Source organism: Cebidichthys violaceus, unplaced genomic scaffold (genome assembly GCF_023349555.1).
Source record: "Cebidichthys violaceus isolate CVI_PGR_0920_01 unplaced genomic scaffold, fCebVio1.0.p SCAF_17, whole genome shotgun sequence".
NCBI classification, from domain to species: Eukaryota; Metazoa; Chordata; class Actinopteri; order Perciformes; family Stichaeidae; genus Cebidichthys; species Cebidichthys violaceus.
Window position 1 is genome coordinate 6,996,953 of NW_027176340.1, and position 60,948 is coordinate 7,057,900.

Genomic DNA, 60,948 nt, shown 5'->3' on the forward strand with positions numbered 1-60,948 from the left:
TCCCTGTAGTTGAAGTGGATCCAGAGTGCACTGCTGTGAGTCAGCTGTCTGCAGACTTCTGATCTCTCAAGCTTGATGTGTTTTATCCATAAGAGTAGCAGGTTGTGAGCACATGTTTTGGCTTTGGACAGCTGTGTGTGAGGGATATAGTGAGCTAGATGTTGGATGAAAATAATAGTCTCTATTATGTCTATATTGCATTAATGCCACATGTTCTCTCCCCATACTGAATCCCATATTTAAACTCAAATTATTGGCTAAAGTTGATTACTGATCAGATAGTAGCTACTATATTTAATTTTAACTCTTAAAATCTCTGTGTTCTGATGGATAGCATTCTTCTCTTTGTCTGTAATTCCACATCACTTCTTATTTAGAACCATAGAGATTTATACAATACCAGCTTATATAGGTTTGTCCAAATCGTGTTTAAAAACAATTATACAAATTATGATGTTACAATCTTACTAAAGCACAGTATTCAAAGTGAATCTGCCTAGAGTTGAAACAGTTAGTCGATTCACAGAAAATTGGCCAACAACAACTAGGACAAGTGATTCATTGTTTAAGTAATTTGTCAAGCATTCATGACAAACATCTGCTGGTTTCAGCTTCTTGGCTGTGAGGATTAGCTGTTCTCTGTTTCTTTGCTTTGTATAGGCAGGTCTGGTGTATGATCCTACAGGGAAAGGACAATTACTACTTTATACTTCTCTTTTTTCTACTTCTGTTTCTTTGCAAAGAGGCTTTTGATGAATTAAGTATCAATTGAAACTCGCAACTCGCAACTCGCAACTCCTGACATCTCAGCAACCCCCCCCCCATTTCCACTCAGAGATACAGAGATACCTTCAAACTGGTTTAGCACACCATAGCATTGATCTGGAACAAATCTGATCTGGCTTTAACAGACATGTTGTTGGTTATGGCATCACAGCTCAAAGTATGACAGGTATTTTTGGCTCTGATACATCCGACAACTATGATTTCATTGTCTGTCAGCCATCAGCCATTCCTCAGGCATGGAAGTGTGTGGTTTGGTATGTCTCTTGAGTTTTGCTGACCATAGGAATGTGACTGAACCGCACACCGATGGAGTGACTCAGCCGACCACTTCCTGTGATCACCATGTCACATTTTAGTGCCCGAGGGTGCAAGTGTGTCTGCAGCTGAGTGGGTCCCATTGTTGCAAGAATGGAACAGTTGTACCATCTCTTGTTGAGTCAAAACGCTGGCTGCATTTTTTTCATGCTGGTTTTCAGAAAACAATCTGAGATGGTTTTTTTTTTGTTGTTTAATGTATTTCGTTAAATATTCTTCCGTTGCTGGTGGGTTGCACTCATGTGTTTCAGTATATGAAGGGGTGTGACCCATAGGAAAACAGATCTCACATTGGTACAGTGACATCTAGTGGATCGACAGGGTACTATGCCTCCAGGACACATTTTGCAAGAACAATAGAGACCCCCCTTTGTGTCCGCTCTCGCCATCTCGCTCCTCTCTCCGGCCCTCTCTCTCCCATCCCGATCCTCTTGTCTCTCCATCTCTCTGGGCTCCCCCCGGCTGACTCATACTCCCTCACATCGCTCCGATCTTCGTTCCTCCTGTGTTTGTATGTGTCTTTGCGTTTCTGCCCGCTTGTTTGCATGCATGCGTGCGATTTCTTTACGTGTGTGTATGTCTGTACCAGAAATCCCAGCCCCACCGAGATGAGCGTGGAGCCCTGGGCCAGACCGCAGGACCAGGCAGCAGCTGAGCACTCAGAAGGCGCACACGCGCCATCCTCCCAGGACCAGGAGCAGCACCCCGACAAACTCTGCCTGGATTCCTTCTGGAGTGAGGTGGAGACCATTCGACAGGGGAGTGGTTACACGGACCTCGACTGCAGCAGGAGAGACTCCAGACAATCAGAAGGTAAATACCGCATGACCGCTACTGTGCGAGTGACGGAGGATGGACAGAAAGAGCTGAGGTCCTCATGAGTCTCTGAGGTCCTCATGAGTCTGTGTGGTAGAAACACAAACCATCAGTGTTTAACACAGCTGCTGCTGAGACACTCCATGAAACAATGCATTCGACACGGCAACAGATCAGGTGTCACTCATGCAGCAAAGAAGCGCTCGTCACCATGGCAACGCTATCAAACACTTTGTGGCAGGGAGTGTTTTATGTGCACGAGCCACAAAGCCATTCATGATGGGGATGCTCTTTTATTATGTTCTGTACTTCTGATTGTGTTCATTCCACCATTTAACAGATCTAAATCATGGTATGTTAAACAGAAACAATTAATGAGAAAATCCCTCCAATGTGAGTCTATGCCCCATTATTATTTTGAGAGAGTAAACCATCTTTGTGATTACAAAGCGGAGGTTTACAAATCACTGAAGAGAGATTAGCTGTTGCTAAACATTTACACTCATTTCCTGCCAGGTGTAACTGTTGCGTATCTAACTGATTTGACAGACGAAGCTAACGTTAGCTAATATAGAGTGAACAGGTAAAGAGATAAGATGGAATAGACTTGACACATCTGACCTGACACGTGACTGTTTAATAACGATGAAGATTTCGAATTACAGTTGACAAATAACAAAAAATGTTATGCTACGTTTTGCTAATTACCTAATAACACCACTCAGTCTGAAACACACATATTTGATCATTTTTGCAGACATAAACAAAACAAATTAATACATTCTTTTAGTTAAAGACTGGCAGTAATCTCATCAACACCCGCTTATTCGTGCAGTAATGTTGAATATATTGTTTATGTTACAGCCTGTGGTGCTGCATTGACTTCCTGTTTACACAATCCATTGCTTTTGATTGGACTGTGCTACAGATGTTGCCTAGTTGTAGTTACTACAGACTGAGGAGGGACTTTATGCACAAACCAAGTCCAGTCATCTACACCTAATTTTATACATTACATCAAAATTATAATTTATTGCAGTAAAACTGTGCATTTCAAATTGCATTTTTTCTACATGTTGTTGCTGTCGCCTCTGTGCATTGCTGCCTGTCTGTATCTTTCACTGTCTGTTGTATCTCTGTGTCTCAGAAGGCGAACAGGAGGAGCAGTGGTTGGCCGATGCTGGCTTATCGACCCTCATCAGCGAGGACAGCGAGGATGTAGACAAAGCGGTGCTGCTGTCCACTCTGACCCGGACCCAGGCCGAGGCCGTGCAGCGTCGACTGGATTCCTATACGCTGTCTCTCCGCAAGAGGAACAAACCGGCCCCGCGAGACGTTCGCGACATCTTCCACTCCCCCATCGCTCAGGTCAGGACTTTGAAGCACTTTTGAAAAAGTTGTTCTGTAACTCACCACGACCTCGGACACCCCTGCAGAGGGGGAAAAGCAAGAGAAAGCTATAGCTCTTCATGCCTTCAAATAATGTAAAAATAGGAGAAAAGAAATTTGAGTGACTTGTAACAACTCTTATGTCCTTTGTTTACATCTACCCACAAGAAAATGCAAAGACCAGTCTTAGGCTTACTGTCATGCTGTCAAAGCTGCATGCAGAGAAATATGACACATCCATTTCCCTGGTGACTGTCAGGACTCAGCGAGGGACTTTCTATTGTTCCAGTGTGTTGTGCTGTGAGTTGTTCTATGCAGAGGGGCTGACCTGTGACAATAAAGGCAAATCACATGTAAAGGCCATGCTTTGTCCTCCCTGTCTGCCTGAGCAGCCCTGAGAGGGGAATAGATACGCTGCTCCTCTGATCCTTATCAGTCTTTTATCAAAGGAAACACTTTTCATATCCATCTCCATCTGCTCAGTGGACACTATGAAACACGTCTATTATTCCCAGTGGTGGACAAAATATTAAAGGCCTTATATTTTGAACAAAAGTTGTTCCTTAGAGAGTGTTGAGTACTGGGATGTCTATTGCATGTCTGTCCGTCCCGCGAGACAGATCTTTTCTCAGTTGCTCTTCCTGAGGTTTATTACAGTTTTTTTTCCCCCCCATTTTGGGGATTTTTTACTTATTTGAATCTAGGCTTTAAGGACAGAGCATGTTGTATCTTGTACACAGATTGAAAAGCCTCTTGAGGAAAATTTGTGATTTGTTAGATTGGGCTGCATAACATTTGACTTGGCGTTGACATGCATTTGTGACGTGTCAATAAATGCTCTCTTTCACCAGACCCTTCTTCCTGAGTCCCAGCATAGCGAAGACTCTCCCCAAACCAGCATGGCATCGGTTGCCAAAACACCACTTTCAGGTAAGAGCCACATACAGTAATACTTTTACAGTAAGCCAAAAATGAAACAAGCAAGTAACTACTCATAGTTTTAACTACGAATTAACGGCCACGCGTCTCTTTAAAAATACATATATGAAGAAGAAGAAGAAGAAGAAGTCAGGTGAGCAGGAGATTTGTGAGGACCTGATGAGGGATCGTCTGTTGGCATCAGGCCACAGCCCGTCATCTCTCTTCTAATTGGTTCAGATTAATCCCCGGATAACCCCCCATGTCAACATGCAGCTGCTGAAGAAAGTCCCTGTCCTCACAGTGTTGAGTTCACTGGCCAAATCGCAATATTTCCAATAGTTTTCAGGGGTTTTTTACTGAGGAAAAACTAAAGAGGGAACCAGTCCTTACAACAAATGCAGTTGTTGACGCTTTGACAGCAGAGAAAAGGCCATAATGTTACAGATGCCACAGTAAATGGTGACATCTGTATTTGGTCAAACTTCTCTATATTAGAGTATTGACTCTAAACTTCTGCCAAATGTTTTTTTATTTTTTTTTTTACTTTGTTGCTATGCTATGGGGAGATAAAAGAGCACGTGGGTACACTTCCTCATATCTATGGACTTTTTTGTCCGACGTTTTCCTTCCTCTTGTTCTCTCGTGTAGTGTGCATTCAAATTCAATTTCTATGACTTCCCTCACAGTTGACTTCCTCAATTGTACTAATAGCTTGGAGTTTGTGTGTGTTAATGGCTGTGTTTCCCCACTCAGCTGTGACGCCGGAGCATCATAGAGGCGCTCCGAAAGAGGAGTTCTTGATCACCGACGTGGCTTACTGCGAACAGGCCGTCATCTTCCTCAAGCAGGCCAAACTTCCGCAAAACAACAGCCAACGCCGAAAAGAGGATGGCACCCTGCCTGTAAGCACCAAAACACTTCCACCTCTCCTTCTCATGACTGTAGCCCCCGCTGCCCTTCAGGGAAATGTTATTTCAAATTGGGAACTTTGTAAATGTACCAGTGATGTCATGAAATGGGAAGACAATTTGCAAATAGGACATAAAAGCGGAATACTGATATAAGTTTCACAGCGTGTACTTCCTATAGTCATTTTCTTTTGGTGGGTGTGAAAGAACACCGGACATCTACTTAAAGGACATGATAATAATAATAAACTTTCCAATATATTTTGGGTGTTTTGGGTAATATTCATGTAAACCTGTTAAGACACACGCTCACACACAAATGTTATTGTTAGCCAATTCTAATCGGCCCTGCTGTTGGTTAGATAACAGGGTTAAGCAAAATACAGGAAGGAGGAAATTAGCTCCCAACAAAAGAATAGTTGTGTCGCTGAGTCCAGCAGATTTATTCTTCTATTTGAGGAATAAGTGTCCTCAGCAAAAGGGAAGAATTTGCGTTCTTAAATGTTAATTAAACATGCATGGATACTGTTGCCACACTGCTTAGAGTATTAATCAAGGGAATGGCTGATGTCCATTATATCACAATGAGTATTATGTAAATGATTTTAGACACTGTCGACCGTTTCTTCTTTATCCCATTCTCTCTCCTTGTGCTTTTTTTTTGCTTCTTTGTCTTTCTTTACCTCTTCACCTCCACTTGCCATCTCTCAACTCCAATCCCACTCTCCTCACTTTTCACCGCCTTCACCTTCTCAGCGGGTGATCTGCCCCAAGTGTCGTCTCGGAGTGACTCGTATTCAGGATCTCTCCCACTCTGACATGAAGAAGGTGCGTCAGCTGGCTCTCATCGACATGACGGCGCTGTGCGACCTCTTGGAGCTGGAGGTTAAAAGGCACAAAACCGGCAAGAGAAAAATCCCAGGTATGGCAGCACTGACACACGAAGAGAGCAGTTTACACACTCACACACACACACACACACACACACACACACACACACACACACACACACACACACACACACACACACACATACACACACAAGGAAAGCTTTCTCCCATTTCTGCAGAGACTTCTTCCTCCTTTTTTCCCTACAGTCTGGAATTAAATCTAAATATACTCCTGTCTCTTTGATAAATATTTTTCGTAGTACCTGTTTCTGTATACATAACAACACTGAAACTTAACTTTGATGACACATTCTTCAGTAATACATTAATCAGCCAAAACTAATCCGAGCATTAGTATGACACACTGCAGGTATGTCGGTACACACACACATACAAACACAACACAGGAAAATTACTCCCTTGTGCAACTTTGGCTGAATGTCAATGTGAGACGACTGAATGACACGTTGTGTCTTTCACAGAGAGCACGCTCTACGGTGTGCCGCTGGCCACGCTACTGGAGAACGATCAGAAAATGAAGCCCAACAGCACTATTCCTCTCTTCATGCAGGCGGTAAGAACCCAAAACATTTTGTATGACCTTAGAAATCAGTAAGTGTGTGATGAAAATAGTTCCACATGCTTTTTATCTGAACGAAGCAGTTTTATCTGTTCTGTACGTGAGCTTGGGAGTTAATTAATTTAGCCAATAATCTAATATGCCTATAATATATCAGATCTGTTTTCCTCCCTTGGTCTGATACAAGACAACAGTTTTGACCATATTTTGCACAGCATGTGTTCAGCACATTTTTGCTTTTGTTGAACCTGCATAACATGCCTTTAAATAGAAGCACATAAAACAACCTCAGTGTCCTCTGAATGTGAAAAGCTTTGACCACACCCTGTACATAGCAGCAGTTACTGAGAATAACCAGCAGAGGTGAGCAAGAGATTCTTATCTACTGATGCCTGACTCTCTGCTAATGTCTCTCTCTCTCTCTCTCTCTCTCTCTCTCTCTCTCCTCCCTCTCTCTCTCTCGCTCTCTCTTTGCAGTTGTTGTCATTTTTGGAGAAGAAAGGTGTCGATTCGGAGGGGATCCTGCGGGTTCCAGGATCTCAGTCAAGAATCAAGGTACAATATTTGGATACACATGATTTATGTCACACAAACCATGCTACTGCACCACATTACCACATTCCTTTTTGTAATTCTATGTTTGAAGCAAAGAAATGAAAAAACAAAAAAGTTTCATGACCTAAAGGGCAGCCAAGATATTGACACTGTTAAATGTCAGAAGTGCCTGAACAGCAGTGAAGAAAATCAAACAGCTTCACTGAGTTTAAGTGTAGTTGACATTTAGAAAAGTCCAATGAGACAAAATCAATTGTGGGTTTTTTTTCAGCTTCTGTTGCCAGATTCACCTTCTGATACTGTATTTAATTCAGCACATGCACAGTAGCTGGTGAATCAATAAAACGAAAGCAGACAGAAGAGGGCGCCATTTAACGTCAGGAGAAACTACTGGGATTGAACAATCAAGTGTCTTTGACAGATAATGGATTTGGCAACAATGATCATTTAAACATAATTACCTCAACTTAATATTTTGGCACTTACTTTTTCATCTTTACAAAATACTATACCATAATGATAGTTTTTCTTGTTCCCAAGTTAAATAATTCAAAATACAATTATCATAAAAGTATTTGTGAATAGTGCCATTTTGTCCCATTAACAGAGAACAACATACTTACACACAAATAGAGGCAGAAAACGGGTCTATGAACTTAATCCAAAGCATAAATTCCTATGAAACCATATGAAACCTATGGCCTGTAGTAGCAACAGGCTGTACAATAAGAATGTAGATAGACACAATGTAGGTAGACAAGATAATAGAGCTTATATACTCTTATTATTCATCAGTCATGCACACAATAAAGGGTTTCTGTGTAAAAAACTAAGTTTAGAAAATAGATTTGACTATGACAAAATAATTCAAAAGTGTTGAAATAATTCTAATAATTTGAATGCCTGGGAGGTAGAATTAACACTGACAGCGTATCTGTGGTCATTGTTTTCGACCTGCAGCTGCTGCAGCAGACATTGGAGACCAATTTCTACTCGGGGCAGGTCAGCTGGGACGAGGTGAGTCCCAACGACGCCGCCGCGCTGCTTAAGAAGTTCATCAGGGAACTGCCCGCTCCTCTGCTCACCGCCGAGTACCTCAACACCTTCAGCGCCGTTAGAGGTCAGTGTGCAACATTTTGCATCTCTTTAAATCTTTCAGTTTCAGGACGCGTCGCAGCGTACACTGCTTCTCTGTAGTTACATAATGAACACAGCTGTGACTAAACAGTATATCAGGATGCAGGTTGGTGAAGTATTTGAAGTGACTGATTTTACTGTGTTTGTGCTTTCTTATCTGGCAAGTTGCATATTTACCATACGAATCAGGCATACACATTAATAATTCCTCTTCTCTTCCTCTAAATGACTTCTATTACATGCTACATGACAGACTGCTGCCCACTTTTCCAGACAGCTCAGCAGGGTTCACATCATAATTACCTGAGTCTCTTCTCCGTGACGCTTACCTTTTCTGCTCCAGCTGAGAGCGCAGCATTAAGATGAACAAGTTGATAGCCTTTTAAGAGCAGTAAAAATATCTGCTATTTTCACATTAGTTTCACCTTAATGAAAGAATGGACTGATATTATTAATATGATCTGATTGATGACTCACTGATGTTTAGTTTGCGAAGAGAATCCGTACAAAGTGATAAACGACGTGTGACCACAAAGACATAAGCTAACAAACCTAATGGCCACCTGTCACAATGCCATTAATCTTTAAGTATCCCATTACTCTCAGCCAAATGCAGAGGAAATGAAGAAGATGTGTGTGTGTGTGTGTGTGTGTGTGTGTGTGTGTGTGTGTGTGTGTGTGTGTGTGCGTGTCTTAGACTTATTTTTGCTTTCTCTGCCTTCAGACATCACAGAGCTGAGACAGAAACTCCACATGTTGAATCTGCTCATCCTGCTGCTGCCTGAGCCCAACAGGAACACACTGAAGGTACTCACTGAAGGAACACACACACACACACACACACACACACACACACACATACATGCGCAGAGTATATCAAATATGAGCTCCACCTTTATTAACTACACCAGCAAAATATTCCTTTCCACATAAGTGCATGAGTAATAATAAACTAATAATGTAAGTCATTTTTTGTTAATATACTTCACGTACTTTTACATAGCTAACATTTTTAAATAGTATTTTTACAGTGTGGATGTGAATGCTTCCTCCACCTTGCCCACACTTGATCTACAGGCACAATAGAGGTTGAAAACTAGCTTCCAAAATGAAAGAGTCAAGTTTGAACATTTCTTTTCATCTTCAAGGATTGAAAACACAGAATCCATAAATGACTCCAAAAGTGTTAAACTGGCCATAAACGTTTATTCAGCATTCTTCACATGCTGTCACTTAAGGTTGTCAGAAAGTCATCCCAGTTTACGCTCTCATGAAACTCGACATACCAAAGCACGGATTCACAATGCATTACTATATTGTTCTGCCACTAATCCACATTTTAAACACTCTGGTCTGTTATGTAACGGCTTGCATTAACCATGACTCACTTTCACCGACACAAGTGTGCAGTCCGCTCCGCTTAAAGCATCCAGGAGCATAAGACCCACCTGAACTAATTACTTTGACTCCAGCGGAGGCAGCTGAAACTTGCATTAACATACTTCTCAGTCGAGGTGTTACAGATGATTCAGTCACTGTGATAATTCACTTTACTCCATTTTGTGCGTCGGTGTAAGTGGCCTCTCAACATTTACACGTTGCCCAGTTGAAAGTGAGCGTCTTTCAACTCTGTAAAAGCTGGAATGTTCGACCCCCTCATTACATATATTATGATAAAAGATCCACCTTTGATTTCACCTATACATGTCTGCACCTGTGTGTTCTTCAGGCCCTCCTCGAGTTCCTCAGCAAGGTGGTGTCTAGGGAGAAGAGGAACAGGATGAACCTGTGGGCCGTAGCGACCATCATGGCTCCCAACCTCTTCCTCCATAAGGCCGTCCCCAGCAGACTGACGGAAGGGGCAGAGAAAGGACATGCGGAGAAGGCGGCTGATGTCATGAGGCTCCTCATCCGCTACCAGGACCTGCTCTGGACGGTAAGACAGCCCACATATTCAACCTCATGAGGATAGGATTGTTGGTTAGTGTTATTCTTTAGAGGCTATTAATGCTAATAATAAAAACATTTTCTTCTTTAACCATTTTTTTTGTAACAAAGAGTAATGAAGCAACACTCGTAACAAAAACTTGGCGTTTAATATCCCAGTTGTCATCTAGCAAGTTGGAAATTGAATATCGGAAAAAGCTGTAATCAATCTATTCTTGATGTTGGAAATATTTTATTACAAAATTCCCTTATTTGTTTTTTTCTGACAAGTAAGTTGTAATTGCATACAGATTTCTTGGCAGGAAAATACATCCATAACAAATGTTGCGTCATGTTCCCTTTCTCTTCAGATCCCCAATTTCCTCATGAGCCAGGTGCGTAAGCTAAATGAGAACAGTAACCGGCGTTACCAGTTCTACGATCGCCGCATCAAGAACCTGCTGAGGAAGATCCACACAGACAGCCGCGAAAAACCGGATAAAAACACCTCAGAGGTGAGCTGCCCTGCTCTGCTTCATACACTCTGCTTGCAGTACACCCAGGCAACAGCAATGTCCAATAGAGTATAATTACAGCAATCAATGACTACAAATCTCAGTTCTTATGGTGAAAAGCTCCTCAAACACTGATTATACTTGGGAAAACTGTATAACTGTTGAAGCTGCATACTCTCATGCTGCCATTCAAATGTTTCAAGGTGTTTGCTGTGGAAACGTCATTGTTTTAGTATCCAAAGTTAATACGGGGATTTATTTTGCCCTGCAGCCGTGCCGCACAGTGAAGATCCAGGTCGGGGATCTGGTGAGCAGCACCATGGAGTTCCAGCTCAACGTCAACTCCCGAGCCTCAGACCTGCTCACCCAGTTTCAGCGCCAGTCAGTCCGCAGCCCGGACAACGGAAAGGGCAAAATGCGAAGGTAGATGACCACGCACTAAAGACAACTCTTAACTTAAATTGTGTTACATAATTCGCACAGCAGTTCAGTTTAAGCTTTTTTTTTCTCACAAAACTAATGGTGTCACTTTTGTCACCTGATGAAGTATTCCTTTCAGAGAAACATTTTTACAATGTATCCACGTTTATGAAAAAAAGGGATGTCTCTCAACAGAAACGGCTCTGTGGCGTCGTACCCTGACTGCGCCCTGTACGAGGTGGGAGGGAATATTGGTAAGTTGGAAGTGGCTTCAGCGTTTTCTCTGGCCGGAGCGGCGCTGACATTTGCATGTCCTTCTGCTCATTGAGCTGATGAGGGTAGCGAGGTCTTAGGTAATGAACTGTGCAAACACCAAAAGAGATTTGAGCGGTGCATCTGCAGTTATCAGAGCAGACAAATGCTTATTACACACATGTCTGTTCGCTCACAGGAAAGATGACACAGTGAACAAAAAAAAACTTGTTCAGTCAGTTCAGCTTCTGTAAAACTTCTGAATCTTTACCTTATTAGAGATTATTGAACTATGATCACTGTTTTGATATAAAACACAAATCCTGAATTGATGCTCGAGCTGAAAAAAATCTCTTATGTAATTTTGCAAGAAATAAATAGCTTTTCAGTATCCGTATCAAACAAAACAACACATTTAAAGACATACATTTGGGTTCTAAGAACTGGGATTGACATCTTTAAGAATGTGACTAATTGAGACTATAATTGGCAGATGAATCAATAAGAAAAATAATCATCAGCTGCATCCAAAATTAATATGTAAAATGAATCCTACATTTTTTTATATTTTAAAAATCCAACAACACAGGCTTTTAGTGATTTTTGTGTGTGTTTTCTGCAGGTGAGCACTGCCTGGATCCCGACACACACCTTCTAGATTTGTACAACAGCAACTCTGGAGGAGAGTGGGTCATCAAGATGAAACCCAACGCCAGCAGACAGCTGTGAAGGACGGACGAACAGATCGGGGAACAGGTTGCTGAAGAAGGACAAAGGCAGAGCCTAAAAAAAAAGATCAAATCCACGCAGCCCTCTCTTCTTGTCCTTTTCATCCTTGGAGCAGCAAGGGAGGAGGAGACAGATGGTCAGATGGAAGAAGCAGAAACAGATAGAAGGAGAATCTGCCAGGAGCAGAGCCTAAGAACTGTCTATGATCAGATGAACACACTTTGCCCTCTGTCTCTTTCCCTCTATCCTTCTACCTTTTTTGTCTCTCTCTATTTTCCTCTTCTTTTTCCCTTCACCCCATCATTCCTCGCCTGCGTTACCATAGGGCTGCGACGCTGCAAGCACAAAGCCGCTGATGTGACTCATTACTTCCGACAGAAAACCTGCTGCATAGAAGAGAGAAGAGAGAGACTGGGCAGTTTGGTTCACTGTCTTTTCTCTCAAGCAGTCATCTCCAACCATGAGCGAGCAGATGGGGACGCAGAGCACCTCTGGCTACAGAGAGCACAGGTCCCGCCCCCTTCTCAGGCCAGCCAGACAATGTGCTTTCATATCATAGTTTTCATTTATCAGTTTTCTGCAAAAAGCCGAAACATGATTCAGGAGATTTACAAGCATATTATTGGTTAAATTGGTGTCTAATACTGCGGCAGACAATACATTTGAACACGTTTTCTATACAAGAGAATTCTGAGATTCATTCTTGACTTTGGAAACTGCCGTTAGTGGCTGTTTTGAAGATTCCAAGATCTCCAGAACAGTTACTTAAGAGACTTACATGGCAGAGAAATCTGCTCTCTCCTGGGGATATTTACCTGAGGAAATCAGGTTTCTGTAATCCCCTCTTAAACCAAGTTTACTCATTAAAATGCATACAAACACAGTGACCACAGTAGTTATCCATTTAGCTTATGATTTGGACAGAAAACTCTTGTTTTATGCTTCTTTAATTACTGATAATTAAAAAAACAGCAACGAGAGAAAATGAATTGAAAACTGAACGCTAGTGGCTGCAGCTAACCTGGAGACAGAGGTGGACTTCAGTTACCAGCTGATCATTCAGTAAATAGACTGACTGATACCGCTCATCTGCTTTTTATCTCTCCGCTGACCGTTTTCCAGCTCAGACATTTTGATCACAAAGTAAACAAAGGCGAAGGATTCTTCTCTGTGCCATTCAAAGAGATTAACTGATATCTTCTTATCTGTGAAACCCTGCGATCTCCTGGGCCTTATAAAAAAAAAAAAAAATCCATGGACTTCCAAGGACCCCTGACCTGTACAGAACAGTGCTCAAAGAGACTTTTTTTTTTTTTTGATACCAAGGGATTTGGTGTCACAACCTCAAGGACAGCTACTGCACCTCTAAAGGGAGTTGTTAAGGACACAGTGAAGCTGGTCTTCAGTTCTCATTTTTAAACACATGAATGGAGCCGAAAGTGCTGAAGTGACTCTTGGGGTAAACTGGGATTATTGTTGTTATTTATATGAATGTAATGCCATTGTTGCTTCTGTATGTGATGAGTATTGTGTAGGCTAGAGAGACTTTAGGATAATGTGGAGTTGCTGCACTCAGTGTAACTTGTGTGAAGTCAGCCATACTCAGTGTGGATATTTGCAGTGTTCTTATACAGATTTCTTGATGCTGAGTTGTTTTTCGATACACTCTAAACAGTACAGTAAGATAAATGTCATGTGTAAATATTCATTCATTCATACACTCCGCTGTGAAGAGGCGCTGAAATCACTGCAGTAGAACTGTTTTGATTGCGTTGCCACACTCAAAGTGTTCCAAACACACGCAAGCAGCAAATGAATGTGTTTAACATTTTGCACCGATCGTCAGATGCGAATCATTTGCTCCTCGCAGCCGGAGCCATGTTGATACTCCGCGGCCATTTTGTGGGAAGTGTCTCGCACTCGCCGCTCAATAGATGGAGTAATGACAGCCGGCCCTGCACCAACATCCATCAACACCCTCTGCTCCGTCTCTGTCACCTCATAATCACGGACCATAATGGCGGTGTGGAATGCATCAGAAACACGCCGAGGAATCACATTTCTTTGATAAAGGAGAAGGTAATAAATGGCTGTTATAAATTCTGCTGCCCTGGACCCGACGACAGCAGCGGTGTGTGTGTGTGCGTGCATGTGTGTGATGAGCTTCATTACACAAGTCCAATTGGCCTGTCCCAGGGTCCCAGGCACAGTTCAGTGCCTCGGCACAAAGCGAGCTGATGAAACCGCCTTCTGCTGACAATCAGGAGAACTAGGTCACCTCTGAAGCAGAATCCCAGAGGGCAAGAAGTGTGAGTCCAAACACCCCCGAGGAGCCGAGAACATGGACACGTATCGGGTAAACACAACATGATGTGGAGTCACCAGAACAGGGGGCCCCGGTTCACACGCTACACAGGTTTTCTGTTGTTTGTGTTTGTACATATGTGAATGCGTTTGTGTGTGAGAGAAAGAGCTTCCTGAAACAGTGTTGTCTATATAATCACCCAGGGAGACGAAATGACAGTTACAGTCAAATTTCTTTCCAGTTGTGGTCCAAGTGTTGTTGTGGACCTCTTATTGTCTTCACCAATGTCCAGCTTTTATTATGGTGAAGATTTTAGACGTCAGTCAGCAGACGACAGAATGTATATTTATGCCCTTTACACAAGTCATTGTTTTTAATACTTCTGTGAAAACAGTATTTGCTGTAGAAAGAAACACTTTTGAAAAAATGTTTTTGTCAATAAATGTGAATCTAATGTTGCGTCGTGATTTCTTTTTTCAATATGGGGTAATGGGTGTGGTAGAAAGATGGTATCAACAAAAGCATCATTTATCATTCTGAGCTGTGAATCTACAGCAGCATCGCACAAAGAAGCAAACATTCTGTACACACGTGTGAAAACAGAGAAAATGTGATGTGAAGTATTGGTTTATTCTGCTGCCGTAATCAATAGAGAATTAACCTTGTAATGTGTGCGGGTGAAGAGGCCAGCGCTGCTCAGTTCCTTGATTAATCATCGCCACCGAATGGAAAAACCATTCGCAACTAACTGCCTCATCAACTTTGATTATTGAAGGTCTCAGCGTGTCCAAATGGCCGCGTGAAAGACAAAAGGAAGAAAACTAATGTATGATATAACATTCATTGTTTTCTCTTTCACAAAATTAGAGTTTAGAGCTATGGGCTTTGTATTTTTGGAACATGCAACATGTGATCGTGGTCGAGAATGAAGTGATTAAATCCAAAAAGAGATATTATTTTAAAATAGATAACTACAAAATGAAATCATGATGGATTTAATATCTTCAGACTTACAAACGGGATATAATGACAGATAATCATTTCGAAGACTTTCTCTCTTTCTCTCAGTACAGAAAACATTAATCACACCTTTTTTTTCCAACACGGCAGTTTATCCGGTATGTTTGGTTTTTCCAGCCTCATTCAATAATTTCTCACAAAAGCAAAAAAAATAATCACCAAGCAAAGCAAACTGCAACCCCCCCCCCAGACAGAGCAGCCGCAGCAGCAGCCAGCCTGCCAGACGCAGGCCTCTTTGGCCTGCTGCAGATCTAAATTACTGTAATCAGTGGATGAAAAGCAATCAGCAGCCTTGTATGAGCTGCTGGCAGAACGCCTGACCCCCAGCTCTCTCCACCAATCAGACCGCTGCGTCCCATTCACGACTAATCACGGTGCGCACTCAGAGCTCACCGCCTCCCTCACATTTGATGGAGGAAGCACTCCTCTCCTGCTTTTGTCTTTTTGTGTGGGGCTGACCGGAGTCGACCGGATTGATGAGCGATGAAGGTGCGAGCTGAAGCTTGTTCCGGTGCTCACATGGTGGCAGCCGTGGTTTCCGTCCTGGCACCAGCTATAGAGGCTCCACCACTGATGAGACAGTTTGCACAAAAGTAAAAGTTTCACTTTTAAATTTAGACTCTAATCGCTGCTGTCAATGATGTGTTCAAGTGAGGCAGGAAACGGATAGAAGAAAGGGAAAAAAAAAAATGTTCTGGTTTTGGGAACAGATTTACAGGACTGTAGTGAGGTAGACTAATCTCTAATTTAAATGATCTAGTGATCGGAGGGTTTGTGCCAGAAGCCGTTTAAAGCAGTTGTGTTACATTCTCATGTCAAAGTGTAATTTACTGTGAGTATTGTTTGTGGGGGCTGAGCTGAGGAGGACTAGGTGCCACAGACTAAGAAGTCGACATAGTCACAGTGACATCACCTTCTTAGTTTGTTGTTTTGAAGCCTAAAGTTTGGCATTTCGGCTTTCGTCATTTTTCAACTTGAAATTCAATGACTTTTCCTAGAATCACCCCAACATGAGAAAAAGTTAAACATTGCCTTTGTTCATATTTCCAAAGAAGCTGTACACCAACAGGGTACAAATCTTGTCTTAGGGGTCAAAAAGAAACATTAACCATAAAAACACACCATGCACACACACACACACACACACACACACACACACACATACACACACACACACACACACACACACACACACACATACACATACATACATACATACACAATAAATTGAGATTACGTGTGCTACTGATTGAACTCAGGGAAAACAAAAACTTTCTCGCGAATCTGCAGCATCTCTCCTCCACGACCCCACACCTGACTGAAGTTCGCAGACAAAATACAAACAAGATCAGAGAGAATAATCATTTCTTGAATGCATTGTTTACTAATGGGGAATGCAGTCAGATGCTATAAAGCTGCTGCAGATGACAGTACCCCCAGTACTCTCTTTATTGTAGCCATCAATGCACGTTTCACTGCCCAGCAGGTCCTAGATCTGATTTATTCAGATGTCCAGGAGGAACAAGAGGACGGTGATTTAGAACAGGAAGAGGTTTCTGAAGAAGAAGATGGGGAAGAATATGACCCAGAACATGATGAATCATCTTCAGATGAAGAAGAAATCACTCAATTTGAAAGAGAGACAGTTTTGTCAAAGAACAGAAAAATAACATTGTCCTGGTCACCAAATGACAGCTAGGGCAGGATGGCAGCGCAACATGTCATAAGGATGACCCCAGGGCCCACAAGACATGCAGTTGCCCAGGATATTGTCTCAACATTCAGCATGTTCATCACACCAGCCATAGACTGACCTGCATGCCTACATCGGGCTGCTAATCTTAGCAGGTGTGTATAGGTCCCGAGGCGAGGCTGCATTTGTGGTGCAGAGAGTGGAAGGGCGATTTTCCGTGCAACAATGCCACTGAAAGTCTTTCATACTTTCTCAAGAACGATAATAATAATCGTGAGTCAAGACCTACAAGGCGTGTGACAGACAAACTTGCGGCCATAAGAGAGGTCTGGGAGAAGTGGATTCCACTGTGAAGAGGAAACACCTAGATATTCACAACGTTTGTGATGAATGACAGGTTGTTTCTTCATGCAAAATAGATTTGGGGTTTAAAATGCAATCACGCTGCTTTATTTTAGGGGCTTAGTGAAGGCGGGTCATTTTTTTTACCCTTAGGGCAAGTAGTGTATACAGAAAGTTAAGACAACACAAGGGTTTTAAACCAGAAGTGACACCAGAGCGTGGAGCTGAATTTGTACAACCGAACACTGAATATGACATTTTTAGGTTAGAATTAACTTTAATGAACTGAAAACACACAGTGCAAGGGTTTAAGTTGTATGACAAAAACACTGTGAACTCTCAGACCAGACAACGTGGTGTAGTGACCTGTCAATCACATGGTAGCCACGCCCTAAAGCATACCCTGCTTTATGTCGTTTTTACTCTAAATAGGCCCATCACTTAGTAAAATGAACATCATGCTGTATTGTAGATGACTTGAAACTAGCGATTGGGACTATAAACTAATGTTTATAATGTTTACATAATAAATCAAGTGAGAAGTCATTTTCTCATAGACTTCTATACAATCAGACTTCTTTTTGCAACCAGAGGAGTCACTCCCTGATGGCTATTTGAAAGAATGCAAGTTAAAGGCACTTCTGCATTGGCTTCACTTTTCAGACCCGAAAGTAACGTCTAATTGGTGCACAAAAATACCTACATCACCTTTCCAACTGAGCCACGCTTCCACTTCAAACTAGCAGAAAGAAAGAAAGAAAAGGAATACAGAAATCTAATTCATGTGAAATTTGGCAAAAATGTTGTGTTCATGTAGGACTCCACCACTCATTGTATGAAGCTGATTGAGAAAATATGTTGCCAGGGCCTTTAACACATAGGAGCACAAGTTTGGCAATAACTTGGTACGCCAAAAGCCATTCCTTTATTGATGGAGTGTAGCAGCGTGTTGAAGGCTTTTAGCTGATCATCTGTCTGTATTTTAGTTTACTTTATTATTCATATCTGAAAACAAATCTGAGATGAACAGCCTTTAAACCACCTTTAAACAGGAATCTCTTTAAGGAGGACGGAGGAATAAAAAAAGTGACCAACTTTTGTAAATAACAGATGAGAAGGAAAATGGGGGATGGAGGGAGAGCTTATCTGCCATGAACGAGGATGCCTCTGTCTTTGTCACATGACTCTTATCTAGACTCTCCCTTTCTTACCCTCTGCCTCCCCCCTCACTGTTTCCCACCCTCTCCTCGCCGCCAGGGGTGGATCCCAGCGTTTATCTCTACCATCCAGCCCCGGTGTCTCCTAGCAACGGTGCACGGATCATTTAACTGCCCCTGCATCCTCTGTTTTTCCACCCAGTTACATACAACATGCCAACTGCCTTAATTCACATTTTCTGTGCTTTTATGGCCCTGAAACGACCCACTGAGCCTGGTTGTTGGTGGGGTTTTTTGTGTAGTACTTGTCTCTCTGGCTTGTGGCACTCAAACCATATCAGTTCCACACTTGAGGCAGACAGACAGGCAGGAGAGGCTGTTCTGTCAGGACGTGTCACTCCAGGAGCCAGCAGGTGCACAAAACACACACTAACACACACACAATCAATGGGGGAAGACAGAACTTGGCCCTCGGTCTGAAAGGCCCTCGCAGAATCAATTAGCATTTAAATTAATGAAGCGCGTAATGAAGAGAGCGCTATCTCTCCTGCAGAAAGCCGACAGACAGGCGGAGAGCTGATTGTGAATCTACATGAGGAAGACACGCTGAAAGGAACATCAAAGATATTCAAATAGCCACTTCGGCCCCTTTTTTTGAAGGAAAAGTGCCAAATTAAAAGCAGTGCTGCTTTAAATAAACCTACAATATGTATGTAGTGTTAATATAATCAAATTTCCATATAAAAAGTGCCATTAATAAAGCCCATAATTAAAGATAAAATGATTGCATGGAAAAGGCTGTCTTTATCTTTCAATATCCATCAGTACAAATATGCTTAAAGGAGGCTGCTTCCGGTGCAGATAACCCTAAACTGATTTACTCAGGCAGATGGGAATTCAAGCTCATTTCAGCCATTCAGGATGTATTTCTCAATTTAGAATAGACTATATCACATTTATATGATTTTTACCAAAAACAATGAGAACTGTGGTGAGAACAGAGGTGAGGGAGACCAGTAGGAGCTCTGAAACTAACCAGAAAAATAAACAGTAAAACGACTAGAGACAAAAAAAAAGAATACATCAATAAATAGCAGTTAACCGCCAAGCTAATGCTAACAAAGTTAGCTGCTGCTTGGTAGCTGCCTTAAAAAGCTTCTGCTCAGTGTGTTTATGCTGCACTCACAAGGTGGATAATGGTGGATAATGGGAAGAACTGGAAAAACTTCCTGTTATGAGTGTGTTTGCTCACATTATTATTATTATTATTATTATTATTATATCACATCCATTGCACTTCGTCTCATGTCGATTTATTGAAACACCAACTTTTGGACCTCTGCCAAGTAAATATTTAGTTTACGTTATAATAAATGATAAGTCATAATATAATCATTATTAAATATTTGGAGGGTCTTTTTGTGGGAAATTGGAAATAGGTGGAATGGGAACTCATTTAGTGTTTTAAGGTATAAGCTCACTGGCCCCACAGTCCTGTGAATTGCACTGGTCTGTGTGTCACCACTGATGTTATGCACTGACAAACCTGGGACCAATTACTGATCTAGACATAAACACACCCACCTCTTTTTAATAACATATGCATGTGGAAAATTGGAAATGTGGTAAGGAAAATAAATTATTATATAGATTATTAAATTAAATTTATGAGCAAAACTTGTGTTTTCAACTGATAAAGTTGGAAAAGTGATTGGAGGTTAATGGAAACGTATGTTTTAACGTTATACCATAGTATATTTACTCTTACACTACGTATTCATTATTTACCTAAATGCATTATTTATTGATGTATTCGGTTTTGTTTCTGACTCGTCTGATAACCTTTTACTTCTTTTGTCAGTCTTTTGTCAGTTTCAGGGATCTCACTGTGTCGCAGTTGAAAATGCTGTTGGTGTGTTTGCGGCTACAGCAGCTTTTGTGTTTGTGGCAGCTGATGATGTTTGTGACACACACACACACACACACACACACACACACACACACACACACACACACACACACAGTGCTGGCAGCTCTGTCTCACTGACAGCGACAGACGCTCCATCCCCTGGGTCACTACCCACACATAGAGATGAACGGTGACACTTCAGACTGACAGCATGTCTCACACTGAACAAATCTGAATGTATGTAGCACAAACTGATGCTTTACTCCAACACAGTGACGACCGAGAGCTTTTCACCTGGAGCGTCAAAAAACACCACTAAGTGAGGAAGGGGGGCTGTGCTTCCCTTCCTCTACATGACTCATGGATCAAGACACCCCTCCTACACACACACACACACACACACACACACACACACACACACACACATACACATATCCAACACACATCAAACACACCCTTGTTTGCCCCAAATACTGTAAATCCTTATATAAGATGACATTTTATTTTTATTTTTATTTGAATTTGTTTGTTACCGTGACGTCTTCCTCTGTCAACCTTTTGTGTCCTCAACATCTGAGGAGGAGAGGAGGAGAAGAGATGAGAAGAAACAAAAATAAAAGGAGAGAAGAAAGGTCAGAAGAACAGAGGAGGAAAGGAAAAGAAATGTGTGTAGGAGGAAAAAAAAGGAAATGAGAGGAGATAAGGAGACAATAGGAGAAAAGGAAGGAGGGAAGGAAATGAAGGAAAGAGAGCTGAGAAAGGGAATTGTAACAAAATGAAGAAATGAGAGGATAGAAAGAAAGGAGGAGAGGAAGACAGGAGAGGAGAGGAAGCAAGAAGAGAGAAAGAGGAGAAATGCCAGGAGAAGTGAGAGGAAAAGTGAGGGGGAGAAGAATGGAAGGAAGAAATGAGAGAAAAAAAAGAGGATATAAAAAGATGAAAGGAGAGGAGGAAAAGAAAGGAAATGAGAGGAAGAAAGGAGACAAAGGAAGGAGATGAGAGAAAAGGAATTCAAACAAAATGAAGAAATGAGAGGAGAGAATGAAAGGACAGAAAAAGATGAGGAGAAGGAAAGAAGGGAGAGGAAAAGACAAGAGACAAAAAGCTTTACAGGCTGCTCTGTCCTTCAGATGTGCCCTCAGATGTCTAACAGCTCCTTTGCACCACAGTCTTGTTTGTTCCAATGTCCAATACTGAGCCTCAAACTCAGCACACACCCACGACCCACCACGTCATCACCGCATTGTCCCGGCTGCCTCACTGTAGGCTACGGCATGCGTAGTAAAGAGAATCACCCACGATGCACCACTACCTCCAAGGGGGCTTTTCCTGACCACAGAATGAGGAAGGAGGAGAGACGGGGAGAGAGACGTGGGTGGACAGTAGTAATGATGACAGTGGGACGCCGGGGGTTAGCAAGACTGTCACTAATGTGTGTGTGTGTGTGTGTGTGTGTGTGTGTGTGTGTGTGTGTGTGTGTGTGTGTGTGTGTGTGTGTGTGTGCCTCAGTCAGGGTGTGGGACACCCCTAGTGATCTCAGTGTGTCAGCAGAGGATGATGATGACGATGCTGTGTTGTGACAGAGAAGCCCGAGCGCTTCATTCAGCCTCAGACTTACACAAAGTGCTGAGAGATGCAGTGAGAAAACACAACTCTGCTACATCATCATCTTTCTTTATCTATTTTCTAAATGGTGTCAGAATGGGTAGAATTATATTTATCCAACTTAAAGGATAAGTCTGGTGATATTCCACATCTTTCCTTTTGTAAACAAATCTCACAAAGTATCGTCTGTGTGTATCAATCTGTGGCGGAAAATAGTCCCCCAATAACAGTGAACACATTTTTTGGAGTGCTACAAAACCCCAAAATTATAGTCAGAATTTGATCCATGCTGTCCAATAACATGATGAATGTCTCATAAAATAATAACGTAACACCTTAACACCCCCTGAAGTAAAACTCAGCATTTCAGCCTGGTGTAAAGTTACTCTTTAAATTTTGTGTTGTAGGTTTTATGCCATTTATGCGTAAGAGAAGCAAACAGGAAGTCCGCCGGCTCGGCCAGAGGAAGTCTCTAACATGTGTGCTGTTAATAGCTGTGTGGGCTCAAAAACACCAAAGCATGCAGAGACTTCTTTTTTAAAGTCATCCAGTGAGTAACTTTTTTTAGGAATGAATGGAGTGCCATCTTGGAGAGCAATGTCCAATTTTCCAAGAGAGTGGTATTGTTTATGAATTATCATACATTTTTGCAGTGGTAATTGTGATGCCGTGGATTGTTTTTCTGTTGTTGCATTGCCTCACGACACAGGAAAGTGTTTTTACTTTTTTGTCCATCTTTTGCACAATGTCTTTGTGAACAGTGAACACTCGTCAGCAGCTGGCAATGTAGTACGGCTTCCTGCTGCTAGTCTGCAGTGTTGCCTCAAGCCTCCTTTTCTCAAAGTCAATCATTCTCTCTCTCTCTCTCTCTCTCTCTCTCTCTCTCTCTCTCTCTCTCGCTCTCTCTCTCTCTCTTTCTTTGTCTCTCTCTCTCTCTCTGTCTGTCTGTCTGTCTGTAGACATGAGACACCATCACACACACACACACACACACACACACACACACACACACACACACACATGCACACACACTTCTCTGTCTCACTGCTCTGCCTCCCAATTATTGAGACCCTAACAACTACCTTTGAATTTGGCCTGTGGATAAATTCACTATTACCAGGTCACTGCCTTGCAGCTTATCTGTCTCCCTCTTGACACACACACAGACACACACACACACACACACACACACACACACACACACACACACACACACACACACACACACACACACACTGTCTCCCCACACCCAGACTCTTTCTAGCCACTGTCGACTCTAATCATCAGCCGCCGAGGAGGCACAAAGCTTAAAAAAGAGAGAAGAAAAATAACCATGGCAACAAATTTGAGGCAATTTCAGTAATGATATGAATTAGACGTCTAGCTGAATTACAGTATGTTGGGCAGGGAAGAAAAAGCTCTCAGCTCTGCTTCTGAAGTGACAGGAATAAGAAGATGATGCATTTTGTGTTTTATTTTGTTTCTATGATGCCACTGTTTCTATTTTAAGCTAGATGCCACATTATGCTGGCCAAAATAGGACACACATGCACTCACACAGAATGAATGTCTGAGCATAAATGGCAGCTGGCAAAACAGGCTTAGCCAACCATGAAAATCAACATGAATTCTCACTTCGCTGGAGCTCGATGCCCTGATGCGGCGCTCCCTGCGACCCGTGTCCACGTCCCCAGACACCCCTTCACACAGTGGAGTGGAGGGCCATGCGACTCCACGAGGCAGAAATAATGTCCGAGCGTTTGAGAACAGAGTGGATCTCAGCGGATCTACGGAGAAGCACAACAGTATATTGGAGACAATGAACAGAGATACTGAGATAATGTCAGATAGCATGTCGTAGGGGGTTATGTTAATTTATCTGAAATGCAATTTTATAGTCTTTGTTTTTATTATCAGTGACTTATTTTTTTTTTTACTGTTGCATATTTTTTCCTCTTAAACTGAACTAATTTGTCAGCAAAGATTTTAAAATTGGCTGTTTTAATTCAGTTTAGTTTATAGTGCTTTACTTTAATATTTGGGAATAATGTTTTTGAGCAATATGTAATTTCACTTTAAGATAAAATCCTAAACGCACTTGCACATCTAACATGTCTGTGTGTCTGTTCATGTTTTAGTTGTGCGTCACTTATAGGTAATGTTTTAAGTTTGCATTCATTTGTCAATCAATCAATTGCAGGTGTCAGGGAAAAACCTATAATCCCTATAAGGCTCAAATTAAAAATGATTGGAAATATTTTTTTAAATACCATGCATGTAGCCAAATTGAAACTAATCAATCACATCCACTGAGAAAAAACATTTGCTGGTATTTACACATGACTCTGGAAAATGTTAAACAGACCACATTCACAGTTTCTTCTGCTCCTTTGTTAAATGATGCAGGTGAGTGATGGGGGGGTAAACTGATACGTAAACTAACAATTCAGTCATCAGACATATCCACTCAGACAGCAGCAGATGAAGTTCACAGTGAGTAATTTGTTGTTGTTGCAGACTTGAGCAGCCACACAACCGCAAAGTGTAACTGTGATTCTGTGAAATGTATCTGCTCTACATGAGTTACAATTTTGAAATACCAGTAAAGTAGGCACTAATTCATGAAAACATTCTTAAAGCAGGAATAACAGTATAAACTTTCCCATCATATTGACTTTGTCCAGTGAAAATAATGCATCTCCAAATTTAAGAAACTGAGGAATAAGCGTTGAGACTTCTTAAAATACATAAACAATCTAAAAACCCCATTAGAGGATCTGAAAAAAACACCCCTGAAAACAGTTGTTTATCTTAGCTCATGTAACATGTTGGAGGTACATGGATTTCACAGGACAGCAATGATATGCTGGAGAGTTGAAAGCTAAATGTGACAAAATGCTTGAATTGAAGAAGTTATAATACTGTCTAGAAAGATGAGGCTGTTAGTGCTAATTAAAGACAAATTATGTGTGATCCTGTGTTATTTCAAAGCATTTTCCACAAATTCCAGCCAAAGCAAAACCTTGAATGAATTTTAAAATAATTTGAATCAGTGTTTTTTCCTTGATGTTTGCAGTAAAGGACAGATAGTCGGTACAGATTATAGCCTGGATCAGTTATGTCCTCCTTTTCTTGTCTGGGCCAAAGCAAAGTGTTTTTGTTCATCCTGCCAGTGTGACATTTTACACAAACCACTTCTCCCCTGCGCCATTTATATCAAGCTGAGCTGCTCTGCCTCGGGGTCAAAATTGTCCTTTTTGTAATTGCAAGAGCAAACGGTTGTTTTTAATAGCACCACGCTCCCCTCAGCAGCCCTTAAACTGCCTCTAAAAACACATCCGTTCAAAAACAAAGTAGTTTTGCAGGTGAACATTTTAGTTGTAGAACTCTTAAGCCCATTTTAAGACCAAATACATGTGTGGAAAAACCAAACAATCATAGGGGGGCACTTTTTGAGCCAGTGCGCAAAGTAATCTGTGACATGATCATCTTCTCCTCCTAATACAGCCGATTATTTACAGCTGCTGTTCAGCAAACTCAAAATGGGACATTCAAATGGAGCAGGGTCTTTTCACCGTTCAGAAAGCACCAGCTGTAGGAGACAGCATTGACAGAGAGTGGAGGAAAGGGAAAAAAGAAGAGAAGGAGAGAGGGAGAGGGAGGGGGGTGCTATTAATCTCTCCCCTCCATTCAACACTCTACAATGAATTGCAGCTGTGGCTGCAGATAAAAACTGAGCATTTTTTTCTTTCTTTCTTCCCGGGTGATTATCTGCAGTCAGGTGCCTGGGTGGAGGTATGATCACAACAGAGCAGAGGGAGAGAGGACACAGCCAGGGAGGGGTAGAAGAAGAAGAAGAAGAAGAAGAAGAAGAAGAAGAAGAAGAAGAAGAAGAAGAAGAAGAAGAAGAGGACGGGGACAGGGAAGAGGAGGAGGAGCAGAGAGGGCAAGCAGGGATCAAAGAAAGGAAGTTAAAACAAGAGACTGATGGAAGAAGAAAGGATGGAGGAGAGAACAGAGGAGACGTGAAGGAGACAGAGTTAGAAGTCACAGACAAAAAAGGCAGAATTGTTAATGACTTTAGATCGTTGCAAGGATACCTGAAAGAGAAAAATAAAACTACTGAAAGGACGGGGAGGTCACTAAACTAATTAGGACTGCAGCTAACATTATTTTCATTTGCTGATTGTTTTTTAGATTAAACAAATAATTGTTTGGTCTGTGACACATTAGAAAACAGCAAAAAAAATATAATCACAATTTCCCTGAGCCAAGAGTGTGAAAGCTAGAGATATTCAATTCACTATAGTGATTTTATTTTCTGTTGATCAAGTTATAAAACTAATAGAGTAAAGTAGCAAACTGTGAAACATATTTCATCATGGATGTGAGCTAAATGCTAATCTTAGCATGCTCACAATGTGACAATGCTAACATTCTGATACTTAGCAGGTCTATGTTGTTTCATGTTCACTGTCTTAGTTTAGCGTGTTAGCATGTCAACATTTAGTAATTACCACTAAACTCAAAGGCCAGCGGATGCCGATGAGAATGTCATTAGTTTTGCAGGTATTTGGTCATAAACTGAAGTATCGGACAAATTAATATTTTGGCCTGAGGCAAGAAGGAAAATGAGGAAGTGAAGGGATCCACCAAGTTACCACAAATCACCCTGAACAACATGGCACTGTCTGGACATTTCTCTAAAGACACAAATATCATGGTGGCGCTAGATGAAAAGTCAGAGGATCATGAAAGTAATTTCATCCTCTGGGGACTGTGAATGTCTGGAGAAAATGTCATGGTGGCCCATCCATTAGGGAGATATTTCAGGCTGGACTAATCAACCACATCTGGATGATACTCTAAGCACGGCTAAAACCAAGGAGCAAGAAAACGGAAACCCATACTGACTGGAAATACAAACTGCAATGCCGCTGGGAGATACCACTACACTCAGGGGGAGGGGGAGCACCCTACAGGACAATACAGAGAGCTGTGAAATTGAAATGCAATAAGGCAGCAGTGAGAGTGAGAACTGGATTGTGCGAGGAGAGAAGAGGTGCAGATATGGAGGTGTTTAATAATGTTTGCTGTTTATCTCAACTAAACACAACCGCACAATAGAGATGTTATCTCGCCCACCTAAAGGGGGAAGAAACATTTCAGATCACAGTGGGAAGTGATAAGCTACATTCAAGATTGAATTAGGGAGAGGTGTGATCTAAGCTTGACTTCTGTTGCAGCAGATATGACCAGAAGGATATTTACTTATTTTTTATAGACAGGCTGAACTGACTGGGTGTAAGAGGAATATTCTGAAGAGTGAATGAAGAGTATAATAAAGAGGGCCGCTGTTAAGCACACTCTTACCAAGAGTTTTGGATGTACCAGAGTATCTACAACTTGTGTACATTTTTAATTAAAAGCAACTATTTTGGATGGATGAATGTGTCAACAAAGCATTGGCCTTTAACACAGGATTCAGTTGTTCATTTCAAATTACCTTTGGTTTCTTTTAACAGTTGCTGCCTTAAAGCAGGTTTCATGTTTACCACGTTAATGAAAGAAGTCCACGTGAACCTTCGCCTCTTCTGGTATTCACAACTTCATGAGTGGAGAGTTTCCGTCAGCTTCAAGTTAACGAGTTGTGACATGTTTGCTGAAGTTGTCAGAAGTAGCGGCCATTTGTCAAGGAGGCAAAAAACAAAAACAAACTTGCATCACAAGGCCACTGATGCACCATTTCAGTCGTATTGTAACTCAGGCAAGAAGTCCAATGTCCAATCAAGACTGGCGGTTTAGGTTGATTTTAATGTTGAAATCAAATGCAAACATACAGTACATTCCTTGTGCAGTCTCTCTCTAGCTCTGGTAAAAAAAAATTAAAAAATACAAAGATACCTTCCTTCTCTGCAAGTTGAATTTCATACCATGCTGGTATTAACTGAAACAAATGGCTCCCTGGACATTAGGAAATTATTTTGAGAAAAAAAGAAGCAGTTTACTTGTTGAAAGTAGGTGGTAGTAATGTAGTATAAGTATGCACATTTTAGTTAATGGGCTAAAATGTGCAAACCCACTAGTATGGTCCTTCAGGTTTTTTTAATTCAGCCCTTAACACTCTTGTGATAATTAAACCTAATCCTGTTTCCAGTAACACCACATTCAAGGGGAAATGTGGTTCCACTCAGTTCTTTACCTGCTCAGCTTTGTGAACACAGTGTTTCGCTGGAGACCAAAACAACAGGCTGTGGTCAGACGGCAGAGATGCTGCTGATTTGTGTTTCTGTCAAACGCCCAAAGATAGAGGGAGTGAAGACAAATGAGCGTGGAAATGGAGACGTCCTGCTTTGCATATCAGAGGTTGTAGTTCATTTGAGCCAACCTCTTTCTCTACATATCTATCATTTCCTCATGGTCATGTCAAAGTTAATTTCAGATAAGAGTGGCAGCAGTATAACATGTTTACAACCGATAGTAAGTATAGAAAATGTTGCTGTAATAATTTGGGGAACATAAGGCCTTTATTTCACAAGGTAAAACCAGTAAATCAAGACATTTTAAGTCGCCATAAAACAAATAATGCTACATTAACTAACACAATATAGACTAATGCTGATTATGAGATAGCAGTTTGGTCAAACTTTGCATATTCTTGCCCTTATGTTAGGTAGCTTTTTTATATATATATATATTAACAAAACTGATGACTGTAAATCTTATTTTTAAAGGACCCAGTGGTAGAGGCAAAATGTTTCCCTCTATTTATTTTGAGCATGTGGCTAGACGTTACACATTTAAATGAAAAATCCCTGAATATCTGTGTGTTTCCTGTCTGGCTGCTGGCCTCTGCAGCTGTGCATGTGTTCCTCAATGTACCTCTTAAACAGTACAAGAGGGAGATCAGAAAGCAATCAGTGTTGAATTGTAGACACACAGGGGGAGAGCCTGAGGGCCGGTGTTGAGAGAAGTGAGAGAAGTTGAGTTTATTGACTGGTTTGTATGAGATGTGTTACTGGAGTTGCCCTCGGGGACACAGCTCACTATATAACACAACAGGCTAGATGACCTCGAGTCTGTCAATAGAAGTGAAGGAAAGTTGCATTTGAGAGAATAACAGGAACATGTCAATGATGTATTGGACATTATTCTGTACTGTTTTGATAATATTGATAAAGACCCTGAAAACTTATTTTCTCAATTAGCAAATTAACATTTTTGACAAATTCACATGACAGATTACTGTACTTCTTTTTTCTGTCACTTAACTCAATAAACCACTCAGGATCAAGCCACATTTAAATCCAAATCTTATGATAGTTGGTTTGTTTTTTGGTTTGTATAGCTCGATTTTAGACCATATTTTAAAAACATCAGTAAATATATAAAAAATTCATTAAAAGCTGTAAATATTTAACGTAAGCACTGCACACCCCCGCGTTCTGTCATATACACAGATTCTGTTCACTCATATTGTGATGAAGGCTTGGCTAAGACTAGACGTGGGCTTAACTTTTACTTTTCAACCTTGACTTACAAAAAAAAATACATTGTTTATTACAAAAATGATTGGATGTGTAGATGGTTTTTTTTAAACCTTTAGATACATTTTAGAAATAAGGGAAAAGTTTAGGCCATAAAATAGACAGCTGGAAACACAAGGGGCATAAAATCAATGATATTAAATGACTGAAAATCAAAGAATAGAATATAAATACAAAGTTCTTTTGTTGGTTTCAACTTTCCCAAGATACCAAATCTGTTAGGCTGAATTTGGGGGATATAAGAGAAGTAGAATATTTATATTTGGTGGAAATTGTGCAGCATTAATGTTTTACTCGGTGTAATCATACAGCTTCAATAAATACACTGTAGAATGTACTGTATATGTGATACTGTCAGAAAGATTGTAACAAGATTTTTAAAAAACAATGCAGAAGATGGAAATCTTTAAACAGTGGCAGCACCACGAGGTGTGGGATGGACTTTAAATCAACTACAGAGCCCATGTTCTTTGCAGTGAAGGTAAAATATCACCCAGTGCAACACTGTGGGTTATTGATGCGAACAAAGGAGGTCTGTCTCACAGAGTAACAAGCTACATCAGACTTGATCCCACTGTTAGAAGGATCAGTTCATTTTGGTTTTGGTCTTAATGTGGGATTTGTTGAAAACAAGAAAAAAATAACTATGAGAGGTTGATTGAGAACACAAGCATGGACGTTAATTAACTGGGCTCCTATTTCTATGTTCAGAGCCAGAAGGGAGATGGCTCTATAAGAAGTCTTGCAGGTACGAGTGGCTCAGATGACTAAAGATTGGAGCAATAGAGCATATATGTCTGTTCCACAGCTGTATTGACCGACTGTCTAAATATAGAGCCGATCACTGGCCTGGTGTTGCAGAAAAATTATAGCTCTTGAAAGACAAAAACACCTTTTGTAGCCAGGCTTTTGTATTTGTGCAAAGTCTGGCACATCGGCCCAGAAATCAATAGTAACATCTATTCTCCTGGTGTGTTGTGCATTCTTGTGTTCCTGTGTGCGTGCGTGTGTGTATATGTGGGTTCCGTGGCTGAGCTCATGATAAGTGCTGGAGTATTTTTTTCTCTCCCTGCTCTTGATTGTGCGGCTGACAATAGCAGTTAATGACAGTCCAGAGAGGCTGCACTGTTGGACTGTGGGGGGATGGGGGGACGCGGAGGGAAAAACCCATTTTCAAAAGAATACATGTTTTTTATTCATAAACCTGTATGCAACATGGCCAGCGGTTGCCTTTATTAAGCTCCAAGCACTCTCCATGAGCGCTGCGAGTTTCAATTAAATCAAAGCTGTTTGAAGGCCTGCCGACATCACAGGGACAGAACAAAAAGCTTTCAGCAGGTTGTGAATGTAGTCAATTGCAAACAAGATGTGCATTTCACTGAATCATTCAGGCTGGAAGGGGAGAGGAAATGGATGGGTTATACTAATAAAAACACAGGGATGCGTTAGAATAAACAAAGCATCAATGCTAATTTGAAAAAAGGGATTCCCTGTCTTCAGCTTTTGATCCAGGATCTACTTCAAAGAAATAAAACAATTTATGCTCCTAGAAAGAAACACTTGTTAGGCAAGTGAAATGTTTTTTAGAAACATGAAGGGAACTGATGGCAAGCAACTCAAGGAAATTACATATGGACTTTTGAAGGTAATAAGATACCCTCAATTTGTTTTGGCTGATACTGTATATTTCTTTAATTTAGTTTGGCTGATTCTGTATATTTCTCTAATCAATACACTGTTATGCCTAGACAGCTAAGGAGTTACAGTTTTAAGTGACTTAAAGACCTGAACACACTAGTAATTAAAGCACTATTTGTGCACCTAAACATGAGTAAAAGCTGTGAGACTGAAATACATTTTATAATAATACTTGAGTTAAACTGTTCGTGTATGACATGATAGGTGAATGCAGACTTCAGTAGCTACATGGGGTTTGAATTATTGTTAAAAAAAATGGTTTCACATTTGTAAATATGCAAATCTCCTGTTTGAAATTACAGCCTGCAGACGGTTAGCTTACATTAGCTTAGCATCAAGACTGGAAACAGGGGGAACCAGGTAGCCTGGCTCTGTCCAAAAGAAATAAAATCCACCTACCAGCAGTTCTAAAGCTTAGTGACAAAAGAAAACACGACCTGATGTTATTACAGTTCAGTTTCAGTTTCTGTTATTACAAACACGGAATAACACATTATTTAATGAGATTTAGTTACATTTGGACAGAAACAGGCTAGCTGGTTTCCCATTTCCACTCTTTATGCTAAGCTAAGCTAACTATCTGGTGGTTGTAGCTTCCTATTCATCGCACCGACATGAGAGTGGTATCAATCTTCACACCTCACTCTCGTTAATAAAGCAAATAAGAGTACTTCACAAAAGGTCAAAATATTCCTTTAAGAGCTCACCATCAATGTATGACAGTTTCTTATCTTCAGTTTTCTACAGTGGTGGAAGAAGTATTCAGATCCTTCACTTGAGAGTAAATGTAGAAATACCACACTGTGAAAATACTCCAGGTAAATGTTCTGAATTTAAAATGCTAAGTTCAAGTACAGAAGTATTATTGTCAAAATGTACTTAAAGTGTCAATAGTAAAACTGTTCATTATGCAGAATGGCGCCTTTCAAGGTGTTATGATATTAGAGAATATGATATTGTTCTGCACCAACTAATACATGTAAGAGTATCTTAGTGTAGTAGTTCTTCAACTTGGAGCCAATTTTAGATACTTTGTCTACTACTGGGTATATACTGCATCATATGTTAGCGTACTATTTTTCTCTGAAATGTAGTGGAGCAGAAGTATAGATAAAGAGACATGTATAGTGTACAATTAAAATACTCAAGTAAAGTACAAGAAGCTCAAAATTGTACTTAAATACAGTAGCCTACTCGAGTAAATGTACTTTCTTGCTTTGTTTATGTTATTTCATGTGGGCAGGGAACCTTTGGGTTTACAAAAGTATCACTTCATTTTAAAATGAATTATTGTCCTTGAAACAGAGATTACTAAAAGATAAAACGAGTCAATAACTCGTTGATGCAAGAAGTCTATAGAGAGAATTATGAAATTGAAAACACGATAGGCTGCTACCACGTGACTCTGTTCCACTTCCACGCAGGTTGCTCATCGGGCAGACTGTCCTGCATGGTGGCAAACTGCTCCTGTCACCGTGCGTTATTGTGACTGTGTCAAGTGCTGCAGGATGAAACACTGTGAACCTCTCAGCGCTCCCAGTCAAAGTGCAGTCTGGTTCAAACGTGGGGGAATCCCCGTGAGAGCAGACAAGATGTCGCTGCTCTCATGACATAAAACTTTAATGAGAACAAAACTATTACACCCCCCCCCCCCCCCCCCCCCCCCCCCCACACACACACACACACACAGTCATAATATAGCCAACAGATTTGCGCATATGCAGACACACACTACTTGGAGTGATACAACCACAAACACACACACACAAACACACAAACACACACACACACACACACACACACACAGAGACATCAATACCAATGAAGGGAGTTCTTACTGTAGTGTAGTAGATTAGGTGTGATAGATATTGATGATCAATACAGTAGACATCTTCCTTATTCTGTTATGCACTTGCACTTACAAAATAGGTCGGAAAAAACGATAAAAAACTGAGAATATGAGCGCTTTAAGTCATTAATAGGTAATTTAAAACAATAATTAGCTCCGTTATTCCACAATTTATTTTATTTGCCTTGAGGCAAGTGTCAGATGCGCACAGCATGATAACCTACGTCATCTGCAGAATTTCAACATGAATAATAAAAAAACATGCATGTCCAGGTCCATGTTTGCTGATGGCTCAACATTTATTTATTTATTTTACCGGCAGTGTGTGAAAAATCGATGGCATAGCTTTGTGCCAGCCCCGGGCCCCGCAGGTCCCTGCGGACTGGCTCAGTTTATTGTGCTAAAAAAAAGGCAATTACAATGTTAATGTGTCGCAGCAGGAGAGTGAACCCGGCAAGCACGGACGTCAAAAGGTTGATGGAGAGAGCGAAGTCACCGTGGGTTAACAGCAAAACGGCGTCTGGGGAGCGTTTCATATCAAAAACAGAGGAACAAACTCACCTATAGATACACTTCAGACTATTTATTTGGCTAATAAGAATCACTTTAGTATTGTTATTATTGTAATCTTGAATAGATAGATAGATAGATAGATAGATAGATAGATAGATAGATAGATAGATAGATAGATAGATAGATAGACAGACAGACAGACAGATAGATAGATAGATAGATAGATAGATAGATAGATAGATAGATAGATAGATAGATAGATAGATAGATAGATAGATAGATAGATAGATAGATAGATAGATAGATAGATAGATAGATGTAGAAGAATTTCTCATGCCATTTGTCACTGTTGTTCTCAGACAGACGCCATCATGCAGGACTGATACAAACCCCTCTCTGGGGAAGTCTCTCGGGAGCCCATAATAAGCCATTAAACAGGCGCATTAGGAGTAATGAAAAGGCTCTTAGTGGTTTACCACTGCGGGCCACCTGGATTTTTCTCTCTGTGGAAGTGGGCGGCGGCTGTGATTGCCTGATGGCTCGGCTGCAGCTCCGTATAGTGAGGGCAGGAAAAACATTGGAGATAAATATGATGTTGTTTGCATGTATAATAGGATGTTTTCAGTTTCAGTTTCCATGCACGATGCTCTTTGTTCCACTCTAAACTGGACAGTCTATCGTGGTCTTAGCCAGCGTGTACAACTTCCCATGCAGATATCTGTAAATAGGCGGTATGTAATAAACACCGTTATATGATGAAAATATACGATGGAAATATGGGAATACTGCAAATTATCATTGTGATACAGTAACATGACACCATGGTCCGATTTTGATGTGGACTTACATCCAGAAATGCTAGTCTATTGTTGGTGTTATGATATTGAAAAGTCTCATCCCATTGGATGAATCTTAACTTCTAATTATGGACATTTTAGAGACAGTGTGTGTGTGTGTGTGTGTGTGTGTGTGTGTGTGTGTGTGTGTGTGTGTGTGTGTGTGTGTGTGTGTGTGTGTGTGTGTGTGATATGTGCGTGTGTGTGACTGGTTGATGTTTTATTGTTTGCCTTATTTGTGTGTCAGATCTCTCTTGCAAAAGAGATCTCGACCTCAGTGAGATTACCTGATTACATAAAGGTTATATACATGGTTGTTTTGTATCTGTAAGCGTGGCCTGGGTGTAGGCACATTTCAGGATTTAAAGGGGAATGCTCCCTGAAGTTGAATTTAATGTGTTTAATGACATTGCAGTTCCGTTTTAACGTGCCATTTTGAAGCAGTTTCTCCTTCAGATGAGCAGCAGAGAAACAAACTGAGGTACAATGCAGCATCATGCAACGGACAGTAATAAAACATCCTTATAGGACACAATGAAAGCGAGACAAGGTTAGTGGGATGTAACTTTCAAAATCACAACTAAAATCACTACATTTACATTAAACTCACTTGACTTTAGTAACTCGTTTACGAGATCACACCATTTCGAAGCCAGAGTCGGTCACTATCCTCTCTTCTGTCCTCTAAAAACGTGTCATCTAATGGGATTTAAAACTCAAGTCTGAAAGCCTCTTTATGTTGAGACCGAACTGCTGTTTCCAAAGTAAAAAATGAACCTCAATACAAATGTTGTTCAGGGTGGATTTCCCCTTTTAAAGCTGCTGTCCGTGGTGCTGAAATCTGGACCCCATCATGAGCAGGCTCTGACATGTTTCACTCTCTCTCATGCTTTCAAAGCGATTTGCACAAAACTGTTCAGCGCTGGTAACACATAATCTAACCGATAACACAGACAGCGGACCTGTGATTGTGATGCAAATGTTAATGGACTCTGAGGTCCTCTGATTAGCCTGATGTGGGCTAATTTCCCTCCTCTACGGTCCCCAGAGAGCCAGAGTGCCTTTTCTCTGTCCCCTATTAATTGTGGAGTGCTGGGTGGTATTTTTCTGCCTCGCTGGTCTGGCAGACAGACGCAGCAGCCAGGCAATCATGGGTTAAATGGCAGGTGATGTCGCACTGGGTGCACTCTTCGGTTTCCAGAAATGTTTTTCTTTTCTTTTCTTTTTTTCTTTTTTTTTTACAAAAATCCTTTTGTAACATCGCAGCATTCGCACCTCTTCCTCTCCCTCAAATACTCTCTTATCTTGGCGCAATCTGGGTCGTGCGTCAAACGATTCATGTCAAACGCACACGCGCGCACGCACACCTTCTCTCTCATTCTCGTCATTACCTTGTCTCACTGAAAACATTTAATGGATGAGGTAATGATAGCCCTTCGCAATTGCATTCAACGCCATGGAAACATAAAAGGCAGTCAGTTTACTTGTTGCAATGAAATATTCTAAATATAATATGCGTTGCAGCAGCTTAAAAAATATCAAAAGGTCAATAGTATGGCTCAGGTATTTTATATTTGTATGTTTATTATTTTCATTAGACTTGGTTCACTGTATGATAATCCCTAAAGCCAGGTGGTAGTCTTTGCAGGTCTTCATACAAAGCTCTTTCCAGGAGAAGTTCTCCCCCATAGCGAAAATTAGGTTTTTATTTGTGTGTTTCGAGGGAAGGGTGGGGGGTTGGGTTGGTGTCTGCGGAAGGGGGCTGGAGGGAGGGGTTACATGAAGGCGGAGAACCTTGTGCCAGCTCACCCATGTGTATAATGTGAAAAAGGAGAGCCGGGGGTGAAATACTGAGGGAGAGGAGGAGGAGGAGGAGGAGGTAAAATGCGCGTGGGGGTGGGTACATTGGAGGACACAGTGAGATCACAATGACATTTTGGATTTGACTTTCTATCACCAAGAAAGAAGAAGAAGAAAAAAGAGAAGCATCACCGGTGGACATCGAACGGGTCAAACACAAAGCAGCGCAAACTCGGACAGCACAGATAAAGAGCTTTGATTACACATATCCGCATCGACGGAGACGAGGACCCTCCTGGGACGTGGCACCCTGACCCTTTGATGACTCTCGGGATGGGTGATAAACTGAGAAAATCACTTTCCCTCCTCTTTGCTGACGGATAACCGTGCAGCTCAGAGATCACAGACACCATGCATATATAGCTGCTCAGATGAAGAGTCGGCGATCAAACGTGCGAGATCCTTTAGACCTGAAGAATCTGAACGTTCAGCTTTATTGTCACATCTGTGTGTGACGACGGTCTAAAACCTCCAAACCTGTCAAGTCCACACGAGACGCTGTCCCCCATAATGATATGGGGCGAAAGTTGCATTTCACGCGGTGTAACAGAGGCCTCAAATGAGCACTTATAGAAACACGTTGTTCTCGCGCGAGAGTGTGCGCGCGCACGTGTGGGATTCCTCATATCACAATAAGCCTGAAACACATTGTAAACTGAATCTAAATACATTTATTATTATTATAATTATCATTAGTGCTATTATCTGAACAGCAGGTCGTGGAAGGGTCTGCGGTCGCTGTAACCTGCTGGCTGCTGGTGTCAGGGCTGCTCTTTTCATCTTGCGGCACACTCCATCAGACAGCGCAGATCAGAGGAGGGCTGCAGCCCGCTGATAACAGCCTCTGTCATTAACTCTTTCATTCGGGGCTGAAAGGAAAGCAGCCATTTTCGTTCCCACAACTGAAAATTACAACAACAACCAAAAAAGACGAACAGACTATATACGCAGCAGGAGGGAGACACTGTGAGCGATTTATATGTGCGTGTTTTATGATGCAGACCCTGCGTCGCTTCAATCATGCTGGAGGTGTGATAGAGATGCACAGGCCTGATACAGCTCGGCCTGCACTCCCTCTGCTGAAGCTGCGAGTGAAATCATCGTGATGCAGCCTATAGTTTCATACTGGATTGAGTTTACGGTCATTCAATTGTTTAAAAGGAAAACGAACAATAAAGAACACAATTATTATTTTATCGCCCCCTCTTCTGTGCTTGCCCTGACCAAATCTTAGTTTAGACCAAAGGGGTTCATTATTCTACTTTTAAGAGGATTTCTATAATAATTAAAATAATATTTTACATGAACAGTCCAGACAGGCTCATGTGGCGTTTTATCCTCTAAATATCTGCACACATTCACATTACGCCTCTCGTACTGATTTTTTTTATATACCAGGGCAAAAATAATAGAAGACTTTTGTTCCTGTTTGTCACATGTTGACCACCAAATTGGATATGTCAGTTTACTCTTCTATTATTCCGCTGCATCACCGCTCTTATCGGGTTACAGCCTATTGAAGGTAACCAGATTCATAGCTTTTAATAGGTCATATTATTGTTTCTTTCTCGCGTGCAAAGCAAAACCTGAATGTGCATACAGCAACAGACCGGGTTACAGTCTATTTGCTCCACGTTAGTTCGGGCTATCGTACTGCGCAGAGCAAGGCCGCTGCTTTGTATCATGGTGATGAACTCTGATACTGCAGCCTGAGGAAACACTGAACATGGTGGATACAAAGTACTAGTGACAGTGCTGTGTCAACAAACTGTTTGCAGCACTTTTGGGACCTGGCTTTTAAATCACTTAGCTTACACTATTGGGAAACAATGCAATCGTTTTAATTCTTGAATGTAGAACGTGTCCACAAGACAATTACAACGAGACCGCAAAATATGAACGATTCGAACACGTGTTACTTGAATCTTTGAGATTATTCCTCATAAAGGCACCATTGTTTAAATCTGTGGAAATTCAACTTACTGTATTGAGATTCGTTAGATTGTCAAAAAAGGCTGATGTAGCCTCGACTTCCAAAGAATGCACATCAATGCAATTTAAATGTAGTTTCACAACATTTCTCAACTGATTTTTAATTAACAAATGTAGTGCATACACACACACACACACACACACACACACACACACACACACACACACACTTGTTTTCCCTCAACGGCATGGCTCAGATCACATCATCACAGACATGAGTGAATGAATGAATCAATGAGTGAGCGTCCTGAATGAATACTTCAGCCTGAAAATACAATCCATGGAATGACTGCCTGTCTTTAAGTTTAAATGTATTCAATAAAAATAAATAGTAACAACGTTCAACGGCTATATTTAAACATGTGCAGTCTCGGGTTTTATATCTTACCATCATTTAGCAAAGACAAAATGCACGAAAATATTTTTTTGCCCTCATCAACAAAACGCAACACCGTTTTTAAACCCGATCCGTGAAATCCAAGAAACAACGTGGGTTACTATTTTGACGCTCCACGTCCTCTTCTCGTGAAAAAAGAATAATGAATCAAAATAATTAGATTTCTTTTGAAATAAAAAATCCTATTTATTTGTATTTTTTTTTTCAATCTTGTCCAAAGAGTTTGGGATTTCGTCAAATTCCAGCCTCCTTTTATATGCGTAAAGTTATGCGGGATTTGAGGCCCCCGGAATGTCATTGGATGTCAGGATGAGGTATTATAGATTATGGGTTGGGGAAGGGGTGGTGGGGGTACTGCAAGCACCTCCCCTAGAAATGCAGCAAATCTCTCCCGTTTTCTCCTGGTGGGGCACTGGGAGGGCTGGAGACGTGCTTTGCATTGGCAGGCTGATGAGGACACGTGTCTCCTCCCTGCCTCCCCCCCAGGCTCCACGGTACCGCATTGGCATCAGTAAAGGCACCTGAAAACCGACAACCATCTCCTGGAAACGCTGCCTGCCGCCTTATAACCTAAAAGAAAACGATATCATAGGCCCTGCAGAAACCTGTGGCTCGCCTTTCTTCGTGCGTAAAGCTTTTGCGCACACCGCCGAACTGCCTCAGAGACTCAAAAAAGGTGCGCTACTCGTCGAGCGTCAGAGCGCAGTGCCAAGATGCAGAAACGGAGCAGCGACGTCTGAAGGTGACATGAACCTGGGGATAATCAAGAGCAGCAGGCGTACACTGAACAAGAAGTGGAGATAGCAACTGAAAACCGTCGGTGTCTTAAAACAAAACAAAACTTGCGCTTTTCCTCGTGGCTTTATATCTAATGCAGAAAATCAAGAGCTGTCATCCAAAGTAGCCTCACATTTTTACCGACGGGAGGAGAAGAACACACTAATTAAGCTGCAGAAAGTTGCGATTCAGGAGAGGAGCGAAAAATGGCGACGTTAATCAGAAGCAAGCTTTCGAATAAACTGTCAAATGCAGCCACGACTGTCTCCAACAAATCCCAGGCGAAGGTGAGCGGGATGTTCGCCAGGATGGGGTTCCAGGCCGCCACCGACGAGGAGGGACTGGGCTTCGTTGCGTGCGATGACCTGGACTACGACCACCGGCAAGGCATGCAGATGGACATTTTGACGACCGATGAGATGGGAGGCGAGGGGAGCGGAGACGGAGGCGGACTGGACGGGGACAGCCACTACCAGAGGGACGGCACCGGTCCACCGCGCTCGGCCTCAAAAGACGGAGACCCGGCGAGCGAGTTGACTGAAGCCAAACCAAAAATCACCGCGTGGGAGGCGGGCTGGAACGTCACGAATGCGATCCAGGTAAAGCCGCACTTTACGGATTATAAACGGGCAGGTACGGCGCCTGGTTCTAATTGGCTGAGTCGCCTCCAGAGCGGCTGTGAAATTTGAGATAGACGCACACCTGCGACCGCAAAAAAAAGGTTGACTCAAATATTAATGTTCAAAACACCAGGTTATGTCCATTTGAAGCAACTTCTAAAGTAGCTGTTTTTTTTTTAATAATAATGTTGTAAAAAGATTCACCCAAATTACTTTTATCTTAAAAATGGCAGCTTGCTTCAGATCTCCCCAACAATGTTTTATTATTCTCACATATTTTTCATTGGAGCACAGCAGAGATTTCAGAACAGCTAAGGTGTTACAATGCGCTGAAAAAAGGGAGGTAGTTGATGCCCTGTGCCCCCCCCCCTCCTCCTCCTCCTCCTCCTCCTCCTCCCCCTCCCCTCAACACACACATTCTTTGTCTGTATAGTGATGCCCAGTGTCACCGATGCACGCCCCTGATAACTGCTCAACTACTACTCCGCGTGTCAATGAATACATTAATCTGTAAAGAAAAACACAATCATTGTGTAGACTTCGAGAGAGCTAATTGTTTTCTCTCCATCTTTTTGGATTATTGGACACGTTATTAATTGCAACTATAATATAAAGACTAAAATGGGTTAAGATGTCTGGACACATATGTCTATTCTTAAAGCAATAAAATGTAACGAGCCAATTTTATATGTGTCTTGGCAATTGCATTTGCGTACAGAAATAAGCAGCAGAAAAGAGATATGTGTGATCATTCAAAGTGCGAGGATTTACTCGAGAGTGGAGCATACAGACTCTGCGACAAAAATCTCTAGACACGATCCTTTTCATGCCTCATCACGGCTGTGGTCACGGCGGTCACCGTGACGTCAGAGCGTGTCTCCTCTAGCTTGCGGTGACGTCAGAAGCGGGGCGGATGCGCTCAAAGCGAAGTGGAAAACCCACAACATTAAAACGGGCGGGACATCAATGAAGAGTCAGGCAGACCAAAGCCAGGGCCCGAGTCATGAGATTTGTTTAATTGAAATAAAATGTCTTCATAAAAGTATTACTAATTCATATTTAATCACCAACAGTTTAACCCATTCACAATGTGTGTGCCCTTCTTGTTTTATGTTTACAGGGGATGTTCGTTCTTGGGTTGCCCTACGCCATCCTGCACGGAGGATACCTCGGACTTTTTCTCATTATTTTCGCCGCCGTTGTGTGCTGTTACACGGGGAAAATCCTCATTGCCTGTCTGTACGAGGAGGACGAAGACGGACAGCTCGTCCGTGTGCGGGACTCCTATGTGGACATTGCCAACGCCTGCTGCGCGCCCAGATTCCCGTCTTTAGGTGGCCATATCGTGAATGTAGCCCAAATCATAGAGCTAGTGATGACTTGCATCCTGTATGTGGTGGTCAGTGGTAACCTCATGTATAACAGCTTCCCCAACATGCCAATATCCCAGAAGTCGTGGGCCATCATCGCCACCGCCGCTCTCCTCCCCTGCGCCTTCCTCAAGAGCCTGAAAGCCGTCTCCAAGTTCAGCTTGCTGTGCACAATGGCCCACTTTGTCATCAACGTCCTGGTGATAGCCTACTGCCTCTCCAGGGCGAGGGACTGGGCCTGGGACAAGGTCAAGTTTTACATCGATGTCAAGAAGTTCCCGATCTCCATTGGGATTATCGTGTTCAGCTACACCTCGCAGATCTTCCTACCGTCTCTGGAGGGGAACATGTCGAAACCGAGCGAGTTCCACTGCATGATGAACTGGACTCACATCGCTGCCTGCATCCTCAAGGGCCTGTTCGCCCTCGTGGCCTACTTGACCTGGGCCGATGCGACCAAGGAGGTTATCACAGACAACCTGCCCTCAACCATCAGAGCCGTCGTCAACCTCTTTCTCGTGGCCAAAGCCTTGCTGTCATATCCGCTGCCGTTTTTCGCCGCTGTCGAGGTATTAGAGAAATCGTTTTTCCAGGACGGAGGACGCGCGGTCTTTCCAGATTGCTACGGGGGCGATGGACGCATAAAGTCCTGGGGACTCAGTCTCCGATGCATCCTTGTTGTGTTCACCTTGCTCATGGCGATCTATGTGCCACATTTCGCCCTCCTCATGGGTCTCACTGGCAGCCTGACAGGTGCAGGCCTGTGCTTTCTGCTTCCCAGTCTCTTCCACCTCAGGCTTTTATGGAGAAAGCTGCTATGGCACCAGGTTTTCTTTGACGTCGCCATATTTGTAATAGGAGGTATATGCAGCATATCTGGTTTTATCCACTCAGTAGAAGGTCTGGTAGAGGCTTTTAAATATAACATACAAGAGTAGATGCATTGCTGGAACTAGATGTAAACTGCTAATCGCCATTTAGTGAAAAAAAAGAAACACGACTTCTCAGCAAGCGCAGCCCCTCTGCTTAATTCATGCGTAAAAAGCGCGCTCACAACACACGCGGAGATTTCTGCGTTCATACAGTCTTGCATCAATTCAGAAAAAATGCGCGCACACACGCGCGCACACACACACACACACACACACACACACACACACACACACAGATAAATAGAGTCAGTGACAGTGGGAATCCAATGCATCCACAACACACTATAAGGAAAGTACATGTTGTATAAATATGCCAACAAACCTACATATACATATTTTCCAGTGGAGTGAACGTTTACAATATTGACCTTAAACTAAATTGCAAAAAGGGCAGTTTGTCTCTTCGTCGCACGAGACTTCACTTCATGTAACGCTAGAGTTTGTGATGGACGGACTTTCGACAGCATAATGTGATTTAAGTTTATTTAAGATAAGAATAAAAAAAACGTTAAGAAATGCCACTCTCTTCGATAGGTAATTTGAGATATGATTATGGGCAGTGAATGTGGTGTTCAATAAAGAAAAAGCCTGTGGACACGCAAAATAACACAATGGCAATAACCAGCAGTAAAACACACGAATGCGAATAGAAATATGTTAAAGAATAGCGAAGCTTCGTTAGAAATGAGGAAATTGGACCTTCCCCGAGCAGTTTAAAAATACTGGGAATGCAAAATATCAAAGTACACAGCAGCTATACAAACTATGCATTGAATGTATGACATTTTAGACACACAAAAAAATAATGAAACTGGGAAGTGGAAATTAAAAAAATCCTCCAAATTTTGATTCTTCTGCGTGAAACTGGGAACAGTTTTGCTTTGATATTTTTTTCTCCAATATTTGAAATTCATCTTGAGCTTTTAAAATTGGCAATGACTAAATTCACCTGACCTGGGATACACATTCAACCCCCCACACCCTGGCCCGAATCTCAGCTAGATGGGGACCCCAAATTAGAAACATGCACACTCAATTCACCATAATGTTTGTGTCAATGCATTTGAAAACACATGGCCTGTTCTGAAATTAATTGGAAGAGTCCCGTCTTGAAAATTCGGTGTCTGAAAATCTTTAAAGAAAAAGAAAAAGAGATCACTTAAGAGGAAAATGTGCATACAGACATTTTTCATTCTGTGCAATCCAATGGGTCCTGTTGAAATGTTATAAAACAGTATGTGTAGTGTGTTATTGTGGTTTCAAAAAGATGGAATGTATATCTCAAAGTCGTTATCATATATCGTGAAATTAATATTAAAGAATAAAGAAATAAGTGAAATTATATTGTAAAAATGTGTGTGGTTTTATGTAAAACAAAAAACGTTCAGAACATGTATTTTTTTTCTCTATAATAAAAGACAGAAAATGGAGAAAATAGTCGCATTCATATTTATTGTTTTTTTTAAATCGAAGTTGAAGATGTAAAGGCCTCGTGGCTTAAAGGAAAGATAATCACGTGTGTCTCGGTGTTTGTGTGTGTGTGTGTGTGTGTGTGTGTGTGTGTGGGGGGGGGGGATACAGACCTATTCCGTCTACACAAAACCCTCTGACAAATCCTACCACAAAGCATACATGTTGTACACCGGGCCTTGCGTCCCCGCGTGCTCAAGTGAAAGGAATCTCGACTGATGTTCTGCTGCAGGCATGCATCAGGCCTTATGGTCGACCTGTTCATCTACCCACTGGGAGTTTTCTGCACAGACAACATCTGGACAAACCGCTTATTCACTGAGTGGGCTAATCTCCAGCTGTTGAAACATCAAGCTACCTGGTGCATATGCGCGGATGGAGCACACCTATACTGCTGGCTTAACAACGAAGCTGCAGGGAGAGGAAAAACAAAAGTGATCAAATATGTCTAATGGGATCAGCAGATTAACAGCCGAGAAGCGCGAGCAGAAACCCCTTGGGTACATCTCACTGAAAGTCTTCAATAATGTGGGCATAGCCCAGACTTCAGTATGCAATAAAAGACTATCTGAAATAATTCAGCCATTTTCCTGAGGACACGCATCACCAGTTTATTTTAATAACTAGCCAGAATAAGTCAACAAAAAAATTCTTAAATTAAAAGCACAAAAAGAAAATAGCTTCACAAGTAAAGCCGTGAATCTAAATGAAGGATTTCTAAGATTACTTGCAATAATACGAATTTCCTTTCATAATCATCTCAGTTTTACTAAACATTGTGCCTCGGGAGCCACCTAGTGCTCCAAAACAGAAACATGACAGCAGTAGAGCCATCGGTCCCCTCCATGCACGTGGCGGGCATACTATATATTCGTTTTAACGTTTTCATCCAGCAGAGAATGTTTCGTTGTTGCTTGAATTGCTTTTCACATTGAACAGGCCTCCAAAGCAACAGCTTTGTGTCATACTTTTATTTGGTATTGACTGATAATTGTGCCAATCATAGTTTTAGTCACTAGTTAGTTCTTCAACAAGGAAACTTTCCCTTTGACTCATTTATACAAAAATAAAGACAATGGATACAATTTATATTTTACAATTTAAAAAGATACATTTCCTATATTTTTTAGACTCAAACTTGACTTTTTTTTAAACTCTTCAGTTGCAAAAAAAAAAAAAAAAAAAAAAAAAATCATTATAAAAGCAAAAATAATAGCTTAAGATTTAATTGTAGGAGAAAATAAATGTGGAACAGGTTTATTAACAGTGTCAGTGGAATTAATATCTGAAATATGTAACAAATTCCCAATCCAACTCTAGTGGTATGCTGGCGCCCTCTGCTGGCCACGTGCCACTGGAGGCGCTTAATAAAAAGAGGGTTGATGGAATGATCAGAAGAGTCACTGTAAGACTTATACCGTTTAATTCAAAAGTGACATATTCCACGACAGACGCTCTTTTATTTCAAGTAATGGCATTTTAGAAAAGCTCAATAAAATTCTCATAATTACACAAAAACGGCAAAATATTTACAGGCAAGAGGATGCCATTTGTGAAACAAGGAAAAGGATAAGAAATAAGAAGATAACAAAGTGGCTCAAGATGCCTGCAGACAAAAACATCCACAAGAAGTGATTTTATAGTCAATATAGTAGTACGAGCAGATTCTAAATAATCAGCTGCCCACTGGTGTCCGTGTTCCACACCTCTGTGGTCCACTGCTCCCTCACATGAACAGACCTCAGGTCTGAGGGGACAAAGAGGCTCACTGGCCGAGCTCTTCATTGGTCATGGTTGTGGGTTTCTTGGTGGCGCTCTCGACCACCCAGGGGTGGGACAGGACTCCCTGGATGGGCAGTCTGTGCATTGGGTTGTGCTTCAGCAGCCTCGCAACCAAGTCTTTGGCTCCAGCACCGATATTGGCCTGTGCGGGGTAGGTGTACTCCACCTGGATGACAAAAACAACCAGCACAAAGGGTTACCAGCTAAACTGTAGTGCAAGGCCTGCAAACTCAAGTGGGAGGAAAAGGCTTCTGAAACTACGGAGCTCTACATTAAATGATAATTGTTGGGGTGTCTAGCTATTCATGCCTTACCCTTGATATCTTGCGGTAGGTCTCCTCGTGACTTTTTGTTTCAAAGGGGGGTTTTCCAACCAGGAACTCGTAGCAAAGGACGCCCAGACTCCACAGATCCACCTTTTCATCATGAGTTTTCCCCTCAATCATCTCTGGAGGCAAGTAGTCCAGCGTGCCACAGAGCGTGGATCTCCTGAACAGAGAGACATTAATAAAGTTAGTTTGATGTAGAAGGCCCAAAAAAAAAAAAAAAAAGAAACTAGTAATTCCTGACCTGAGCACAGACACTGAAGCCAAACAAGTGAATCGCAAATTAAACCATTATTCCTATCCAAACAAAGAGTCAATAAAAGCTCTCAATGAAAAAGGTTGTAAACAAAAAGATGCCCTTTTGACCAAAAACATGTCTGTGCATACCTGGAGGAGGGAGTGTGAACAGACCAGCCAAAGTCTGCAATCTTTAGCTCCCCGCTGGCTCCCAGCAACAGGTTCTCTGGTTTGATGTCCCTGTGGATCACCTTCTTGGAGTGGCAATAGTTGAGTGCATCTGCCAGCTCCATGATGTACTAGTACAGCACAAAAAGCACGGTGATTACAACATGCATCACGTTCTGTTTTTCACAGCATCCTCTTCATTTCTTAAATGATAAACTCTAGGAAAGACACCGAACATAGAACAGGTTTTTGGAATTAGTGTACCCCTAATATGAACTTTAATAATTACTTAGACTGATTACAATTATACATGCGTTTCAGTTGGTGATGTCAATTGCTCATTTAATAACAAAGTACACATTTCACAAAAAGGTCTTAAATTGGCACTTACTGTGGCACTTCTGGCCTCCGGAAAACATCCACAGCGCTGCAGCTCACTGTACAGTTCACCCTTGGGTGCAAACTCCAGGATGAGATAGACACGCGATGAGTCATGGAAGTAACCGTAGAGGCGCAGGATATTGGGGTGCCTGCAGGACGTCAATCAATATTTCAAAAGAGCAAAGTAAATGGACAGAACTAAAAAAGGAAGCCAATGCAAAATGCAATCACTCGTGGCAAGTCTTTCAAACAGAGCATGGCCCAATTCAGGTTTTAACTTAAAATAGAAACATGAACTAAGCAGAAATCTGTTTGTCCACGAATTACCCAGTTGCAAAATGCTTTAACCACAGTAACCAGTAAACACATTGTGGTGGGTTTATCCGACCATGCTGCAACAGCACACAAGGACGACTAAAGAGCACAAGAGAGTGTTCACACTTGAAAGTGCCAGGCTTTATAAAACAACAAGGCAGGTATACGAGTGTACCATGCTGTATTAAACAGGGGAACCCAGTCCTGCCATCACTAACCCCAACTCAAGTCTACAAGTGTGTGTCGCACGCACACACGCCTCTTTTTAAAAAGATGAGTTAGGAGTTCTTTCAATATGAACATTTCAGTGTGTGACAACGACTTTGGCCTACAAAAATCAAGGTTTGTCTCACCAGTGATTCAGAAATCAGGTCGGTAAAAACAGAACCACTGCGTGCGTCACACTGCCTTTGGTCAGCCCCAGGATTCATATTTTGGCACTATATTGCATAATTTGGACGATGCATTACCTGAGGTGAGACTGGATCTCCACTTCCCTCCTCAGCTGGTGCTCCACCCCAGCCTTCTCCAGCTGCTTCTTGAAGAGCACCTTCAGGGCCAAGATGAACTTACTTTGTCGCTCTCTGGCCAGGTAGACGTTTCCAAATTTACCCTTTCCTAAGGGACGGCCGATGTCAAAATTCTCCAGACTCCACCGCTTGCTGTGTGAGCAGAAACATGCATAGTTAGTTACCGACAATAACAATTTGTCATCGATATGAAAAGAATAAAAAAAGAACAATAAATCACACTTACTTTGATGCAGAGGTGTTTGAATCATTCTTGGCAGGTTTGTCTGTCAACAAAAAATATTTTAGCAAAAACTCACAATTGATTAGTTCAGTTGATTTTGTGTTCTGCTTACTCTGTGGCTTCTCCAGGTTTGCAGGTTCAGATGGTGGTTTGGCCGGCTCCAGGTTCACCTTGGGGACAACTGTCTTTGGTTGGATTTGCTGAGAAACGCGTTTGGGCTGCGGGACACGGTTTCCATTCTGAGTAGCAGGATTCACATTCTGATCAGTGGGGTGCGTGGACTTGACAGCAACCGAGACGTGAGACGCCGACTTCTGGTGCGTCATAGGCCGCTGGATGCGCTGAGGTCCATTCGACACACCTAGAACCCGCTGGTGCGGAGTTGGTGTAACCGCAGTCATCTGTGACTGCTGAGACACAGGAATCCGCTTTGGCCCAACGCTGACCGACTGCAATCAAAGAAAATCCTCAAACACGGAACAAACTGGCTTTTAAAAGACAAAGAAGCAATAAGGCTCCATCTTTTCTGGATGTGTCGTTTTATCGACTTTAATTTCTTAACCCCAATCATTCCTGTTGTAGTCACACTTTTAGCTAGACGTTTGGGATTCGGCCAGTGCGTGCATGTCTACTCATAGCTGTGTGTCTGGTGTTTATATCTCAAACTTGAATAATGTGCAGAGACTGTGTGAAGTTGAAAGCTCAACACATTCACATCAATATACAATGACGAAGGTGACGAAAAGTGAGCCCACAACCTGTGACAGTAGTTTTGTATTCATTAGTTTTATGGTGATGTTGTGCATTACCTTCACTTCAGGCCTTTGAAGTTTCATGTCCTTTGTTATCTTGAGCCTGGCAGAAGAGTCCATCTCCTGAGAAACGGTACAGTAGAGGTTATCTTAACACAAAGATGGAGGATCATTTAAATGTTGTAGTAGTCTACGTCGTCTCAATGTTAACAAGAACGTTAGCATTGTCACCACAAACGTTGTGTACCGTATCACAGATGCTCCCTTTACTTATATACCATTCATTTAGGAAAAAGGATAATAATTGAAAACGTAAATTACAAGCCGCCCAGTTGTAGCATTCTCCGTCGGGTGGCTAATGTAACCATACGCTCCAGACGTTAAGTTTGAGCTAACGTTAGCCATTTGGTAACCATAGCATCCCAAACATCCAACACAACTCTACTGGTACGCAGTTGATAACGTTACTTACCTAAATGGCTAATTGCACAATGACCGGGAGCAATTGATTGATAATTAATCCAGAATATAATCCCAGAGCAACGTTAGCTCTCAAGCGTGTAGCTTTAACGTCTCCGCTAGCTAGCAGGTACGACTACATACATATTTAGTGTAACGATACCGCGAGGTGGATTTTCAACGCTATCGCAGTACAAACCCTATTAAAAGACAGTTCGGTGTTGTAAGAAGGTAAACGCTGATGAATACGGATCAAACCAAACTATAAATATATGCAGAATCGACTTCAGCTTGTGCTAGCTAACACACTTCCCCCAAACACTGCTGGTCTGACTTCAGTTTCAAACGTCCCTCTGTTCAAAACCTTTAAATGCACCGCGGCCACCGATTGGCTGAGAGAATGCTCTGTGCTCCTCACCATAGGTTGATTTTAAAGGGTGTAGCGTGACGTCGGGGGAATCCTCCCAAACAGCAGGGGGCAGCAGCAGACAAATCAAACCACCTACACCCTGTATGAACTACATCTCATCTACCTCTGAAACCCACACATTCTGCATATAACAGTAGTGAAAGACTTGTATTAGATGGCCATTATTTAATTTAGTTCAAACACAATCAGACACAAGACACTTTCAATAAATCGTACCTTTTCTTATGCTTACAAGGCTGCTCATTAGCGTGCTGAGATGCTCAGAGGTGAGAGCCCAAACAATATTTGCGAAGTTTGCTCAGTGCAATTTCATGACATTTCTTTACATTACATAAAATATATATATATTCTTACACTTCTCAAGAGTAAATTGGAAGTCTTATCATTTGGCCAACGTGTGGCAGCATAACTCTTGAATTAAAGTGAGTGACCAACGTTTGAAGAATGCAGTTGTGCTGGTCCACACCTGCTGCAGGCGTTTCAGTGTGTAGCCTCTTATAATATAGAGAAGCACAGCACAAATATACCTTCACACCCTTCATAGCCAACAATGCAGTCATCGACTGAACCGCCTAAATTCAATCTATTTGGCAGAATCATATGCACTGAACAAGTTTTCCCACAGGCCATATTTCTACTTATAATATAGTTGGATAAATATCCACTCCATGTTAGATATATCATAACTTACATTGAATTCTAACTTAGAAATAGAGCATTTAGTTTTCTGAAAACATTTGATTTGCATTTCAACACTATCCTGGCCTTTTTATTTTAGGACCTAATTTGAAGAATTGCTGGGAAAAATCTTTTATTAAACAGAATAACATATTTTATTTTATTATCACATTCTGCAGTTGGTGAAACGGTTTCTTTTAACAAGCACCCGGACATAATGCACAAAATGCAATTATTAACTAAGCAGGTTATATCACATTTCTCAATGTGCAACCAAAGTTGCAACTCACTCTTTAAATAAATATTCCTGTTACAGGTTGTGTTTCTAATAGAGAAACTAAATCATTCACATCTCCACACTGCTGTCTTGTATATAAAGAAAGACCTTCTCAAATGCAAATTGTCTGTCAAACAAGCATTCACAGATCATCAGCATCGTCACATGTGTAGCAGCTTTTCATTGTTAGCATGTATTATCTCGTAAGTGCAAATACAAGTCAATGCAAAGGTCTCAAATCTCTCGCTGAGAGGAACAGTAGTATTGATAAAACTGTTTGAGCTCAGCAAACATGTCCAGCTGAACCTGAACGTGTAACTAAACGTTTTTACTGTTGTCTTTAGTCTCCACACATCTTTCTGATTTATATCAAAGTTATACTAACGCAGCATTTGAGAAGGCCTTCTACCTTTGTTCAAAAACATAAATATGGCAAATAGCTTGATCCCTTCATTTCACTTAAATAACATTAGTCATCACATAACAAAATACAGTTCATATTCAGGCTTACATGTACATAGATGTCACCTGGTGCAGTGTGTCTTGTTATTACCGAGGTCCCACATGAAAACATTGTTGAGATCTCTTGCACAAATAAACATGCACATAACCCCCATGTCAACCAAACCTCTCCCATGTACCCTTGACATGCATTGCATTTGACTCCTGCATCAACAAGGCATTGTTTTCTGCCAATGTGTCTCGACAGGAGCTTTTCTTTTCACTGTCATTGTAAAAAGAGAGTTCATGCCAATGAGACTTCTGAGGTAAAAGTGCTGCACAAAAAGAGGTGCGTCTGCTTTTGGCACTTTCCTTGTTTTCAGCTCATCCAGTGCCTAGGACACCTCTTGGCTACATGTTTGTAAACCCACAGATAACAGTGGTGTTTAAACTTGTCCCTGAGTCTCTTATCACTGCAGGTCCTGTCAGGCAGCATCCTACTAAAGACGCTCCACAGAATCCCCTTATGTTGCCGTCTGCTGTTAAAAATATATCTAATGTAGATAGTAAAAAGTATATGAGATGGATGAATTGTACCCTCAAACAATACAAAAAAAACTCCAGAGCACCAAAACAGCACCGGAGCGTCACAAAGGGAGGCTCGATGTGGTGGCGAGCAGTTTCTCTCAGATTCTGCTGGCAAAGAGAGGCAGGTGTCATTTCTCAGTGACGGCAGCAGCCATTGGGGCTCGTATGGTCCCGCGTGCTGTGGCTGCCAGCTCCTCGATCTCTGCATTCAGTCGCCTGATCACCCACTCCATGGCTTCACGGCCCTGATGGAGAACAAGCAATACAATAAACAGTTAGTCCATACGAGGGAAAATTAAGAGAATTACATGAAGCTGAATAGATGGAAAGGACAAGAATGACCTGTTGCCATGAAAAGAAAAGAGAGCAGTGGTTCTCATCTTTCCAATAGCAAGAAATTTGAGGAAAGATTATCTGAAAGCATGATCCTTAATCTTTTAACTTGTGTTTAAATACTCAATAATAATATTAGTCAAGTTTTTTTTCTTGTGAACATTGTTACATTGTTTCGGGGCTTGTAAAAATCTGAAAAGGATCACAAGTTACTCTTTGCCTTAACTGTTTACAACTTATGTCCACGCTAAAGGGCAACATGTAGACAGTGCTTCATTTCAAGAGATCACAACCTAAAAAAGGTTGGGAACCACTTGTTATTTTGTGAGTAGTCCAGAACAAATAGTCCACATCATAAGTGCAGGACCCAAACAATAATCAGTCTAGATGTTTAGTTTAACATTTGTCATTTTGGGAACTATCTGTTTGTGTTTTGGGTCCCACTTTAAAAAAAAAAAAAAAAAGAGCCTTCTAAGGACCTCTAACCTTTCCAGCGTTAGCAGAGATGGTGCTGGCCAATACTCCCTCCAAGTAACTGCTGAGGCTGACTCCTTTCACAGAGATGATCGCCTCCTGGGTCAATATTGTTCTAGAGTTAAAAGAGGTTAAAAGAAAGTCCTGAATGCTTCGATTCATGATTCATCAGTGTTATTTAAAAATCCCTGCTATGTTAAAAAAAAGAAAGAAACCTACTTGTCTTGGTCGTCAGGGTGAGGTTTGTATGTTAACTTTTCATCCACAGACACCATGTTCGTGAAAGTGATCTGCAGAGGAAATATCACAAAAGACAAATTCATGTAAGGTTAACTGTCTGGTGCAGTATCACAGCGAGAGCCATCAGACAAGTCTCACAACTGCTTAAACAAACTTGAATTGTTGAAAAGTTGACAGAATATTGATCAAGCTAATAACCTGTGGAACAACCAAGGCTTCATTCCAGAGGTATAACGCAGTAAGCTCGCATGTGTTCAGATGAGAGGGAGGCACAAAAGGTGGATCTCGATGGGTGTTTTTGGTTGACACATCTTAAATAGAACGTGTTTTGTGAACAGATGAGCAGGTTGCATAAGCCACGCCCCCACACTGATGGTTAAATCTCAACATTGACCCGAGGGTGTTAGCAGAGGAAGGTGTCGTGTCGTGAGTACTCACATTTGAGGACTGAAGTTCGAAAATCTTCTCTTTGGGATCCACAACCGAGTGCTCCTGAACGTACGTGTATGTCCGTGCGTTACCAATGATCTGAGGGCAAAGACGGAAACACGCTTACTACAAACTGAAATAAAATGTTTCTTGCAGATGTTACTTAATCTAAGTGCAGACTTCTTTTGTTCTACTTTTTAAATGGTGCCTTTATTTACTCATGCATTCATTTTCACACACAGATTCATCCACAAATCATCTGTTTACTTCGGCTTAATCTACATTTAAGTTACAATGTCATTTAAAAGAAAAGAAAAAAATTCACTAAAAGTTGCTTAATCAGGGTTGTCAGTGGAAACACACTAGTGCCAGCAGAGATGAATAATATGCAGTCAATCTGAACTTGTCCTGCTCACACTCCATGAATTGAACGAAATTAATTTATTTTCCTTGTGACTTTAAATCTAAAATCTAAAATTACTTACTTTTTTTATCTGTTTAAATTTGTTTGGGGACAAGTGGCATCTTTTAGGTGCAGTTTCACCTCAAAATATTTGTATGCACATTACAAAAATGAAAAATAAAGACTGACATCTCCATAAATCTGATGTGCCACTCTACTTCTATACTAGGATCTGTTCAACTAGCTTGAGCTGTAATGAAATACACAACTTTTCTGACATTTATGGAAAAGAGGGATTATTTTAGTAGTACATTCCTGTGTTTAAACTGGTGTCAGAGGAAGACGTTTACATGATACATCCGGTTTACGCGCTCACACTGTGGCTCAAGGGTGATTTGCTTTGAGACAATCTGATTACAGGCTGCGTTAATATGCAGTCACTGGGACAGTCTGTGGCATAGACTGTCCTTGGAATTAAAGGGGCTATTCATAGATGTTGTCTCTGACAACAACCCCATCCTCAGACACCGAAGACAAAGGTCAAAGCTAAACAACAGCAGCTGGTTAGCCAGTGTTTACATGGGCTAAATCTTTATAGAATCTTTTTCCAGCCTTATCATTAGTGAAATCAGAAAGTCTACAGACACTGTGGAAAGTTCAAATGACATGTTGCAGAAATCCAGAGGCCTCCGTCACTGCCTTTCTTTCAAGTAGTGCCCTCTAGTTTTAGCCGGGTGGACAGAGATGGAAAGTTACATCACATGGTGTGAAGGGTTACAACTCAGCTATGAGAAAAGAATGACACTACCGTGTCCTGTACAACACGAGCCGTGGCACATAGCCATGAACTCGCCGCTCGGCTCCTTTCAGCAAACCAGGCTGCCCCTGGACCGAAATAGCCTTGAGGGTTTATGTCACGCTCACCGCCTGGAAAGCATTAACCTGCACTATCTCTGGGACATAACGGACTCGGGCTATAACCACGAGCACATACTTTCAGGTCAGGTCAAGTGTTTCCCCATTCAGAGTCACATGTGTACATTTTAAGTGTGAAACCAAAGCAGGCACACTACAAGCAGCAAAAACATGTGACAGTGATGCTAGACAGCAGGCCCGTTTTTTAAAAACTCACAGATTTCACTATGGATGGAAGACCCCACTCTGTGCCGAGCAGTCTTGTGCTGTGGAGGCGTCCCTGTTTGTCGATGCTTCTGTCCAACACATCCACTCCGATCACACTGGGGTTCATGGGGTTGGGATACTTCTGCATAGCAGCCTTGGTCACCGTCTCCCAAGGATGGCTGTTGAAGGAAAGCCAAAAAACAAAAATACTATTGAAGCATTGCAATAAAAAAAAAAAAGGATGCAAATGCAGACACTATCTAAATGACGATCTGATAGTGAGTTACTCTATTTACGTCTTTAGGAAAACAAAAACTGATATTCAACTGGACTTACTTTTGATACTTTCATGATAAAACTCAATATCCTACATTCTTAGTTTTTAAACAAATTGCTTGTGTACCGTAGTGGAACGTAACCATGTATCTACTGAAGTTCTGTACTTTGAGCTTCTTCTCCACTACTATTTTAGGTTACTTTTTGCTCCATTACTTTTTGCTCCATCCGTTACAGATTTAACTACAACAGTAAAATGATAATTACACACAAAGCATCAGTGGTAATATATCCATTAATGTATGATATAATAGCATACGACTTACAGGGGCCATTTGCATGCACTAATTAGTTTTTCCTTTGATACTAGTACAGTCAGCTAACAATACCTAGATGGGCTTTTTTTAAATGTATTTAACATGGTTCCACAATGACCCGCACGTAAAGTGAACGAGGTGAAAGGAAATGGCATTCAGTCTCAGTAACATCAGGTTTTTTATTTTATTTTATTTTTTTAATAGCACCGTAAAGTAAAGATGAATATAACGATCTAACGTTAGAGTGAATGGTTGCCTTGGAGACGCGTGGACGTGACGACGTAATCCAGTGACGCAATCAGGCACGCGAATAAGAAATGTGGGAGAAAGGTCGCGCGCTGGGGGCTAGTCCTGACCGACAGGTTACGCAATTTAAAACAGTTATGTATTCACCATAGATACGGCTTTACGTTTATTTATGTATTGTATGTAACGTTACGCTATTGGTGTGTGCGCATGTTTAAACAATGTTTCTCTTAAAAAAAAAAAAGCTACCGACTGCAGTGACATGGGGGGAATATGTCTAAGTTACATTCCTATTATAAGCTTCTACTACCAGCATACTAGCCAGTAACCCTTACGTTATCGTAAGCAGCTGTCTTGTTGAGGTCTTCTGTCATAAACCACGCGTGTGTAACCGGATTAAACACGAAGACAGACGTTACTGAACTGCCTGACAATGAACCGATGAAATCTCTAAACACATCGTCGGAAATAAAAAATAAATAATAACTTCGCTACTTACTTGAATATGTGCTCTGATGCCCAGATCTTCATTGTTTAACGGTGTCTAGCTGACAGATGCTGCCGGAGTCGAGGCGCTGGTAGAAGCCGGTTGGACTGACTGAAATCAGTTGCACGCGTTCAGAGACATCTGCAAGTCCCCGCCCACTGTACCACAGCAGTCACGTGGGGCGGGGGGTAAGAGCTACGCACTTGCGCTCTTCTACATGCCGCATGAGTCAGCTGACACGGCGAGCAGCTGAATGAAATGGTTTATGTAAAACTCGACAATGGATAAGCCATAGACATTTACATGGTTATCGCTCTTCACCTACAGCATGCAGTAGGCCACATTGCCTATTAAGCTGTGTAACCTACATTATGGACGTATCGGCCATTTAACCTCGGATGTTACACAATTCAGCTCAGTGAAGGTTGAAAGTTCTCTACAACCTTGAATGAATGAAAGACTGCTAGATCAACACAGTGGAAATATCGTAGGCAGTGCTCTGCAATTTGCCACTGTGGGCTATTGAAGTTTGTACTCTTTGCAACTCTTAACACCTGCCCAAAGAGAGTGACATTTCTTAACATAAGTTGCAGAAATCCACCTTGATGACTTTCAAACTGCAGGACAGGTCTGGACGTGAATCTGGAAAGGTATTGAGATCATTGACATGATTGCAAAAGCAAAAATGCTGCTTCAATTATGTGTATTTTTTGCAGACTGTCTCTTAAGTTACTTAATTCCATTTTTTTAATATTTCATCAGGACAATCACTGGTCTACTGAAAATAAGTACTGGTTTCCCAATTATGCTATTGACCAGGACACCAACAAGTGGTGTCCTTAATTTGAGAATGGCAGCTCCTATGATAAGTTATGGTTATCCATTACACTTGATACATCATTATTAGTGCTGCCTCTCAGAATCAAATAGTTGGTAAAAGTAGGAGCTAAATTATGGTCCCATTTTGCTGCATTTTAACCCGATCTATGCAATATATTTGAAGGCTTTTTTCCATCTTGACCTCATTGCCTGCTTGTAACTTGAAGCAGATTGGCCTCTCTGAGGCAATCCTGCTTTTGTCCCCTTAACCCATATTCACATGTGGGTTACATGCAGTATTATCTTCTTTAGCCCTATGAGTGTAGGCGACTTTAGTGCAGTAGTGCTCTCCACGTCATGTGTGCTTATCTCAAAGGGCAGACACTGCTGGCCAAGTTATGTGTAATCTCTATGTCCCAGACTCGTAACTGAAACTGTGTGACAGCCTTGAACGGTGACGGTGTCACTGTGCTGTCAAAGTACTGTCCATCACTGGTTATCCAGTTTCAGTTCAAATGATAAAACTGAATGAAAAATAAATGTATTTTGGTATTTTTTAGTAATGTAATGAATGTACCCGTAATAAGAAATCATCAATCTTTGGTGTTGCTGTTTTTATTACCATCATAACTTATAAACACTCAATGCAACATTTACTGTTTTTTGTTTTTTAATTTTTTATGGCTGTGGATTATATAGAGCTGGCATAACAACAACTTTTCCATACTGTATTTACAAACATTTTCATAGTTTTCAAATTTTACTATCCAAGAAAGAACTTCTAAAAAACAAACATATAAGCGTACAGATCATTTGAAGAATGCATAAAAGACAATAAGCACTTTTGTTTAAAAATGTCAATTTTCTCAAGTAGAGGTTGTCTAAATCAACCATAGTCATAAATTAATCTATAAAATAAAAGTTCCTTTTCAGACCAACCATCCTGCATATGTTTTACACACCACACTGTATGACCTACGTCTTCTACTCAACCACAGCGTCTTTGCTTGTTTCGGTGACTGATTCCAGTTTAACTTCAACCACAGACTGAACCTTTGTTGTTGCTGGTGATGAAGGTCCCTCCTCTTCTTCTTCCTCTGCTTCCCAATCTAGATCGGTGGTGGCCTCTTGGTACTGCTGGTACTCCGACACAAGGTCGTTGAGGTTGCTCTCTGCCTCAGTGAACTCCAATTCATCCATCCCTTCTCCTGTATACCAGTGGAGAAAGGCCTTCCGTCTGAACATCAGGGAGAACTGCTCGCCCACGCGGCGGAATATCTCCTGAATGGCCGTGTTGTTGCCGATGAAGGTGGCGGCCATTTTGAGGCCTCGGGGTGGGATGTCACACACAGCGACCTTGACGTTATGGGGGATCCAGTCCACAAAGTAGTTGCTGTTTTTCTGCTGCATTGCAAGCATCTGCTCGTCCACCTCTTTGGTGGACATCCGTCCACGGAAGATGCCCGCCACGGTGAGGTAGCGCCCCCTCCTTGGGTCGCACGCTGTCATCATGTTTCGGGCATCGAACATCTGCTGGGTGAGCTCAGGCACCGTGAGGGCTCTATACTGCTGGCTGCCGCGGGCCGTCAGGGGGGCGAAGCCTGGCATGAAGAAGTGGAGGCGAGGGAAAGGCACCATGTTGACAGCCAGCTTCCTCAGGTCGGCGTTGAGCTGCCCAGGGAATCTCAGGGAGGTCGTGACCCCGCTCATGGTCATGCAGACCAAGTGGTTGAGGTCCCCGTAAGTCGGCGTGGTCAGTTTCAGCGTGCGGAAGCAGATGTCGTAGAGGGCCTCGTTGTCGATGCAGAAGGTCTCGTCTGTGTTCTCCAGGAGTTGGTGGACTGACAGCGTGGCGTTGTAGGGCTCCACCACCACGTCAGAGACTTTAGGGGAGGGCAGGATGCTGAAAGTGTTCACGATGCGGTCAGGGTACTCCTCTCGGATCTTGTTGATGATGAGGGTCCCCATGCCAGAGCCGGTGCCACCCCCCAGTGAGTGAACCAGCTGAAAGCCCTGCAGGCAGTCACAGCTTTCACTCTCGTTCCTCACTCTGTCAACCACCTGCTCCACCAGCTCCGCTCCCTCCGTGTAGTGGCCCTTCGCCCAGTTATTTCCAGCTCCTGAGTTCCCTGTAACACCAAAATTAATAAAATAATCTCTCCCGTCAATAGAACTAGTGGAGGGAAAACATACAGCATACTTTGCAATTATAAAAACATAACATATAAAAACATAAAGCATAAAATGTGCCACTTCTCTATAGATTGAACACTGCTTTGCATTTAGATGCTCAGCTCTATGTTGACAATATGTTTTGACCTTTTTTGGGTTAAATACTGTGTTGATGTTTTTATCTTCTTTTATGACTTAAACGGATTTAAATGATCCTCCACTCCCTGATGTAAGAAACATTTTCAATACCATTGGATAAAGAGCTAGCTGGTTGAAAATGCAGAATTTATTCATACACCAGTTGGGAGGCATTTGTATCCGAAGCACGAATACGGCTGTACCACAAGTGTTTAAAGTTTTCCACATAATAGTAAAAACTGCCTTTTGATAAAAGCAAGACAGTCTTGCAGGTATTTCCCGGTATGACTGTTTCCTTTTTTGTCTCACCGTGGATGAAGTTGTCTGGCCTAAAAAGGGCTCCGATGCGGCTTCCTCTCACACTGTCCATTGTACCAGGCTCCAGGTCAACAAGCAGGGCCCTGGGGACATATTTACCACCTGCAAACAGAATGGAAGTTAATAACAAATAAAGTCGTAAATGAACATTTATATGTCCCCACTTTGTGTCAAAGTTTGAGAACACTTTTATTTAGTAGAACCATGTTCGTGGAATAAACTGTCAGCTATTAAACGGACAGTGTAGCCTGCATAGAGTAATCACCTGTTGCCTCGTTGAAGTAGACGTTGACCCTCTCCAGTTGGAGGTTGCTGTCTCCTTCATAGTTGCCTGTTGCATTGATCCCATGTTCTTCACTGATCACTTCCCAAAACTAGAAAGAGAAAGCCAAAGAGGGAGATAATCATATCAACAGACTTAAAGTGTTTTACACCTTTCCCCTCTGGGACTTTATATGGTCGTATATACAGTTGTTTAATTGTTTAAATGCATCTCGTCATTAATCTGTGGCAACTCATGATCTTGTTCTAACCAGATCAGGAATCTCTGCGACACGCTATAAATGATGAAGATGCCTAACAGAATAATAAGGGTTTGATGCTTACATTGGCACATTCTCCAGTGTCAAACAGCACAATGTGTCTCTTTAGCTGTGGCGATGAAAAAACAAAATGTCCCACCCATACCAGTCTCACTTTAGCCCTTATCTTTTCCCGTAATGCTTCACAGGGTACACCCTGTGTCACTCACAACTGTTGATGGCACCATGCAAAGGAACACTACTTGTCCAAATTTGCTACATAATTTAAATACATCTTTTTGTAAAATATACATGTATTTTCATAATTTTACTGTGTACAGCAGAGATTCTTAATCTGGTCAGAACAAGATCATAAAGGAATGTAAATATATTTTTAAAATATATTTATTAAATGTAATCGATCACGTTAAAACATTTACTCGTTTTTTTTCTCAGGTAGCATAAAACAGGAATTTTATTTTATTACCTTTGAGCCGATCTGGTTGCCACATTGTCCAATTTGCAAATGTACAATTTCACGCATGATGATCGGGCTACAGTACACAGAGCAGCTGAGGTGTCTGATAGGCTTCAGTCCTCCAACCAGTCTTTTATATACCACCCGAAATGATGTCATCAGGGAGTCACCCCATTCTATGCCATATGGGAGGCCCCTAATGCACTATGAACACTCCTAGCAGAATGATAATAAACAAAGATTATTTTCATATGAGAGGGTTTGCCATACTTTTTATACTCTGTATAAGTAGTTTAAGTAAGCCTACAGTCTACCAACATGTCACCTTGTATATCTGTATGTTTTAGTTTGCACACAGTAGTGCATGTAAATTATACAATAAATTACTGATAATTAAGTTATTCAATTGCATTAAAAAGTTATTACAAATAATGGAAAAGGCATTTGGTAATTCCTTTTGTGTAAAGCTGTGCAAACTTGGTGAAAGAACTTAACTTAACATCTCTGTTGTCGATACATCATAAATGAATGGATTATCAACTGTTGCAGAGGAAAAC

At 41.6% G+C, this 60,948-nt stretch overlaps 5 protein-coding genes across 8 annotated transcripts in view; 2 read left to right on the top strand and 3 right to left on the bottom strand.

Moving 5' to 3' along the window:
• The window catches only part of LOC137873903 (rho GTPase-activating protein 40), a 22,886-nt gene extending 7,983 nt beyond the window's left edge, over positions 1-14,903 (top strand). For 2 of the 3 annotated variants that reach the window (XM_068712401.1, XM_068712398.1), the window contains 14 exons: positions 1,691-1,914; positions 3,065-3,285; positions 4,158-4,236; positions 4,981-5,129; positions 5,892-6,057; positions 6,508-6,599; positions 7,083-7,160; positions 8,121-8,280; positions 9,022-9,104; positions 10,027-10,233; positions 10,595-10,738; positions 11,010-11,161; positions 11,354-11,412; positions 12,033-14,903. In XM_068712401.1, the coding sequence (XP_068568502.1) occupies positions 1,710-1,914; positions 3,065-3,285; positions 4,158-4,236; positions 4,981-5,129; positions 5,892-6,057; positions 6,508-6,599; positions 7,083-7,160; positions 8,121-8,280; positions 9,022-9,104; positions 10,027-10,233; positions 10,595-10,738; positions 11,010-11,161; positions 11,354-11,412; positions 12,033-12,139 (1,902 nt within the window). In that variant the 5' untranslated portion in view covers positions 1,691-1,709 and the 3' untranslated portion in view covers positions 12,140-14,903. Of the gene's footprint in view, positions 1-1,232; positions 1,613-1,690; positions 1,915-3,064; positions 3,286-4,157; positions 4,237-4,980; positions 5,130-5,891; positions 6,058-6,507; positions 6,600-7,082; positions 7,161-8,120; positions 8,281-9,021; positions 9,105-10,026; positions 10,234-10,594; positions 10,739-11,009; positions 11,162-11,353; positions 11,413-12,032 lie in introns of those variants that run through there. The other variant, XM_068712402.1, reaches the window with a different exon arrangement.
• A 24,378-nt stretch (positions 14,904-39,281) lies between these two features.
• slc32a1 (solute carrier family 32 member 1) lies at positions 39,282-43,984 on the top strand. Its single transcript, XM_068712403.1, has 2 exons — positions 39,282-40,238; positions 41,380-43,984. Exons 1-2 carry the CDS (start codon positions 39,846-39,848, stop codon positions 42,565-42,567), a joined length of 1,581 nt encoding a protein of 526 aa, XP_068568504.1. The 5' UTR covers positions 39,282-39,845; the 3' UTR covers positions 42,568-43,984.
• Positions 43,985-45,437: 1,453 nt separating this feature from the next.
• Positions 45,438-49,523, bottom strand: aurka (aurora kinase A). 2 transcript variants are annotated; one of them, XM_068711735.1, is made up of 9 exons: positions 49,218-49,523; positions 48,803-48,868; positions 48,106-48,442; positions 47,997-48,036; positions 47,711-47,902; positions 46,936-47,074; positions 46,527-46,675; positions 46,128-46,302; positions 45,438-45,979 (listed from the first exon to the last, which is right to left on the bottom strand). In XM_068711735.1, the coding sequence occupies exons 2-9, from the start codon at positions 48,863-48,865 to the stop codon at positions 45,797-45,799; spliced, it is 1,278 nt and encodes a 425-aa protein (XP_068567836.1). In that variant the 5' UTR covers positions 48,866-48,868; positions 49,218-49,523; the 3' UTR covers positions 45,438-45,796. The 2 variants fall into 2 exon arrangements, with proteins under 2 accessions (XP_068567836.1, XP_068567835.1); XM_068711734.1 differs by having other exon boundaries at positions 47,997-48,442.
• A 920-nt stretch (positions 49,524-50,443) lies between these two features.
• On the bottom strand, positions 50,444-56,067 carry prelid3b (PRELI domain containing 3). The gene is made up of 6 exons (XM_068712404.1): positions 55,958-56,067; positions 54,630-54,798; positions 53,104-53,193; positions 52,645-52,715; positions 52,438-52,540; positions 50,444-51,863 (listed from the first exon to the last, which is right to left on the bottom strand). Exons 1-6 carry the CDS (start codon positions 55,987-55,989, stop codon positions 51,747-51,749), a joined length of 582 nt encoding a protein of 193 aa, XP_068568505.1. The 5' UTR covers positions 55,990-56,067; the 3' UTR covers positions 50,444-51,746.
• A 1,296-nt stretch (positions 56,068-57,363) lies between these two features.
• Positions 57,364-60,484, bottom strand: tubb1 (tubulin, beta 1 class VI). Its single transcript, XM_068712405.1, has 4 exons — positions 60,401-60,484; positions 59,658-59,766; positions 59,384-59,494; positions 57,364-58,893 (listed from the first exon to the last, which is right to left on the bottom strand). Exons 1-4 carry the CDS (start codon positions 60,455-60,457, stop codon positions 57,749-57,751), a joined length of 1,422 nt encoding a protein of 473 aa, XP_068568506.1. The 5' UTR covers positions 60,458-60,484; the 3' UTR covers positions 57,364-57,748.
• Between the last annotated feature and the right edge of the window lie 464 nt (positions 60,485-60,948).

Excerpts from the sequence above, each read along its gene's own strand:
- prelid3b (XM_068712404.1), bottom strand. The coding sequence starts at position 55,989 with ATGAAGATCTGGGCATCAGAGCACATATTCAA. Across the intron at positions 54,799-55,957 it reads GCATCAGAGCACATATTCAA|CCATCCTTGGGAGACGGTGA; the intron begins GTAAGTAGCGAA and ends TTCCTTCAACAG. Across the intron at positions 52,541-52,644 it reads CACCCTGACGACCAAGACAA|AACAATATTGACCCAGGAGG; the intron begins GTAGGTTTCTTT and ends TTTTAACTCTAG.
- tubb1 (XM_068712405.1), bottom strand. The coding sequence starts at position 60,457 with ATGCGTGAAATTGTACATTTGCAAATTGGACAATGTGGCAACCAGATC. Across the intron at positions 59,495-59,657 it reads CTACTTCAACGAGGCAACAG|GTGGTAAATATGTCCCCAGG; the intron begins GTGATTACTCTA and ends TTCTGTTTGCAG. Across the intron at positions 58,894-59,383 it reads GCCAGACAACTTCATCCACG|GGAACTCAGGAGCTGGAAAT; the intron begins GTGAGACAAAAA and ends TTGGTGTTACAG.
- aurka (XM_068711734.1), bottom strand. The coding sequence starts at position 48,865 with ATGGACTCTTCTGCCAGGCTCAAGATAACAAAGGACATGAAACTTCAA. Across the intron at positions 47,903-47,996 it reads TCAAACACCTCTGCATCAAA|CAAGCGGTGGAGTCTGGAGA; the intron begins GTAAGTGTGATT and ends CTGCTCACACAG. Across the intron at positions 46,303-46,526 it reads GTTCACACTCCCTCCTCCAG|GAGATCCACGCTCTGTGGCA; the intron begins GTATGCACAGAC and ends CTCTCTGTTCAG.
- slc32a1 (XM_068712403.1), top strand. The coding sequence starts at position 39,846 with ATGGCGACGTTAATCAGAAGCAAGCTTTCGAATAAACTGTCAAATGCA. Across the intron at positions 40,239-41,379 it reads ACGTCACGAATGCGATCCAG|GGGATGTTCGTTCTTGGGTT; the intron begins GTAAAGCCGCAC and ends TTATGTTTACAG.